Raw genomic sequence first — 71,634 nt, forward strand, 5'->3', positions numbered from 1 at the left:
AATACCAAAAGCTATTTTCGACCGTTTTTATTTTTTAATATTCTGTTTTTTAAAGGAGAAAATTTATATTGTAATAAAAAAATTATTCGATTTATTCGGTCTTTAACATGATTAATGTAACATTACTTTTAAAAATTGAAACGGTAGAAAATTATTTGGTATTTCTAGTGTAAAGGTTACTTTAGAGTCTTTAGACAATCTATAATTCACGACAGAAGAATTATATAATTCTATTTGTTATGTTTTGTATTTTGTAATCTATAAGAAAACATTTGAAGATATATAATTAATGCATGTATGATGTATACATATGTTTGTATATGTATATATTTTTTTACATGTACCTCTAATTTTTTGAATGTTTTTTTATATATGCAATTTTGTCACAAACTGTCGTGAATTATATAAATCGTGTAAAGTGACCTTAAAACTAATACTCTTTTCTTTTTGCTTCCTCATAAAGGAAGCTTTGTGATAGTAAAAAAAAAATTTTTCGAGATTTAGATGAAAATAAATTTAGAATGTTCCAAAATGTCAAGAAATCATATTAATAGAAAATGTCCGGAAGTATGTATGTGTGTATGTGTGTGTACAGATTTTTTGTACACGTATCTACTTCTACAATTTTTTAGATACCGGGTTGAAATTTTGCACACAAATAGAGTATCATAGAAAGTATATTCTCCTCTAATTTTATTAAAATCTGTTGACCGGTATGGATTTTAAGGGGATTTTCATTTTTTAGAAAAGTGTGTTTTACGCTGTAGTTTTCTCAATATTTTAGATATCGATCTATTTCTAATTCTATTATATTCTTCAGTTCTTTTTACCCCTATTTCATATATAATATTTTAAGATTTGGTTAATCAGTTCTTGAGTTACAGACATTTGACATTTCGGAGAATCTGTACATACATAGAACCCTTATAAAGTTGAGTCTAATTAACCAAATTTTAAAGAATTATATATGAAATAGGGGTAGAAAAAACTGAAGAATATAACAGAATTAGAAAAAGTTGCCAATAATTTAAATTGTTCAAAATTGAAACTTGAGGTATAGTCTTTAAGGGTTACAGTTGACTTGAGTGCCAAAATGCAACGTAATACAGAATTAGAAAAAATATCCGCGAACGCGCCTTGCTCTACCTCTTGTGTAGTGTGGAAAAGAGTTCAACTACGAGCAATGTTGTCGCCAACTTGATGGCACGACGCTCATTATGGCAATGTTTTTGCCGTCGACATTGTGATAATAATAATAATAATAATAATAAACTTTATTAACGGGTAATAAACCCTTTAGCGTACAAAGAGAAAAGAAAAACAAGAACAATAAGATAAAATTAAAATTTTACAACATAATATGGAGAACATTCAGGTTACAAGAGTAGACGAGAAAGTTTTTGTTTAAAAGTTGATACAGAGCCACCAAAAAAGTCAACCCTATTGGAGAAATTACTTGCAGATATTATTAGCCTATTTACACAAGAATTTGCGCTATACAAAGTACGGTGATACTCGAGGTGGAAGATGGAGTACTGTCTTACTTCTCTAGTCGGGATGTTAAAATAGATACGTTCCAACAAATCCGGACAATCAATAGAGTGATTAAGAAGCTTAAAAATAAATGTAAGATCAAAGGTTAGTCTCCTACTTTCTAACGATAGCAGATGTCGATTGTAAAACTCCATTTGTACTACTAATTTATTATTTCATAATTTTAGTAATAAAAGCAATTTTTATATATTTAAAAAATTATTTTAAAGTAGAAATAAAAAACTAATGTATAAATAAACAAATGGAACAAAATGGAAAAATTAAGAAATATCCAAAATTAATAGGGATCATTTTAGTAAAATCATTAATTACTTAATTTATTTTTGTAATAGTATAACAAATATTAGTCGCAATAAAGATTATCACAATAAGAAAAGTGTGCAAGTAGAAACTTGCACATTGCTTCTTTATAATTTTTAAGTGTACAAATTATAAATTTGAACATTACTTTCTCACAATTTTCAAGTATGCAAATTATAAATTTACACGTTGCTTAATCAACATTTTATTTCGCTCATAAAGCTTCTTCTTTGAGGAAGCCAAATTAATAAATATTTACTAATAATTATACATATAAAAAGGCTTCCTCATAAGAGGAAGCTTTATGAGCAAAATAAAATGTTGATTAAGCAACGTGCAAATTTATAATTCGCATACTTGAAAATTGTGAGAAAGTAATGTTCAAATTTATAATTTGTACACTTAAAAATTATAAGAAAGCAATGTGCATGTTTCTACTTGCACACTTAAAAACTATGAAGAAGCAATGTGCAAGTTTCTACTTGCACACTTTTTTTCTATGTTCTGTCCTGTATATTTTTGTCTATCCTTTTATATCTATTTTATATTTATCCTTTATACCTATTCTGTTTTTCTCTCTCTCTCTCTCTCTCTCTCTCTCTCTCTCTCTCTCTCTCACTCACTCTCTCTTTCTCTGTTCTATCTGCATTCGTAGGAAATGTAAAGAATTGTTAATATTAAAGAAAACAATTTTTACATTTTCTCTTGACAGAAGAGACCACCACCTTCTCGCGGTTTCCAACAATATGTACGTTGTCCATGCACAATTTGAGAACAAATATTACAATAAATTTATCATATTGTTGCACAAATAATTTATTTCTTTTTTTAATTTTATATTACATGTATTTGCTAATAGCGATCGAAGTAATTATACTATCAAAACAATATTTCTAAAACAAACAATATATAATTTAATGTTTTATTTCACTTTTCTTGTGTTAAAAATAATTTATTTTCTAAATTAATAACATGATTTTTTTTAGAAGAAAGCGTACATATTGGCCAAGAGTGGATTTCTATTATTTACGCTTTTTTTGTTTTTTATTTCTTTTATATAGTTTATTTTTAAAATAAAGATAAATTTTATTAGATATTATTTATGTAATTGCGATCAATTTTACTAACATTTTTTTGTTATTAGTTTCATTACTTTTAAATAATTAAGAAACACACGATAGTGTTTCACGACTAGTGTGGGAAGGATATTTTATTGTCATCTGCAATGTCATAATATATATTTTATTTATAAATCCTCATCAGAGAAGGGATACATAATAGACGTGAGACATAATAGACGAGCCAAGTCAGCCTACGCGCTAACGCATACGACTTTCGAACCGGCTATGGCTGTCTGCGCTCTTCTACCCGCCCGAAGCTGGCCGAGTCGCGCCGAGTCGCCGCCGAGCGCCCAGCGCACACGTACACGGCTCCGTCAGCTGTGTGCGTGTCCCCACCAGGCGCGCAGGCAGCGGGCAAACAGCACCATTGGCACCTCTGAACACAGCCCTTGTCAGTATGTTACCACGGAAATTCCCCATAAGCTGCTCTTACTAGTGAGAATCGTTTGTCCCAAAGTTTAGCCTAATTACGTAATGAATCTCATTAAAATTAGGCTCATTTTAATCAGTAAGATCAGCCGCATGCTGGTACAGAGCCGGATTTTGCATTTTGGCTCTTAAAAATTTATTATAAATAAAATACGGACTCGCAGCTGACCCAACCTGACCCGTGTCTAGCTGCGCGTTTCCCCACATTTATTATAAATTTTATTTCGATCCTTTTTCCAAAATCCGGCTCTGTACCAGCTTGCGGCTGATCTTACTGATTAAAACGAGCATAAGTAAAATGAGATTCGTTAATTAATTAGGCTAAACTTTGGGAAAAGCGAATCCGTAATTTTCGACCGGCCGACAGAGGTCTCCACTCTGTCCTTATACTAGAGAAAATCGATTTTCTTAGGATTTTCTTGAAACTGTGAATATACGTTAATTTAGGTGTGCTTTATGCGTGGTATAAATTTCAGTACCTCTTCCGGGATAAAAAATGAAAATACTGAGCCTTAAAGTTTAAAAAAAAAATTTAAAATTTAATTTTTTTTAGTTTTGGCATTTTTTCCTTATAGAACTCGACGAGAGAAGCAACTTTGGTCCTCTTGGCCAATCTCGTATCTCTTATCGTTTGGCCTGGAAAACCTTTTCATTAGTAAAAGTTGAAACTTTGAGGCTCAGTATCTTGATTTTTTATCCCGGAAGAGGTACTGAAATTTATACCACGCATAAAGCACACCTAAATTAACGTATATTCACAGTTTCAAGAAAATCCTAAAAAAATCAATTTTCTCTATAAGGACGAGAGAACGTCCTTAATTATTACCATCGATCAGAAAGTCTTTTGTTTTTTATGGAGTAGTTGCAATATACATTTTGGGTATCTTGTACATTTTCTACATCTTGTACATTTTCTTTTTGTAAATTTTTTGAAGATGTAGATACGCTGGAGGATATCTGAAACAGAACAAAATCTCTTTTGTACATACTACTTTGCAAGAAATAAATCGTTATAAAAAGAAACATTATGTATCATCACTCACATTATTTGAAAAATCCTCCCTATCATTTATTACGTTCAAAAATAATTTAGAATATTTGCTATTTGAAACCAGTGAGCTAGGTGACATTCTTGAAGGACGAGTCATTTCATTCTCGGGGTAATGTTTCTGAAATTTATAGGATGACAAAATTAATAATTTTAAAATTCTATTGTAAAGCAATATACCTAAATACCTACCTCAAAATTAATCTCTCTTGGGGAAGTCGCACATGAAGAATCTTGTAAAGGCAAATCAATAGCTTCTCCTTCGGGAATGTTGGATATTCCACTAGCATCAGGCGTCAAAAATGCTAACAAATCCTCTTCTGAAGGAGTCAGATCCAAAGTTTTTGGTGGTCCCCCACCAGTACTTGCTGCGTAACTTTTGTACGTAGCCACTCTTTTCAACAAATTAGACTTCCAGTCACGCCTCGTCTGTAATAAAAAAAAATTATGACAATGCTATGGAATTGTATAAAATAAGATAATATTATGCAAAACTGCATAATTTACAACATTAAATAAAAATTCTTATTTAACACTAAATATAAAGTCATATTTTTTTTACTTTTGCTCATTCTTTCGATGACTTTCGCGGACCAGAACCTGTACAATTTAATTTTGTCGTTATTTCTTCCCATAACTAGTCCTGTAAAAATATATACATTGATACTTATTAACTTTGAATTTATTATTTCTATTATTTAGTGTTTATAAAGTCACTTACTAATTTCCTTTTATTTTCACGATTGTACCTTAACCTCCCTCTTCCGAAATCCGGATGGTTACACATAAAATTTATTAGAATTTGCTTCTGCTTTTCAGTCACATTCATATTTATTTATTTAAAAAACTAACAAATATCACAATATATTAATAACCATATAAATCGGTCAAAACACGTCCGGACACCTTTATAACTTCCCGAGATCTCCGCGTTCTTCAGCTCCGGTAACTTAGCCGGTCAACTTCGACTTTATTAATTTTCATATTTTTTTATCGTTTGTTGGTTGTTTGTTGGTGATTGTTGGCCTAATTACAACGTTTGTTGGTTCTTAATTTTTTTTTAAATTTAAAAAGAAAAATTAGCATTAAGTTAGCCGGAAAAATTTTATTTTTAATTTCAAAAAAGTCTAATCGATGCGTAATCGTTTGCTGATGATTGTTGGTCTAATTTTAGCGTTTGTTGGTTTATTATTAGTCTTAAAAACGAAAAAAAAAAACGAAAAATTATCTCACATATTAAAGTAATCGAAGATTGGTTTATTTGCCTACGACTTAAGCTTTATTTCTATCAATTTAAGGCTAACATCTATAAAACTGCCATATGAATACGGGCCTTAACATCGGCAGAAAATCGCGAAAAGATCAAGAAACATGGTGGTTCGTGGGAAGCACACACACACACACACACACACACACACACACACACAACGGGGGGGTGCGAGGGGGGGCCTTCGGCCCCCCTCCCCCGCACCCACCCCGCCGGTAGGCTGCGTGGACCTCGCTTTACAACATAAAGTACATGCTAAGTTGTAAAACGAAATTATAAAGCACATGCATGGAGGGGTGCAAGGGGACTTACATGCGTGAGCGCACGTGAACAGAAAGGCTTTTCTCCCCTGCACCCTCCCCCATGCATGTACTTTATAATTTCGTTTTACAACTTAGCATGTACTTTATGTTGTAAAGCGAGGTCCACGCAGCCTACCGGCGGGGTGGGTGCGGGGGAGGGGGGGGGCCGAAGGCCCCCCCCTCGCACACCCCCCCGTTGTGTGTGTGTGTGTGTGTGTGTGTGTGTGTGTGTGTGTGTGTGTGTGTGTGTGTGTGTGTGTGTGTGTGTGTGTGTGTGTGTGTGTGTGTGTGTGTGTGTGTGTGTGTGTGCTTCCCACGAACCACCATGTTTCTTGATCTTTTCGCGATTTTCTGCCGATGTTAAGGCCCGTATTCATATGGCAGTTTTATAGATGTTAGCCTTAAATTGATAGAAATAAAGCTTAAGTCGTAGGCAAATAAACCAATCTTCGATTACTTTAATATGTGAGATAATTTTTCGTTTTTTTTTTCGTTTTTAAGACTAATAATAAACCAACAAACGCTAAAATTAGACCAACAATCATCAGCAAACGATTACGCATCGATTAGGCTTTTTTGAAATTAAAAATAAAATTTTTCCGGCTAACTTAATGCTAATTTTTCTTTTTAAATTTAAAAAAAAATTAAGAACCAACAAACGTTGTAATTAGGCCAACAATCACCAACAAACAACCAACAAACGATAAAAAAATATGAAAATTAATAAAGTCGAAGTTGACCGGTTAAGTTACCAGAGCTGCGTTTCACAAGTTCACACAAAATACTTTTCACCATTGTGGTTCTAGTGATTTCGTATTTTCACCTCGTTACATACCAACGTTACAGAATCGTGCGAACAAACTCATGTGAGATGAAAGTGCGAAAAGTGAGTGAATAACTCATTTGAAATACAGAATCGACCCCTAGATGTAGAGAAATAATCTAATGGAGGTCGATTCTGTATTTTGAGACAAGGTAAAAATTACAAAAGTGAACAGATTTACTAGATTTCGACAAATGAAATTGGTAGAGTCTCTAGTGAATTTTCTCACTTTTGTAATTTTTCACCTCGATCGTCCCAAGATAAATCGACCCCCTGAGCTCAAAAAACTTCCAACAGTTGCAAAATAAACGTTCTGCTGAACGCAGCCAATGCAATATAAAAAACATTTTGTTAAATATATATATACTTTTTATAATGCCGTCGTGTTCATTAAAAAAGTGTAAAAATACATCATACATATATATAATTAAGACATCGAATAATTAATAAAAAAATTTCGGTAGAAAATAATAGAATATAATAAGACATAAAAGAAAAATGACATAATTCTCAAATAAAGAGTAATTTAATTCTTCCTATATATCTTCTATATGCGGTTTATTATGTGTTTATTGTTTCTTATACGTGTTTATGTATTTGTTATATTTGTTTATTTATGTTTGTGTTTGTATTCATTATTTTTAAAAAAATATATATTTACCGTATAAATTTAAATTATAGTTACACACAAAAGATCTTTTATTAAAACTCTTTCTTGCCCGAATTTTCGTTTTAATATCCATTTGAATTAAAATGGCGGAATCTTGTCACGCTCTCTTATTGGTCAGTAGAAATCCCTGCGCCGTAGCACACCTTGTTACATATACACCATGTTCAGTGGTATGTATGTATGTATGTATATATATACGTATCTATATGCTGCCGATATAACAGATTTCCTAACCCCACAACTGTTATTTTTAGTACTTTATAACTTTTGTCCTGCGTGAGAGTGACAACTTTAACTTTCGTATTCGTATTGTACGTACAAAAATACACAAGACTGGTAAGTTTCAGCCAAATCGATGAGGAAGCCACTTTCTTTTATAATTACCTATAGTCTAAAGTATTAACATTAATGTTAATTAATGTTAATTTATCAATATATCATTGTGTTTATTTTTATAGTTTACTCAATGCATTTGGTATAAATCATACGCAATATGTTTTCATGTAAACAGATTACTACATTTGTTTATGATACAAAGGATTTTAATTTTATCATTAATTCATGCGAGGAAAATGAGTCTTTATTTGATAATGTTTTGAAGCATATGTGGAAACAAGCTGAAGAAATTAAAGCATTTCGCTATATTTTAAATATACGAGAGAGTAAAACATTGAAGGGAAAATACAGATTTCTAATACAGGTATACTCATTAATATCTAAAAATAATATTTTTGTCTAATGCATAATGCAATGACAATTTCAGTTAAATCCAGATAGAGCTCAGTGTAGACGTGCTCCGGAATCAATCACATCTACGTTACAATCTTTTAGCCCTATAGGTTTTAATTTCACTAAGCTAACACAGCAAGAAATATTATTTGACATAGGAAATGGCGACACAAATGACATAGTTGCAATTAATGCCAGTCCTTTGGAACAAAGTCATTGTTTACTTCTTACAGAACGTTTAAAATGTTTGCCACAAATTATGACAGAGTATAGTCTTCGCAAAGTAATAGAATTATGTCTATTAAGCAATTTATGGTAATTATTGTTATATTAGAAATATTTAAATGTGACATGAAATTATATATATATAAAATTTCCGCCAAAGCCGCAACATATAGGTACACAAAAAACATCATACGTCGCTAGACGTATTTCTACACTTTTACATTTTATTATTTAACATACAAAAACATTGTATGTACGCACGATGTAACTAGTAGGAATCAACGTCTAGCGACGTATGATGTTTTTTTCGTATATATTGCGGCTTTGTAATAATATTTCACTTGGAAAGGACCCGATAAGGGTTAAAACGTTGTGATTTTTCAATAAAGGGGTAATTTTGGCCAGTTGTGTCGGTTAAATTTGGATTAATTTTTTATTTTTACTTTAGGTCTTTAAGGGCTGCTTTCAATGGCTTATGTGCGCATGCCTCTGTTAATCATTTACATTGGCATTTATACTATTTAAAATACGAGATGCTTCTTGAATATATTGTAGGTAATATTATTTTCGATAACAACTTGTTGTAAATATTTGCAAGATGTTATCGATATTAATTTTGTTTTAGGATGTTTGCAGTTATATTTCTGGTATACACTTGTTAGTAGATTATCCAGCAAAAGGATTCTGTCTTAAATTGTCTGATTTTAAAAATATTGAAGATTTTGTATCTCGCACATTTCTTGTAGTGAACTATTTACAATTACGTCGAATGGCACATAATGTATATATTACACGAGCAAAATCAAAATCTAATGATGAATTATATAACGATATACGTATTTATATTTGGGCTAGAAAGTCATTAATTGGTGTCAAAGATACAACTGCATTTATACCTGGAGTTTGCGAACTTTTTGGACATTTATCAATTAGAGGTAAGAATAAAATCTGTATTTGAATACAGGGTGTTTAAAAAAAGTGTTCCATATTTTGAGAGCAAGTAATACTCATCAAAATAAGAAGAAAATGTCCAGTAAACATGGGTCCTAAATCAAATACCTGTTAAGATATGGACCAATCTTTATCTTATACTATAAGAGGTGTTCTATGTGGTTCCCATTTATTGTCATACATTTTAAATAAAAAAAAATACTTAGGGCCCGGGCACATAAAAAACTTAAGCAGACAGACGTAAGTCGTAAGCAGTAAGAAAATCAACAGTATGGATTCGCTATCGCTTGCGTTGTCTTAAGTTCTTGACTGTGATTGGCTGATTTGCTTACTGCTTAAGTTATTCTATGTGCCCGAGCCCTTATTCCTACAATGTTTGTAGAAATCGAAAAATTTTTTTTAACACCCTGTATAAAGAGTTTTTTGTATTTTTATATTCAATAATATAAATAATTATAACGTAATACATGTATTTTAGATGAAAATATGTACAATAATCTAACAGAAGATGATGTAATTAATGTTCTTTGTAATATTACGGAAGAATATTTTTTATTAATCAAAGATGAGCTTAAAATTATTTTGAAAAAATAAAAATGTTTATTATAGAATGATAGTTTTTTTATTTTGTTGCAATATAATTAAATCTATAAATTAATATTTGTTGAAATTTATTACATTGTGATAATTAAAATTTTATTACTATACTTGAAATTTTCAAATATACAGGATGTCTCCCAAGTAGGAAGCATTGCAATGGTGGATTCAGGGAGTCGATTGTGTATCTTGAAACGAGGTGAAAATTACAAAAGTGAACAGATTTTACTAAGGGGCCTATTACGTATCTTTTCACGAGGTAAAAATGCGAAAAGTGAACAGATTTACTAGATTTCGACCAATGAAATCGTAGATACTCTAGTGAATTCTCTCACTTTTCGCATTTTCACCTCGTGAAAAGATACGTAATAGGCCCCTAGATTTCCACAAATGAAATCGTAGATACGCTAGTGAATTTCCTCACTTTTGTAATTTTCACCTCGTCCCAAGATACAGGGGGTCGATTACGGTTCTAGAAACGAGGTGAAAATTACAAAAGTGAACAGATTTACTAGATTTCGACCAATAAAATTATAGATACCCTAGTGAATTTCCTCACTTTTGTAACTTTCACCTCGTTTCAAGAATCGTAATAAGCCCCCAGAATCGACCCCAAGAACCGTAATCGACCCCCAGATTTACTAGATTTCGACAAATGAAATTGTAGATTTTCTAGTGAATTTCCTCACTTTTGTAATTTTCACACCTCGTCTCAAGGGGTCGATTGTGTATCTCTGTCGAACATTCTCACTTTTCACACTTTCATCTCACCGCCATCTCACGGGAAGGAATACGCGCGATTGGCTATGATCCAAGTGAAAATATGACATCCCTATGCTCACGTGAGCGAACTTCACGCGGCCATCCACGGCGGAATTGTCAAATCGCCATTTGTCTCTTTTTTTTCGTATATTATCGTATATTATTGTGCATGATTATCGTGTTTTATCGAATATACGACTATTACAATGAATGTCACTGAAAAACAAAAAGTATGCATAATTCGTTTTATGCAACGGTATCCTGATTTTGGTCGTGGTCGTTTAAGATATAACGGTGAAAATAAACGAAAAATTGTAAGTGTTATGAATGACAATTAGATCTATTACAAATATATTTTTTTATAAGTAGTATTATTATAAATGTTATTTGTGTATGTCATTTATATTGTTTAAACATTTGTAGGATGAACTTTGGGAAAAATTATCATTATCTTTAAACACAGCAGGATATGGACCACGGAAAACAGCAAAGGAATGGGCTAAGGTAATTTTTAATATATTACATAGTACATAGTACTTATGAATATGTAAGAGCTTATAACTTAATAATATATAAGAACTTTTATCAAACAAAGACATGAAATTACAAATAAGAATTTTTGCTTACGATATAACCTATAAATGCAACTTATTCTTTTCTATATTCATAGTAAGAAGAAGCCCATTATCTCTTTTTTCATATTTTTGTTATAACTGTGTAACAATTTTTTAAACAACCTATGTTTATACATTTATTTCTTAATTATGGCCATACATATTATAATTTAATTGTTAAACCTGGAACTTATTGTGTGTATGTGTGTGTGTGTGTATATAGAGTTGTATAAATAAGTAATAAGTTCCAGCGCTACAAAAAAATATCTGTCATTTTAATATTTATCAGTTTTGGGACACTGTATATATTTACTTTTTAACTATGTAACTATGTAAAATTATTATTTATTGCTTATCGTATTTCTTGTAGACGTGGAGAGACTGGAAATCTAATACCTTAAAAAAGGTGGCAAAGCACAAGCAATATATGATGGGGACAGGTGGCGGATCACCAAAAGATTTGCAATTATCTGCAACAGAGGATGCCTTAATAAAGTTTTTAACACCTGATGCTAGTGGTTTAAAAGATATTTCAGAAGGTGGATTTACAGATGTAATGCCAAGTTATGATAATAATAAAACTCTCAGTTTATCTACTTCATCATATAACATTAATGAAAAACAAGACGAAACAGAAGATATATTTTTAAATGATAATTCCAATGATGAACTTTTGGAATCATATGAAGCGCATTCTCCTATTCAACAAAATAAGCAGCATATGGAATCAGTATCTATGTTATCATCAAAAATACTAATATGCAGAATATACGCAATATACATGTAAAACAGAGAAAGCGTAGTATTGAGCCAAATACAAAAGTGAAAAAATATGATGAAACATTTACTTTATCATTACATAACGTGAAGAATGTACACCAAAATAAGGAAAATTTGGTATGCATAAGATCCTTTTTGGACACGCGTTATAGTATTATTTTTTTTTATAAGTATGGATTAATATAAATTTAATTTTATTGTATTTTATTTAAATATTTGTAGGAACAAGATAGTAAAACAACTTGTGAAACAACTGTTTCTTTAGATGATAAGAGAAATATATTACAAAACGTTCAGAAGGTATACCAAATCTTTTAATAAAATATATCTAAATATTATTTTTTAATTACTTTTTTTTATATTTAGGTGCAAAGAAACCACGGCTTATGGCAACAGCAATTAATTTATTAGAAAAGAAATCAACTTTATCTGAGAATATTAAACAAGAAATGTTGGATTTGAAAAAAAAAAAGTTAGCATTGAAAAGAGAAGAAGTAATACCTTTAAAGCAATTTGCAGCAACTACAAAATATGAATGACAACGTGACATCTTTGCGAGAAGACTTATGTCCACAATACCTGACAACAGATGTTCAAGAGGGTCAAGAGGTTGAAGATGAGGTTCAAAGAGAGTTGTCTCTCTCCTTAAACTAACCACAGATACATCGTCAATTTTGTGATGTATGCATACATTATATATTTTTACTTATATACTACAGTTTATTTAGTGAAGTATTAAGTATACATTATTTGTTTGCTCGTTTTTTTAGTTTATTTGTTCTGTTTAGTTTATTGGATTTATATTAATGAAATCAAATACAGAACACGAAAACTGGAGAGTACCTAGTCTAATGCATATTATATTTTTGTAAAACACAAAGTCAAATATGTGATATCTATTACTGTGATCACATCTTGAGTTTAAGTTAGATGAGACTGAGTGTTACAATTTCTTACTCCAGTTAATATATTTTTATACGCTTAACAAAGTTGATATTCTAGATACATTAGAAATAATATAAGTTGCATATTATTAATTAATTAAAAAAATAGTCGTATGCATAAATATTTTTATTAAACACAACGTCAGATATGTGATCTATTACTGTGATCACATCTTGAGCTTAAGTTAGGTGAGACTGAGATTGTTGAGATTTATGACTTCAGTTAATTGATACATTTTAATATGCTTAAGAAAGTTTATTGATATTCTAGATACATTAGAAATAAAAGTATACGTTGCATACATATTATTAATGAAAATAAATATTACTTTAATATTCTGTTTTTATTACAAATGTATATTAAGAATCTTATTACTAAACTATCTGTACAGCAGTATATGCATATGTATGTTTAAATAAAAAACTATTCAAAATACCATCTAACAATATTTCTTCGTATTTGTTCAGCATCATTTTCATTAACATCATTACATGGTATTGGTGCTTCTTGATCTATGTCCTCTAAGTATATTTCATTTGGTGGAATTCTCCATTTTACAGCAATATTGTGTGTAGAACACAACATGCATTTACAATATGAGCTAAAAAAAAGAAATACGATAATAAATACTAAAAACAAAGCTTCCTCTATGAGGAAGCAAAAAACATTGTTTTTTTATTTAGAGGAAATTATGCTTAATACCTGCAAATTCTGGCTGATAATGCAATGCCCTTTCTTTTCGTAAACATCGCCATCGGCCTTTTAAAATACCTATACATCTTTCCACAGCACATCGTGCTGTTGTTATATGTTGTGTATATCTAAATTCTGGAGATCCCATAGGTGCATTAAGATTGGTTTTAACAGAAAAAGGCATAAGCGGATATGCAGAATCTCCTATAACACATATTAAAACGCATAATTTATAATATTAAATCATAAAAATAAGTAAATCTATTAAATAATACTATGTAAATATATATAAGTTAATAATATATTATTAGCTATACCTATAAGCCATGAACCTCTTTCGCCTGCTTCCTGCCGTCTTTCTAAGTGATGGAACAAACGCGAAGAACGAAAGACTCTCGAGTCATGCGTCCTTCCTCCATGCATCGCATTTACCGCTAATATTTCATTGCTGTATGAAGACACCTAATATAGAAAGATATAAATATAAATTATTGTATTTCTATTTGCAATAACATCGCATTTATTATTATTACTAAGCACTTCTTATCGTTTCTATCGTGCATATTATCTTTACTTTATATGTTATATTATTTTATACGTACAAGCATCACATTTAAGGAATGATATAACTTCCTATTAATAAATAAGTGTTCTCGCTCAGTTTGTGGAGGAAAGATAGCTATATGACTCCCATCAATAGCTCCAATCACTCCTGGAAATCCAGTTTTTTCGAAAAATCTGACATTAAAGATAAAATATTAAATTTTAACAATTTTTATATAAAATATAATACACTTCATGTGTATTGTTCATATACTTACTCTTCTTTAATTTGTTGTTTTCTTCTATCTGATGTTGGAAACTTAATCCATTGTCCCATAATTCTGTTAAATGCATTTATTGTAGCATGAATAAAAACGGAGATTGATGTTTGACTCATGCATGACAAAAAATCCTGCCCGACTTTTCTTTGATAAGAACCGGATGCGAGAAAATGAAGTGTTGCAAATATCTAAAATTATAACAATTAAAAATATGAATAAAATAGAAAAAGAATAAATTAGAAAGCTATACTTACTTGCAAATTTTGAGGAATTGCTGTTGTTCTTTTTGGAACTGGCATGAAATTGATTAATTCTTCTATTAGTTGTTGAGTTGCTACCTTGGGCAATCTTAACATATATAAATATTGTATAATGTATATATGTGTAACATGATAACAATAAAATATATAATATAAAATTATTAAAAATACATATAAATAAATTACTCAATTTATGTGTAAATTGGGGTGTAAATTATATGATATTGCCAATTATGTAATATATAACATTGCAATATATATAAAATTGTAATATATAATAAAATATAATTTGCTTTTATCTTACCTATACAGTTTGAGAAATGAACTGTCTGGGATATCAAACGGATTTTGAGTATCCCTTAACCTTCTTCTTATTAAATTTAAATTATTTTGCCGCTCCTTATTCATATTTCTTTCTTCTTCTTCTTTCTTCTTCTTCTCCCATCAATAACATAGCAACGACATAATCCATCTTTTAGCTTTTAGCGTCTGTTTTCTATTGCTCAGACTGACTGCACCAATATTTTCGACACAATTTGGCGTTATTCGACACAAAATTTCTTGTCGAGTAATCTCACGTGAAATATCCCGCACTTTCACTATAGTGAAACTTACCCAATCAAGAAAATGCTCACTTGTTGTCATTTTTAGGTTTCGAGATACACAATCGACCCCAAGGTCAAGATAAGAATCGACCTCCGTCACGCTGGTACTATTTTAAGTGCAGAAAGTGTGATATGGTGTAGCTAGCTCAAAAAGAATTTAGTAGCAGCAGAGAGAAACCTCTCTCTGGTAGCAGTAGCACCGAAACACCGATTAATTACAACCTCCAAATTGTCCGAATGGTCCGCGGGTCCGAATTGGTCCGAATCTTCGGTTATAAACAGTCGTTTCTCCCGTGTTTATATACGAATCGATTACATTATAAGAACGAAGTGTGCGATGTAACAACGATGTTATTCGACGAGAGGAATTGCCGAGTGTTTTTAAAGAGAGGGAAATACATAAGTATGTATGTACGGTATGTACATACATATATATACAGTATCGGGATGATAAGAAAGATCTCGTAATAAGGTGACCCTCGAGTCAAATAACGCAGGTACGACAGCAGGCATTTGAGATATTACGTTAATTTGCCCGTTTTTTTTTTTTTAAAGCGTTACATTATAAATATATATGCGTTATACTAACAAGAGCGCAAATTTCAATGATTGTATATTTATCAGTAAATGTATATAATTGAGGCGATAGATGGATCAATAATCTGGCTCTCTGGAGTTCTTTAGTTTTCTTTGCGTTGAGAAATTTATTTTCCGAATAATTACGAAAGTTACATGAGCATATAAAAAATTTTTGAGAAAGCATAGAATTATTCGAGATTCAAGGTTTCACGCACGAAGTCGGTATGCACAAGCAAAGAGGATATCGAAGTAAAAGTATGATAAAGCATTTTGTTTTATATAAATAGAAACAAACAAATCGTATTATTAAAATGCATTATCAAAATAAAAACATACGATTGTATTATATAGTCATCTATTATCAAAAAGATTACTTTTAATGCAGGATCAGTTTTTTTATTTGTGCTCATTAAGAACTTTTGATTAACTTTGGCGAATAGTATATTTTTCTGAATGCTCTTCTCTATACATTTTTTTATTAAAGAAATGTCAAAAGCAAGAAAAATAATTTTTAGTTATTTATATTGCATAAAAATGTTTATACTTATATGTATTGAAAATGTTTGTTTCTTGTTGTAGATGTATCTTGAAGATGGAACTCAAATGTACAATTCAAATGTACGATTGGGGAAAACGTGGTATGAACAGTATTGTCGCGTCTTTGATAAAATCAGCCAATGCCGATTTCATAGTGGATGAGCAGAAGACTTATGCAGAATTATGGATGGGCACTCACAAGAATGGTCCATCGTATCTTAAGGACACAGATGTACCTCTGCAGAAATACATCCAAGAGAATATCGAGACGTTAGGTGGCAACGGAGTACAAATGTTTGGTTCCAACTTGTCTTTCCTCTTTAAAGTCTTGTCTATAAGTAAAGCTTTGTCCATTCAAGTACATCCGGATAAGGTAACATCTTTTTTCCATTAAGCATAAAAGTGTGGTGCGTTACAATCAATCTGTGGTCTTTCAGAAAAAGGCGAAGGAGCTGCACGAGTTATATCCGGATATTTACAAAGATCCGAATCATAAACCGGAACTAGCGATAGCTCTGTGTCCTTTTGAAGCACTATGCGGATTCCGTCCACTTGATGAAATAAAAGATTATCTGAATAACATATCGGAGTTATTTGCCGTCGTAGGGGAAACCAATGTTCATCGCTTATCTCAAGCAGCTGATTCTACAATCAGCGACGCTTTGCAACAGTGTTTTTACAGTCTTATGACTTGTGATTCCAATAAAGTAACACAGCAATTGAGAAGCTTGATAGACAGATTACACAATACAGGTAATAACTTTCTTAACGATTGTACCATAATTTATTGATTGTACCGTAATTTAATGATTATACCATACTTTATTGTATACTTGTGTATCTTTACGTTCTTCTTCGTCGGAAGAATCCTTTGTTAGAAAATATAATCATGTTTAGTCGCTCTCAGATGATTCTTATAGGCAGTGGATAAAAGCCGATCTGTTAGAACGTTTGCATGGGGATTATCCTGGAGATGTAGGCTGTTTTGCAATATATCTATTTAATTATGTAACGCTGCAGCCAGGTGAAGCCATATACATTGGACCAAACGTACCTCACGCGTATCTCTCTGGCGGTAAATTATTTTTGGATTTGGATTTTAATATGTTTACTCAAATATAATAAATTGAGTTTTCAATCCAATTTTCAGATTGTATAGAGTGTATGGCATGTTCAGATAATGTAATAAGAGCTGGACTTACACCAAAACTGAAAGATGTAGAAACTTTAATCCAAGTATTGTCATTTGAATGCAAATCGTCTTCTGTGAAAAAGATTCAACCATTCCGAGAAGATACATTCACCCAAGTTTTTCGTCCGCCAGTTTCAGAATTTGCAGTTGCTAAAATCACTGTGAGTTTTGATACGTTATTATTCAGTGAAATAATCGCGATTGTATTTTTATCTTAAATATCTTGCAGTTACCGCCTGGACGACCATCTTACAGTTTAAAACCGAGAAACTCGCCTAGCATTCTGTTAATAGTTGGTGGTAAAGCAAAAATATCTTCTAAGATTTTTTCCCGTGGGTCCGTTTTGTTTATTCCTGCCAATGATGAAGTGGAGATGAAAGTTTTATGTGGTTGCCATCCTATGCTGATGTTTCAAGCATTTTCAAATGTTTGAGAATGTGGATTAAATCAAACGTTGATAATATGTTTGTGAAGTGCCAAATATGGTTAATATTTTAAAGCAGTTTATACATGAAATTTTCTGTACGCATAATGATGTTAAATTTTCTAATTACTTGCTAATGTACATGATTTTCTCGAGAGTACATGAAAAACGTTATCTTGAGAAGCACAGTTATGAACTGTACATTATCTAGAAACTTATTTATACAATAACTATATTATATAAAACATGTGGTAGAGTATCGGCATAAATCATGCCGCAGAGTGACGTGCGCCAATGATCCGGGTTCTAATCCAACCAAAAATTCGTCAATTGCGACGATCGTCACCTCTCGGATGGTGATGGCAATCCACTGAAAGTATCTTGTCACGAGAACCTCTCTGTATTTAGAGAGAAAACCCTCAAGGTTGGGGATTGGACGGTAGGCTGACAACCTACTTTCAGAAAACAAATCTTGTCTCAAAACCTTAAAAGATTTGAGGAGGCCCGGGACCTACTTGGACTGTAGCATTGATTGATCGATTGATATTATATAAAACATTATTCGATGAAGTTTATTAATAAACATATAAATATATTTATATATATAAATCAGTCATCCTCTGATTCGTTGCCTTTCTTTAAGGTACTCTCCGCGGGCTTTTCTTCTACTTTGTAATGTCGATACTCCGGTTTCAATTCCCACATATTTCTATGGGGATTTTTTAAGTTATAATTACAAACTTCATTGAGGATTTCCTTTAGATAAACCTGAAATTTACGTCATATTTAATGTTAAAATTGTAATTTATAAAATAAACTATGCATTCTGAATTATTTGTGTGAACAGATGGAAAATATATTTACAATAGGTTGCTTCGTGATCTTTACAAGGTCCCTTATATTATAATATTGATGGTTCTCGAATGCTGCAAAAAGCATATCCAGCACAGCGTCCTTGTCATCTCTCATTTTTTTCCCTTCTGCTTTCTTCTTTTCAGCATACTCGATCTGTAAAATGTTCCTGTGTGTCAAAGATTGGTTTCACAATGTTAAAAGAAAGTTAATAAAAATAATGCTTACATTATGTTTGTGATCGGATACAGGCTTGAAGTTTTGTACAACTCTATCTAACTGCTGGACTTGCCTCTGTGGCACAGAAGCTCTCTTGATACTTTCTAATTTCAATTTCATGTAACAGTTATCAGCTGAAACAATTTTATTTTATAATGCAACTTGTTTCTAAGAAGATAAAAGTATATATCTACATTTATATGTGCAAGATAGTATACCATATGGTCTGCATTCTAATTTCTGTACAATCCTTCCTTCCATAAAGAGTTTCTCTGTTTCTGGAACAATTGCGTCTAAACTTGCGGAGGCTGCAAAATTAACGATAAGTATTGTAAAAAATATCTTAACTGGGAAATTCCATCAGACTTACGGGCAACATGAGAAAATACTCCTAGCATCTGTCTGGTGACTGTTGTAACATCTAACCTATGTTGTTTTGGTATTTCTCCTTCTCCGGATTCTTTCAAGGCTAAGACAGCTTCCGATAATTTGAGAGATACTTCAGCTTTCTGTCCAGGATTTCTAGAGAAGGTAGATAAAGATGAGAATTAAATTAATAGATAAACAGATTAAAGTATCCATTTCTATAAGTGGAAAATTATAGCAGATACATGTACTACAAAAAAATGTAAACAATAGAGAGGATATAAACCAGGTATTAAGATTCAACGTTTGCATGGCTGTTTTCATATTTAGCAGCACAATGCAACAAACAAGATGAATAAATTTTACAACAAAAGCGAAGATCATGCTCATATATTAAAGATAAGATGCTTTCATTTTGGGATAAACAATTCTAGTTTTAATCAGAGATAAACTCACTTGGTGATCTTCAATTTGCCGACTTCTATATTGCCAGGTGCCTTTTCCCACTTGTTAGCTATGTATTTAGGCACTTTGACCAGCCACACACCGCGGCCAGCGTTGCTCAAATCCAATTCTCTTTCCGTGTGTGTGACACTCGTAGACATTATTATTTCTTCAATATCTCGGTAAGAAAAACAAAACTATCCACTTTCTCTTTTCTCAGTAATGGCAGAGAGAAACCTCTCTGGTAGAGCTCTACCAGAGAGAAACCTGAGAGAGGCCATCCCGGCGTTTTTCGTCAATTTTTGTGTGTCGCATTTTCCGACGCGCCGCCTGAGAAAGTGCAACTCAACTACGTCGTTTCGCTCGGCAACCGCACATGGTTATTGGTTTTTGCGTCCGTGCTAATGGTTCGTGTCCGAACTAGCCAGTTATGGCTATGGCTCCTGCACACAGGACGCGGCAGCGCGGCATTGCGGCAACGCGGCACCGCGGTAACCAATTACCGTCTTGCCTTTCCGTTCTACTTTTGAAAGTAGTACGGAAAGGCAGATGGTGATTGGTTACCGCGGTGCCGCGTTGCCGCAATGCCGCGCTGCCGCGTCCTGTGTGCAGGAGCCATTAGAGGGGATATGCTGCGGCCGCGGCGCACAGTAGAGCCGTTTGCGCGAATCGCGGAAAAAATTATGTTACTTGTAAAATATGCAATGAATGATCATAGAACCTTTCAATGTTGACTTATAAAAATTGCAAAAGTGTATATTTATTAAAAATTAATGATATAGGAACAAGTATTTGATTGAAATTAAATAAAAATTCAATTTACATTTAATTTACGTATAAGAGCAAAGTAATTCGTGCGTCGATCATCGCTTAAGTCTAAATTTTTTTGATGTGGTTTACTTCTTAAACTAGTTATTAACGGATCGGATGACACGAGCATCATATGCATAACATCTTCATTTGTAAACAGACGGCTACATTTTCTACTATGATTAAGTCGATATCGTTTATAGTCCTTATTTCTTGCCTCTTGAGCTTCTTCCGATAATGTCCCAACAGGTAACGCTGCATTTTCCGAGGCATTTTCTATAATTTTTTTACCGTGAAGAAGAATTTTATGAACGACAATTGGCATTAAGTACCAAGAATATTTTTCAATAAATATTTCCGCTGCCTTGTACGCATAGAGCCGAATTTTTCTGAATTTATTTCTTCACCACAATTAATCGTTTGTAATATTGTGGAAAATCTTCTGATCAATTCCTCGTCAACTCCAGTTATTTCTGCTGTGATTTTTGGATCAGCAAAAAATCGTCGAGAAGTATTTTCGTCATTAGATGATCCGGAACCTTGTTTAACGATGTCTACCCTCAGTTCAAGTTTATTATAAAAAGCGTCTTGTATTCTTTTTTTTGTTTCTTCTTTTTGAACGCGTGTTTCTGGCGTTGTTGACCACTTCTTGAAAGACAAATTGTAGGCAATATGTAATATACATTCCATGAATTTGATTCGTGCGTGCAAGGCGGGTGACATTCCTAATTTGAGTGCTTTTTTTCTTTGTTAGACCTTTTATTAATTTCTGTTAAGTTGTTCATTTGAGATGGTTTGGAACCGCAAATGAAGCACGAAGATGATGAAGGCGTGTGGATTACAGCTTGAGCTACCTTACCGTCTATCATCGTAAATATCATTTGATGATTTATTTTGAATGTGGTTCCGAACTTTTCTATTTCTGTTTCTCGTAATTGAGCAATTTCGTCATCCATACGTTGCTTTTCACTTTTTATTTTTTCAGCAGTTTCTTTTGTGTATTCAAATTGTATTGCTCTGCAATATCTCGTTGAAGAAGGTCGATCACACCTGTCGATCATTATTCCAAATAATAATATTTTTATCGTAAAATGAAGTAAGACGTAAGGGCATCATCTGTGACTAGTTAGTGCCAATTGTTATAAAAGACTTTTGCAGCAACAATGCACAGCTCTAGGCGTCTCTCGAAGCGGGATGGCCGTTCTCAGGTTTCTCTGGTACTGCACATCGCCATTTTTTGGGGCGCGACTAATGGCGTTTTCGATTTGCTACTCGACCCGACTCGGGTCGCATCAATGGACGTGGAATACATACATAGATATGTATGTATTCCACGTCAATGATGCTAGAGTCCTGTATACATGATGCGACCCGAGTCGGTTTGAGTCGCAAATCGAAAACGCTATAAGGCTGAGTTTCCACTGAGCGCGTCACGCGTCGCGTCGTCACAAGTTAACCAATCCAAACATCCCATTTCATTACATTCTTGTGACGGAATCGAAATGGGATGTTTTGATTGGATGACGCGACGCGTGACGCGCTCAGTGGAAACTCAGCCTAATCAGAGGATTTTTGTATGCGTGCTACTCGTGGTAGTGCAAAAAGTGTAACACAGTGCAGTGCAGCTGCGGAGAGCAGATTGTTTTTTTCTGTCACAGCGTGCGTTTTCTAACCTAAAAATCATGCGTTTTGTGCTATTTACATATGCTTCTCATGTAATGTATTTATGGCGTACTATTGTTATTAATGTATTAATAAATCAAAATAATAAAGAGTAATGCTGAATCTCTTAAACAGGTAAAATTAGTCTATTAAAGTGTTTTTGGAAATATATGAAATGCGTTGGGATATGTGCAATGTAAAACTGAATTTTTATGTCGAAATATTACAAATGGATATATTTAATAATAAATAGTAATTCACTGACAATGTAAAGAATGATGAAGTTGCAGTCTCACATAATCTGTCATAATTTACATATTTCAATACCTTTCCTATGAATTAACTTTGCTCGAGACAAAACTGGTAAAACTATCTATTTTGGTTTTCCAATTCAAAGTTTATTCAAAGTTTAAATGTACGTTAATTAATTCGATATATTAATATCAAATTAAACAATAAATAATATAAACAGTATAACAATATAAATAATGGAAATATTATGTCAATAAAGAATGATTTGAAACTTAAATATTAATTCGTTAAACATAGGGCTTGAAAATTATGTATGTTAAGTACTAATGTTTGAAAATGTTGATATATATTTGTGATATGCAGATATATCTTTAGACAAATTTAACAATGAAATTTATATTATGTATATGTTTATTTGCTGTAGTTTATAAATCGTCTACTACTCATATAAAGTGATAAATTATGAAGGAGCCTACAACAAAACAATTACAGCGATTGGAAAAGAAGAAGGCAAAGATGGCAGCATTTTTGGAAATTGCAAGACTCAATGATAAAGATAAGGAAACAAAAATGGAAGCTTTGAAACAGGTTTATATTTAGAAAATAACTTGAATGTGAATATTTGAAGAATAACTTGAAACAATGCTCTCGTAATTACCTTTACAAAATTATTTTTAGATAGTTGCCACTGATGGATCTAGCAATCTAAACGATAGTAACATGGCAGGAGACAATTCTACTCGTAAGCGATCTTGTGAGAAAAATTCAGATGTTACATGTTCGGAAATTTGTAAAGAGGAAAATGTCCCTGATAAGTCAGAATTACAGGATAATAATAAAAAACCCAGGTAACTGTCAATTTATCTTCTACTTTTCTCTTAAGATGGCCCGGCCCCCATACGAGTGCGATATGGCCACATTTGTCGATTTATAAATAGGGTTAGTATATGAAATACACCAGACATAATATTGTTATACATATACGGGGTGTATCAGATCACCTGTTCCACCCGATTTTTTAGTAAGCGCGAGGTGAGAAAAAATTGGGAAGAAATGTTGAGAGAGCTCTATATCTTATCCGAAGAATCGAATGATATTTTCATAGAAGAAAGAAGGGACCAATACAAGCATTTTAAGTATAGGAATCATATGGGTCGACGATGCTTCGTTACGGTGCTATATGCGTTTAAAGTTTCACTGCAGTGCGAAAAAACATTGGTATGTAACTTCAGGATAGAGGACACAAATACAAGCATTTTGAACATATAAACCATGGGTCCTCGGTCCTTAGATTGGGCGCTACACGCGTTTAAAGTTTCACTGCTGCGGCCTCACCTGTGAGCAACCCATGATCGCTATGTTCAAAATGCTTGTATTTGTGTCTTCTATCGCCCCCCTGAAGTTACGTACCAAAGTTTTTCCGCACCGTAGTGAAACTTTAAACGCGTGTATCACCGTAACGAAGCGTCGTCAACCCATGGTTCCTATACTTAAAATTTTTGTATTGGTTCCTTCTTTTATCACACAAATTTATGGCATTTAGTTTTTCGTCACCCTGCATATATATATATATATATCGTACTATATATACATATAACCCATATATGTATAGATTAAGTGATAGCAAGCAATATGCGAATTTGAAGGAAGAACTTAGAAAACGTAAAAAGAGGCTTCAAGCAATTCCAAGACTCACTCTCAAAGCAGTCGGCGAGAATGCTACTCTGAATATTCGAAATATGGAAAAGAGGATACCGATATTTCTTAGCGACATACAGCATCTTCTGTTATATTCACTGCTCGGGCATCATTCGCCCTACTTACCAGCGAGATGGTGTCAACTTGAGAAGTATAACAAAGTAATATTTGACTAATGTAGCATTAAACAGTACTTTATTCTAAAAATAGATTTAAATTATGATATTCAAAGAAAACTAAATTTTTTCAAAGATAAGCCACACCGTCGTCTTCGTGCTTGAAGGTTTGTCTTCATATCATTACGTGGCTTATGAGAGCATGTTCCCACATATAGTAAGTAACTTAAAGCACCGTTTAGAGGTGATAACGCCTACTGTTTATGGAGCGTCCATAACCGAAGAGCTCGCAGCTGTTCCTTTAACAGGAACTCAAAGCGATAAACTAATTAAACGTATGTTATATAAAAGTAAAATATATTTGATATATTTTCCATTAAAATAAATACTTTTAAGTACAAAATAAAATATTCTAGTTGAACATTAGAATATATATTCAAAAAATACAGCAAAGAAGATTCTATAATATATTAATTTCTAATATCAATAAAAATTTTTATATATTGTGATGGCAATGGAAGACAATTGTTCGTTTTTAGAATATGGCTCCTTAGAAACTGCTTTACAAACAAATGGAAATGTCATAAAATTGCTAAGAAGTGTATTTCCAATGCATTCGATAAATAGCGATGAAAAATTTCCTACAAAAAACAGCTCCAACAGAACTTTACCACCGACAGATAAATTTTGTAGAACAAAACTGCTTTTGTCATTATGGCAGATGGTAGAGGAAAACTATCCCGTGCCTCTAAAAGGAACATTAGCAGAAAGGCAAGATTTGGCCGTTACATAGACATTAATTATGTTATTGTAATAAAATCATAATTAATCGAGTTAATATAATTCTAGATACGGCTCGTATATATTAACAAAAGATGTTTATAAAGAAGCCACATCGACATCGCCAATGTTCGGTTTGGATTGCGAAATGTGCCTAACAACAAGTGGTAATCTGGAACTTACTAGAATAAGTATTGTGGATGAGAGCATGAATGTGAGTACAGTTACATACTTGTGCGTTAGGTGACAGTATGCAAATAAAACGTTTCAATTACAGGTTATTTATGACAGTCTGGTGAAACCAGAGAATACGATAACGAATTATCTGACTCGGTACAGCGGTATTACTGAGGATATGCTAAATGATGTCACGGTTACATTGCACGACGTTCAGCAGACACTGAGGTCGTTACTTCCTCCAGACGCAATTCTTGTAGGACAAAGCTTGAATTCCGATTTGCATACGTTAAAAATGATGCATCCTTACATCATCGATACCTCCGTAATATTCAATCTTACTGGGGACAGGTACTGTAAAATATCATAAATATCAATGTTAGTGAATATAAATGCATTTCAATTAATGTTCTGTTATCTGATACAGATATAGGAAAACAAAATTGCAGATTTTGGCACGTGAATTCCTCGAGGAAAGCATTCAAGACAGTAAAGCTGGGCATTGCTCGACAGAGGACTCAAAGGCTTCCATGAAATTGGTGAAGTTAAAATTATCGAACAGCGTGGATTACGGGGACGCCGTGTTGCTCGGTGATCGCAGCATGAAAGTCTTGAAAATGGAAACGGACAACGAGAAAACGAAGCGAGCATTGCAAAAGACAGAAATAAAGAAATATGCCACATCGATATTTAGTCATATAACGAAAAATAAAGGCACAACTGCCGCCATTGTGGGTAACGATGAAGTGATGTCCGAATATTCCAAGTATTTAACGAACTCGTCTCTCAATGTCATGGACGACGAAAGTTTTGCGAAGGATGATCAAGTTAGTACGCAATTATAGACAATATTAAACGTTTCGATGATTTAAATGAAAATTTATCTATTGACCTTTAAACTGCCGGCATTTTTTCATTAAAATAGTGTCCTTTTTTCCAAAAAATTTATCTATATAAATAACATACACATTTTGCGCAGAATTTCCAGATTTGTTCAGAGCCATAAAAGTGGCTTTCTCAGCAGAGAACGGACGGTCAAATATAAAAAATTTTTTATTTTTTCAAAAATAGTGTATTTGGGAGCTTTCTGCTGATTCCAATATTTTGAGCATAAATTTATAAAATTTAGAGCCTAAGAGCAGTATTGACTACATGAATGAGCTACATACACACATGCACAGTCACCGGCAATGAATCGTTCCGTGAGAGTGGGAGCGTTGTTCCCTCACCCTCACTGGCCTCACTAGACAATGTCTCGCTTCCCTTCTAGCGGAACGATTCATATTGCCGGTCATATTGTATATATTAGTGTATATATTAATCAGTGAGAAAATTTTCTTCACCAGTGGATAAATAACAGTAATGAGGCTTTATTGACTATAACTGGCAATCTTTATTAATAAGTCACGACGCCGACGTTTCGACTCTAATTCGAGTCCTTTTCAAGTGTAAAATGTTCTAACAAAGACTTTCGCTAGTCACGTGGTCACGATAGCGTGCCCGCACGTCAGATCTAAAGACTATAAAGAAACAGAACGGAATTTGTTTAAACTACATACAATTAACTACATGAGTTCATGGATTAAAAAGCAAAGAAAAATTAACTTACAAGCTTTGTGCGTTATGTGGTGATAAAACATGGTCAATTATTAAAATGTAAAATGTAAAATTGATTGTGTCAAGAAAGCACGTCTGCACGCCTTAGTTACAAGCAACACAATGAGCAATATTTAATAAACAACAATAGTTTATGACAAATAGAGTTAGGTAGCCCCTATTATTTTGTCATATATTGCTGTCAGATTCTCTGTGTCTTTTTGAAGGTTGATCGTATGATTGTGTTTTTTAATTAAAAACATCTTGGCGATTTCTCTTTTTAACGTGTTTTTCTTTGTGTAAAATTTTTGTACCAGACCAATTAAAATCATGATTTAATTCAAGCCGATTGCTGACATAATCATGGATGACTTATTGTTAGAAACATTCTGCCTCAACACTTTAAAATTTAAAATCTCCACATTATTCAGATATGTTGACGATATATTTGCGATTATTCCAAGAACGAACATTGACGAAGTACTTAATTTGTTTAATAGCTATCACCCACGACTTAAATTTACCTATGAAATTGAAAATAATAATGAGCTGAATTTCTTAGACTCAACTGTCCTCAGAAATGGTAACACATTAATTACAAATTGGTATCGAAAACCAACTTTTCTGGACGGTACATTAATTATTTCTCGAATCATTCTGAAAACTACGAAAGGAATGTAATTACTGGTCTGGTACAAAATATGATACAAAAATTTTACACAAAGAAAAAACACGTTAAAAAGAGAAATCGCCGAGATGTTTTTAATTAAAAAACACAATCATACGATCAACCTTCAAAAAGACACAGAGAATCTGACAGCAATATATGACAAAATAATAGGGGCTACCTAACTCTATTTGTCATAAACTATTATTTAATTGACCATGTTTTATCACCACATAACGCACAAAGCTTGTAAGTTAATTTTTCTTTGCTTTTTAATCCATGAACATGAACTCATGTAGTTATTTGTATGTACTATGTAGTTTAAACAAATTCCGTTCTGTTTCTTTATAGTCTTTAGATCTGACGTGCGGGCACACTATTGTGACAACGTGACTAGCAAAAGTCTTTGTTAGAACATTTATACGATTATACACTTGAAAAGGACTCGAATTAGAGTCGAAACGTCGGCGTCGTGACTTATTAATAAAGATTAATAAAGAAATTGCCAGTTATAGTCAATAAAGCCTCATTACTGGTATATATTAATGCATTTAGTATTTATTAAATACACTAACTTATTAGCACACTCAAAAGCCACAAAAGTGGCTTTTCCAGCAGTTAAAAGGTTAAGAAATTAAAACAAATTGAAAAGGATAAAAATTTTAATTATATCTAATATCGATTTTTTATAATTGCAGGTACGTCTCGTGATAGCGGATAACAATAAACATGCCGTAGATCGAACCTCAGAAATCGTGTTGGAGCACGCTTTTGTACTGTGTCACGTGAAACTTAAGGAAGAACAATTAAAAGACGAACAGATAGAGGAAACATTTCGCACTGTAAATAAATGGATTCATAGAGTTTGGCAATGTAGCGCGATAAATAGTCTCGCATGCGTGATATTCAGCGGGCAAAATAATACTGCAAACGGTTCTTGTTTCTTGAACATAAAGACAGAGGTATCGCCGAATATCATCATACGAGCTTAAAGAAACGCTGATATCACCGAACCATCTGGAGAACTGTATGAAGGAAATAAAATAATTTTGTTATCGGATACAGTAGCATCAAAGGAACCTACTTATATCTATGTATCGGTTTAAATAAATAACACACTCGTACAAATAACTTTTATTAATAGAAATATATTTTATAATCTTCACTTAGTTTGCATTTACACTTGTAGGACATGCTCATTTATGATGCATCTCAAAATACACCTTTTACTTATTAAATTTCAGCAAATGGAACATCTTATCACGTATACATATAAATACATTAAACGCGCGTTGTGCAGTGATACATACAACTTAGAGATAAGCCCCTTGCACAATGCCAGGCAACAGGCAATAGGAACAGGGAATAGAAATCAGAAATCATGTATAAATGCAGAATAAACAGTGACACAGGCAATAGACACAGAGTTTCCGTCACGTTGGAAATTCTGTGCCTATTGCCTATTGCCAACCAATCATAGCATTTGAATTTTTTAGGTTGTAATTAACGATTTTTTGGTTATTTCCTGTTCCTATTGCCTGTTGCCTGGCATTGTGCAAGGGGCTATACAATTGCTCTCTTGGTAACCCTGGTATAGAATCGTTTTTTTTTCCCCAAGAAATGTGTCGAACAGCGATAAAATTCATAAAATAAACATAACTTAATTTCATTAGTTTCATCATTTAAATTCAGAAAAATCTTAAAGTACATTACTTGTTTAGACACAGCAAAATTAAACTAACATATTTAGCACATATTACTGAAAAATCTGTTACTTGATAAAGTTCATTTTATCGCGATACATCATGTAGGCTGAAATTGGTTCTCGGTTATTTCTAGCAAGCATACGTCGCCTGAACGAAACTGCCGCGGTAGCCCCTGTCGGCGGTTGCTTTTTAGTCTTCTGCAAGTTTACTACACAGAATTCCGTGCTACAATCAGAGTTACTCAACGTAAAGCTATCATTGGCAGTCGTCATTTTCGATTTACCTGTCTTAACTGACGACACAACTTGTTCCTCGTTTTGCGAGATTTTTCGTCTTTTCTTCGCTCTCAATGGCACATCCGTAAGATTCTCAATCACATCGTCTGACAGTCGCTTTAGGCCGCTTGACGATGGTAAAAACTTAGTCATTTCTTTCATTTCTTTTTTCGATTTTTTGGTAGGGACATTCACACGGACCACATTTTCGATATCCTCAGTTCGATCGCGTTTTTTCTTCGGCTTTAATTCTGTAGGAATGCACATCTTTGCAGTAGCTTTATCCAATTTTTTAGTAGTATGGACTACACTTTTTGATTTACTTGCATCCAATGTATCTTGTAGTAGTTTACGAGACAATAGGTTTTTATCGGACTTTAATTTCGAAACTGGAATCTGTACCGGCAAAGTATTCTTTTCCGTCCATAAAGTTTCGGTACTTTCCACTGCCTTTTGCTGTTTAGTTTTCTTCTTTAGCATATGCTTATCTGTAGGTAAACCTAACTTCAAACTACTTACAATTTTATTTTTCTTCTGCTGTGCCAATCCCGTTTTATTCTCGCGAATATTTTTTCGAAGTATATTACCTTCGTTCACATTTTCATCCTTTTCAACCACGTTAATTTTCTTCTTCTTTTTCTTCTTTTCTTTTTCATTGATCTGATAGGCATCTTGGTGAGTATCGGCATCATCATATACAGTAGCTAATTGATTAAGGTTAATACAAGGTTTTTTCTTTGTGGAAATCTTTAATTCTACTATGTCTTCAGATAAGGCTTTTTCAGTGATATTTTTCTTCAATGCTTCTCCTTTCTTCTTCTTCTCCGTCTCATTACTCTGATACGTATTTTTGCAGGTATCATCTTCGTTTACATTTTTATCCTCTTCAACTATGTTAATTTGTTTCTTTTTCTTCTTTTTTTCTTTTTCATTGATCTGATAGACATCTTGGCGAGTATCATCCTCTATAATAACTAATTGACTAAACTTAGCACGTTTCTTTTTTTTAGGAATCTTTAATTCTACTGTATCTTCGGTTAAGACTTTTTCGGTGATGTATCCCTTTAGTGTTTCTTGTTTCTTCTTCTTTTTCTTTTCTCTCTCATTAATCAGACATATATCTTCACGAGTATTATTCTCTACAATAGGTAACTGAATAAGTTTAGCACGTTTCTTCTTTTTAGGAATCTTTAATTCTATTGCATCTTCAAATAAGGCTTCATCGACGATATTTTCCTTTGATGTATCTTGTATTTTCTTCTTTTTCTTTTTCTCACTAACTAATGCATCTTCGTGAATATCATTGTCTATAATAGTTAATTGAGTAAGCTTGACAGGTTTCTTCTTTTTAGGAATCTTTAATTCTGTTACGCCTTCAGATACAGCTTCGACGGCGATATTTTCCCTTGATGTGTCTTGTTTCTTCTTTTTCTTCCTTTTCTCACTAATATGACGTGCATCTTCGCGGATATTATCGTCTACAATAGTTAATTGAGTAGACTTAACAGGTTTCTTCTTTTTAAAAATCTTTAATTCTACGTCTTCAGATAAAGCTTTATCGGTGATGTTTTCCTTTGATGTGTCTCGTTTCTTCTTCTTTTTCTCACTACTAATCTGACATGTATCTTCGTGGATATTATCGCCTACAATAGTTAATTGAGTAAGCTTGACAGTTTTCTTCTTTTTAGGAACATATTCTATTACGCCTTCAGATAAAGCTTCATCTGTAATATTTTCTCTTGATGTATCTCGTTTCTTATGCTTCTTTTGTTTCTTCTGACTGCGTTTTCGTATGGCATCGTCACTAGATAGTATTATCAAATCAGATTCGTCCTCATTATTTTTCTCTTTTAATTTTATTTGTGCAATATCCTTCTTTTTCGTAGATAATAAGCTGGTTTCTATATTGGATTTTAATGTTGGCGCACTTTCATTCAATTTCTCTTTTCTAAGGTGCTTTATTGTTGGTGTTTCGGTATCGATAATATTCATTGTTTTGTGTAATTCTATCTTGGAAGATGTTGATTTCGAAAAACTTGTTCTCTCTAACAATTTCAATAAGTCAGGTGAAAAATCGCTATTTAACATCTTTTCTTTATTTGCATAACTGAACATCTTGACATTGATGTCTTCATTTAATGCAGGATTTTTATTTGATTTCTTCTTCATAACCGAAGTATTCTGCGTTGCTGTAATTGTATTATCTGACTTAATATCTTTATTTTCTGAAATTCCTTCGATTATTTCATCAAGTTCTAATTTCTTACAGCTGTTACCGTTTGGAGTACTAAATTTCATTAACTCACGTGACCTTGGTAATTTTTTTGCAGACACAAATTCATACTCATTTAATGGTTTACTCGAATTTCGTTTAGCTCCATCTCTCAAGGAATATTGTGAATCCAATTCCTTATCCTTTTTCATTGATGAAGAGCTTAAATTAGAGGCATTTGACAAATTAGTATCATTTTCCTTCACAAGCGATTTCTTTTTCTTCTTCTTAATCGACAAATCTGAATTTGACGAATCTAGTAAAATACTTTTTTCATTTTTCTCCATAATTGATTTCTTCATTTTGATGTCTTGTTTCATTTTTGTGTCACTTTTACGAGATGATGTATATTGGATGGAGTTGTTCTTACTTTTACCAGAAGTACTGGCGTATGAAGAAATAACCTCCATTCCGGCAAATTCGTTTTCTTCTGTATCTTCGTCCGCTACATAATCCTTTCCCTGTGTATCTTCACCTTCTTCATTTTCATCTTCCATATTTATTGATTCCGTATCAATATGTGCTTGTTTGTCTTCATCTTTCACTTCCTCTTCGTATGCAGCTTCATCATCCTCTTCTACATTTTCATCATCATCTTTTATGTCGTGCATATCTTCATCATCATCTTTTTCTTTATCCTCATCTTCTACATAATCTACATCATCATCATCATTAACTATAAAATCTGCAAGATCTGAATCATTGTCATCGGAATCTGAAAATTCTACTTCTGAAGCTCTGCATTCATCAGCAGGTACGTCCTCATCAGAAAACTTTTGTTTTGCTCCATCCAGATTGTATTCTCTATTAATATCAGAATCGCTGCTACTGTCATCAGTATCGTTATCGCTGTCTGCTTTTGTCATGCTAAATAGGCAACTATAAAGATTTGCAAGTCTACGTTCCTCACTGTTATCCGATCCCGTATTTGCTATCATAGAATAAGTTTTAGATCCACTATCTATAGCTACTATGTTTATGTCACTATTATCGCTTTCATCATCATTCAAATGTATCGTTGTCTTGGTTTCTATTGGCTTTGATTCCTGATCGATAGAACGATTTAATGTATTTTCATCCTTTTTACTGTTATCATCAGTTGATACGTTCTTTTTTTCAGTTTCCGTTGCATCATCATCTGCATCTTCATTACGTGATTTATTCGAAGAACGTTTTTCCTTGTTTAATTTTTTCCCAGCGTGTGTGTCTGTTTTATCAATTTCTTCTTCTGAATCATCTGTTCGAGATTTGTTCGTAGATATATTTTGCATAAACGTATCTTTCAAAGATTTATTTAATGTTCTTCCTTCTACCGATTTTCGTAAAGATGTATTTTTATTACTTATTAGCAAACTTCTATTTAATTTACTTACATCGTTTTCAACTTCCTTATCTGATTCATCGCTTGCTTTGGAAGATCGTCTTCTTGTTCTTGGCGACTGTTTTGATTTATTTAATCTAGAAATGGATTGATCATGAGTTCGATTTAAAGCTGTTTTGGACTCGTTATTCGATTTATCAGCGGTGACTAAATTATCTTCATCTTCTGTACATCTAGAAGAATCCTGATCTATTTCGGATGTAAGTCTTCTCTTGGTTCTTGATTTTCTTGGTTTTTTAACTTGTTTCTCGTTTTCATCGCTATCAATATCCATCAGTTCTTCATCTACAACGTCTAATTTTTTGGTATTGTAACTCGCTTGCGCAGCGTCCAATCGGCTCTTCAATAACACAGTGTCATCAGAATCATATTCAAAAGATTCCGCCTCTTTTGCCGCTTTTATAGTTTCAGCCGCTAACCATGCTCGTCTGTCCACCAAAATGAGATCACATTCAGTTTCATTGTCATTTTCCACCTTTCTCACTGATTGGGAGGAGGTAGACTGGTCTGAAACAGTTTTAACATTATTTTTCTTCCATTTGTCAGCGGGGATATCTTTGAATAAATCAATGCCTTCGATATCAGAAACATTATCAGAAATTTCTGTATTTTCTTGATTTTTTGGACTTGTTTCCATTTGCAAACTCTCCTTTTCTCTCTCTAGATCATCTAATACATCTGTACTCTTCCGCTTTAAGTTCCGTTTCACGATCTTTTCCGGCAAAATATCTTTTGTATCTGTTTTCTCAGGTGATATATCAATTGCAGATTTTTTAGATGTCTCTATTATAACAGAAGACTGACCATCTTGAATTACTACGTCGTTCGAGTCACGTGTGGAATTATTTATTTTCAGAGTAGTATTGGAAGATTCGGGTGTTAATTCCGTTACACATTTAAATAAATTTTCCTGTTTCTGTTTCTCTTCTGTAGAATCAAAATTGTCGGTTACTTTATCTTGAGTTACAGTAGTTCGGTCGTTAAAACTTTCAATTGGTGACGAAATTTGTAAATCTTCTGTTTGATCAAACTGTGCTACATTTGATGAAACCTCGATTTCATCCCGACGCGGACTTTCTAATGTTAATTTTATTTCATTATCATCATCTGCAGCTTCATTGGACACCGCCGTTGCATCCTCATTAGTAGATGTACTTATATTTTCAACAGATGTTTTATCTTGATTAATAACTTCGTCAACTAGTTTTGTACCGTCATGTTGTGACAAAATTGTTTGATTTGTAGCAGTTGAATTTAAAGATTCTGTAGAAATATCCATCTTTTCCTGAGAGTTATCGACAGTTTCTTTTGCTAAATTGTCGTGTTTAATCGCAATTTCCGTTGATTCTCTCGAACGACGCTTCTTACTTAGTTCCTTTTTCGTAGATTTAATTTCCTTTTCATCTAATGATTTATTCATAAAAGACGAAGCATGAGATTTGATACAAGGTGATATCACGTTAAGCTGCATGCTCTTTTCTACTGACACATCGCTATTAATGTTCAGCATTTCATTTTCTTTGTCGCTTTTTTGCTCTTCAGTAGAAGTATTCAATAAGACTTTACTCGATTTACATAAGTCGATTAGCGATTTTTCAGTATCCGACAGACTATCTTCGATAATTATTGTTTTGTCTTCTTTCACGGAATTTCGACGGCCTGAAGAACTGGAGGAATAGGTAGAGACTTCATTGTTTGTACCATTACCTGATGTTTTTTCAAGCTTGTATTGTCCTTCAGCTATCACAGACAAACAGACAAATGTAATAAATATATTTTTTAAGAAACAAATTATATATATATATATATATATATATATATATATATATATATATATATACAGGGTGAATTTTAATGGATGTCCCATCCTTTTACCATCAATACTTCATCGAGCATCCTTTTTTTGATAAAGAGCACTTCACTTATATAGAATATGTTAAACTTTACGTCTTTGTTACAAAATGGAAAATTTTTTTATATATATAGAAAGAAAATTGAGACAAATTGGCAGATGACAATTGTGAATGGGACATCCATTAAAATTCACCCTGTATATATATACATATATAGGTATATATATAAAACATGGGGAGATTTAGAGCATTTTTATTTTTACCGAGAGTATCCTGTGTATTCTTCAGTGTTGCTCTATCTATGTCTTCAGCTTCTGCTTCATTTTTTCTCTCTAACGATTGAAGTGTTTCGTCTTTTGACGAATCAGTTAAAGTTTCCATTTTTTCTAAAAAAAGAATCATAAAATTAATATAAAAATCGGGATAAAAATACAAACAGAATAAAATAGTTTATTTTCTTTTAGAAAATTGACTTTAGTTTTTCATTTTGTTAATCTTACTATTGCTTCTTTCACTCACCATGGCTTTCATCTTCATCAATTTCTTCCTTACTTATACTTTGACGTTTTTTAATCTTTTGACTTTGCGGTAAACGTAATAATGCTTTGTCTGGCGAAGAATCAGAGTTCCCTGTATATATTTAATAAAATAGATGTTGTCAATTTTAATCATCCAAGAAAATCATGTGTTAATTGTAATAGCATTAAGTATTAATAACATGAGTCATGATAATAGATAATAGCTTTAAGAAATTACCTGAACTCGTAATTTCATCAGCTTCAACTATCGTAGAATCCAATCGTACATAAGGTATACGATCCTCCAATTCAATTTGTTCTTTGGCCAAAGAACTTGACGGCAACATGGACGCTCGCTTACGTGTTTTAATTGGTGAATCAGATCGACTCTTATTTTGATCAAACAAAGATTCCGGCTCAGCAGAGCTAGCTCTTGTTTTACGCATGGTTCTAGCTGCTGGCAACGGTGACTGTGTCTCAGAGACAGCGCGCATGAGACGACTGATAATTAAAACAATGGTTACAAATGTATCACAAATTAAATTAAATATAATATCGTATTGACGCATTAGCCATACCTAGCTGCTCGAGTGTTAACTCTGGTAGGTGTGCCAGGAGCACCTGAACTCTGCCTTGTTCGTTTTCCAGGTGTTCGCGGGATATCAACATCTATCTCACTAATGTCCGAGGAAATAGAAAGTTTTCTAGTACGTGGCTTCTTCATTGTATCCGAGACGGTGGAATCCATAGTCGCTGTTCGCGCTCTAGTACTCCGGATTGTTTGGCTATTGCTGATACTACTGCCTTCACTTTCAGAATCTGGCGAATATTTATTCTGCTTTATCCTGCTGCTGCGGCGTAACGGAGAACTCACAGACTGTACAGTAAACATTCGAGTCTGCATACGACCAGCAGCTACAACACACAAAATCACAAAAAAACTAAACTAACCAAACTAAAACACTACAAAGTGAAAGCGTTATAAGATTCCAAGATTATAAAATTGAAACAAAGAAAATAATACGTAATCTTGAATTTTGGCAGCATTTTATATATTTATACATTTACACAAATAACTAAGAGAATAATGTTCTGGATTTTTTTTTTATTGTATAATATAAATATACGTATTAACTTATACCTATATATTTAACTAGATATATAATTAAGATAAACATAGATGACATACAAACGATTACGTAAAGTCGTTGTGATCAAACGTGATACAAAAACCGAAAAGAATCCCCCCCCCCAGTTAGATTACTGCGTCGAAAAAGGTAATTTTAAAGATTGGAAAGAAAACTTATACTCTCGAGGTTTATTCAAATTAATAAACATACGCATAAGTTACAGATTGAAACCGTTAACGGAAGAAAACCTGGAGAATCACGTTATCGGAAATGGTTCTCGAATCAGCGAGAACATTCTAGTGAGAACATAGCAGCAATCCCGGGAAAAAGACACGGAAACCAAAAGAAGAAAAAAAGAACGAAAGAAAGATCGCGATACATTTGCACAATATTTGTGCAATCAACGAAAAATTGCAAACGCACAAATTCTGGAGAAAACGCCGAGGCGACCGATTGTAACCGGCCGGCGCCTTTTTGCGCCTCGTGCGCATGCAGATCAAAAGGAAAAAAAACCCAGGCGATACGAACCTGCCTTCGACTCGAAATCATCGTCCGAATCTTTCACGGAACGTGGCATCCTCGCGGTCCTTCAAATCATATACGCTGTAAGGGAAACGGAATAATGTCTTGAAAGAAAAAGAACGGTGCGGAAGAAAGGTTACCGAAAGACCACGTGTTGTCACTCCAATATGAATTTGAACTTTACGGCTTTAACAATAACTCTCCAAACAGCAACGGAAAGCGCCGACCATAGACGTGATATAATTAAGATGAGCATGAAGCGCGAGATATGGACAAAAAAGAGTTCCGAAATGTGCTGATAGTGCAGAAACAATAGGGTTGCGTTCCAAAATTCACTCTGGGTAACTAAAATCTATAGTTTACGTCACGTACATACACTATAGCATTTTAGTTAACTAGAGTGAATTTTGGAACGCAACCCAGGACGTGATGCAGTAAAGCCCCGGACACACAAATCGACGGAAGACGTAAGACGTAAATCGTAAGGAAATCCACTAATCAGAGTCGACTATTCCCCTCTTCTTCCCTTTTAAAGAGGGGAATAGTCGACTCTGATTGGTGGATTTCCTTACGATTTACGTCTTACGTCTTCCGTCGATTTGTGTGTGAAGGCCTTAAAGGCCTTCACACATAAAATGCCGTAAGGACGTAAAACGTAAGCGTAAGAAAATCCACCAATCAGAGTCGACTATTCCTCTCTTTAAGAGGGAAGAAGAGGGGAATAGTCGACTCTGATTAGTGGATTTCCTTACGATTTACGTCTTACGTCTTCCGTCGGTTTGTGTGTCCGGGGCTTAACGCGGCACCGCGGTAAAGGCTTTCACACATAAAATCGCGTAAGAACGTAAAACGTAAGCGTAAGAAAATCGACCAATCCCAATCAAGTATTGTGCTGTCCGTAACCACAGTAGAGGGAAATACTTGATTGGGATTGATCGATTTTCTTACGCCTACGTTTTACGTCCTTACGACATTTTATGTGTGAAGGCCTTAACCAATCACTATCTGCCTTTCCGTACTACTTTCGGAAGTAGTGATTGGTTACCACGGTGCCGCGTTACCGCATTGCTGCGTCGCCGCGTCCTGTGGGCCAGAGCCAATAGTCGATAATATTGATATTATTCAATTCTCCAAATGACCTATTAGGTTTGTTTTTGTGTTTTTCAAAATTCCTAAAAGTTTTTGCACTTAGGCCGGTATTCATAGTCGGTTCTTATATTTAAGACCATCTTAAGTATAATCTTAAGATGTCATTAACCAATCACAGAGCCGTATTAGCATCTTAAGGCCTTAAGCAGAATGGCTGTCTTGGCAGTGTTTTATACCTTAAGTCTTTAGCGGGGAGCACACACTTCTGCACAACGCATAATGCGTAAGCATAAGAAAATTGATTGGTCCATACACATGTGCATAAGGAAATAGACCAATCAATTTTCTTATGCTTACGCATTATGCGTTGTGCAGAAGTGTGTGTTCGGGCCCTTTGTCTTATGTAACGCACAATACTGTACAGGTATTGTGCGTTAAGCCCCGGACACACGAATCGACGGAAGACGTAAGACGTAAATCGTAAGGAAATCCACCAATCAGAGGGGGTCGATTACGGTTCTTGAAACGAGGTGAAAATTACAAAAGTGAACAGATTTACTAGATTTCGACCAATAAAATCATATATACCCTAGTGAATTTCCTCACTTTTGTAACTTTCACCTCGTTTCAAGAACCGTAATAAGCCCCTAGAGTCGACTATTCCCGTCTTCTTTCCTCTTGAAGAGGGGAATAGTCGACTCTGATTGGTGGATTTCCTTACGATTTACGTCTTACGTCTTCCGTCGATTCGTGTGTGTTAAGGCCTTCACACATAAAATGTCGTAAGAGCGTAAAACGTAAGCGTAAGAAAATCGATCAATCCCAATCGAGTATTTTCCCCTACTGGGGTTACGAACAGCACAATACTCGATTGGGATTGGTCGATTTTCTTACGCTTACGTTTTACGTTCTTACGGGATTTTATGTGTGAAGGCCTTTACATAAAGCGTCGTCTACAATGGCAGCAAGAGTATACAGTAAGGCTACGTTCGGGGAGCACGCTATTAGCGCTATTGCATCATTCTATCTTTATCGCTCATCAAGTGTAGAACAAGGATAGAATAAGCAAATAGCGCTAATAGCGCGCTCCCCGAACGCAGCCTAAGACGTAAGCAGTAAGTTATTGACTAAGGCCCCGGACACACATTTTTTCGTAACAGTAACAGTAGGATTTCGACCAATCGCGTTGCTCGATTCGAAAACGTACGGCCGTACGTTCCCGAATCGAGTAACACGATTGGTCGAAATCCTACTGTTACTGTTACGAAAAAGTGTGTGTGGCCAGCTTAATGGAATTTTTACAATTCAAGAATAATCGACTGTGGTTAGTCAATAGCTTACTGCTTACGTCTTACTGCATACTCCTGCTGCTATTGTAGACGACGCTTAAGACAAAGACTTAAGGCATAAAGGCCATTGCACGTAACAAAGTTTTAGTCATAATCGTAAGGCCATAAGAAAATAGACCAATCACACTCGATTATTCTTCGAGCTCAAGGAGAATAATCGACTGTGATTGGTCTATTTTCTTACGGTCTTACGATTATGACTAAAACTTTGTTACGTGCAATGGCCTTAAAACACTGCCAAGGCAGCCATTCTGCTTAGGCCCTAAGATATTACTTAAGGGTCGACAGGAGTAACACTATACCGACCTCTGTCGGGTTGCTTAGCTGCGAGTCCGTATTTTATTTATTATAAATTTTTTAAGAGCCAAAATGGAAAATCCGGCTATGTATGTATTAGCTTGGAAAGCCTGGAATAAAAATGAGAGCTTCGAAGAAATTATAACCTATAACCATGTCTATCCTTGTCTATCATCATTGTCTATACAAGGACAGATATAGAATTCGGTCGGTAATACAAACGTCTTTAGGATCCCCTTAAGGGGGATATCTGTCCTTGTATAGACAATGATGATAGACAAGGATAGACATGGTTATAGGTTATACTTTTTTCGAAGCTCTCATTTTTATTCCAGGCTTTCAATCTCAATTTCAAAGGCACGTTATTGTTTGTGCACGTCTTCTGAAAGGTGGGAATATTTTATTTCGTACATATTACTTATACAACTGTTTATATTAGAAAATGAGGTAACAGCATTTTTAATTTTTTTCAATTATTACTAATTATTTTACATTCCCATTCTTCATTAATACCTATACTTTACTCCTGTAAAAGGATTTTGCGATCTATAAAGCCGTTTCAAAATTAGACCTTTGACTGTAATTGTCGGTAATTGAATCACTTTAGCATCCCCTTAATGGCTTCTGCCTACAGGATGCGGAAACGCTTGTCGCGCGGCAAGAAGCGACGCGGTAGCCATTCAACGTGTCGTTTTTCCATAAGAACTAAAAGTTTATTGGCTACCGCGTTGCTTCTTGCCGCGCGGCATGAAGCGTTTCCGCGTCCTGTGGACAGAAGTCGTAAGGGTGCGGTTACATGGACTGATATTTTCCGCGTAAGAGCCACCGCACAAGACTCTCGTATGGTCACGTAGCGTAACATAACGTGAGCCAACGCACAAGAAACGTATTGGTTACGGCCGTTACGGCGTTATACGTTTCTTGTGCATTGATCTACGTTACGTTACCATACGAGAGCTTGTGCGGAGGCTCTAACCGATACGTTTCTTGTGCGTTGATTCACGTTACGTTACGCTACGTGACCATACGAGAGTCTTGTGCGGTGGCTCTAAAGCCCCTTGCACAATAGGCGATAGCGATAGCGACAGCGACAAAGTTGCCGACAAAGGTATAGCTTTGTCGGCAACCTTGTCGTTGTCGTTATCGCTATCGCTATCGCCTATTGTGCAAGGGGCTTAACACCCCTAAGAGCAAAAAGTCGACTTTAAGTCGACTTTTACCGAAACTGACTTGGCTATAAGTCGACTTTTTTAAGGACGAAAGTCGACTTGAAGTCGGCGAATGTCCCAAGAAACGCCGACTAAAAGTCGACTTTTTGTCATGACGGGAAGTCGACTTCTTGTCATGACGGAAAGTCGACTTTTAGTCGGCATTTCTTGGGACATTCGCCGACTTCAAGTCGACTTTCGTCCTTAAAAAAGTCGACTTCTCTGCCAAGTCAGTTTCGGTAGAAGTCGATAAAATAAACCGCCGCGTACGTCTGGAGGTCGGTTGTGTATCTTGAAATGAGGTGAAAATGACAAAAGTTAACAGATTTTATTAGATTTTGATAAATAAAATCGTAGATACGCTAATGAATTTTCTCACTTTTGTAATTTTTACCTCATTATTTCAAGATACACAATCGACCCTTTGCTGGAAGGCTAAAACTGATGCATTTAGATTTTTTTCATATATAAAATAATTTAATTATCTAAAAAACTGTATAATTACAATTCTAATGTTTTATTCTTAATTACAAAGGCGGCCACTGTGTGCCGTCATATATCTGTGCCACTTCTGCATGCGCGGATTCCGGCAGCCACTTCTTGTAAGCTAACAACAGAACTAAAATTATAAATATATAATATCCACAGACTTTTATACTAGACCATTAACATCTATGGACGCACTGCCGAAAAGCTGATGCGAGTGCGAGGTGCAAGTGTTAGTGAAGGGTGCGGCCATATTGAATTAACAATAAGTCACTATCGCGTGTTCAGTTTCTCATGATGTGCGTTTATCTGCATTCGTTATTACAGTACATAACAAAGCAGGCGAATGTTTTTGTGTTAAATATTGGTACATGTTATCAATAAGTTTGTAAGTCATGCCTTCAACGTGTAGCGTACTTGAATGCCGAAATCGAACCACTACTCCTGTAGTATTAAACCCTTTCTTTTGGACATTCTGTATATGCCAGACTATTGTATAGAAATCTTGTATAAAACCATTTGTATAGAATCTGTAGTATAGCATATCTTGACTAAAATCAACATGGCGGCAAGCATCACGGCCGAGATGCCTGTCAGCGGTCTAGTATTGTATAGAAGTCTACTCTATGATAATATCTAAATATTATTTTATAAATTAAAATCTCACATTTTTCATCCAAACCCCAGATTTCTAGCAGTTTGTATTTGGACACGACTCCCTGCGACTGCAGCGTTTGTACTATTGCTTGAGTGCGTGCAGGCACGCTTGTTACTCCGGCGAGTACGAAGAGAGCGACACGTTTCTCTTCCGATATGTAATTGCCTGTAAAGGCATCGGCAAGGTCCGGCGTCGCCGAGTAGGATCATCGTCCTTCTTTTTGAAACGCTCCTCGAACAGCCGCGGCGTCTTGCCTTCCGTCGGTTTACTGTCGGGCGTACGAGGTTCCAGGATGCAAAAGTCTGTATCGCGTGACGGTCAGGAGCGTTGTGTCTTGGACGCGGTACCGCGAAGTGGTATGCGCGAAATGTAGTGACTACGCGCGGTTATTGGCTGGCGTCTCGCGCCTCGTGTCAGGCGGCCGCGGGCCGCGATTGGCCGGGCGACTTGCGCCTTGTAGGCGACTAGCGCCGTTGTAGGTGGCCGCGCACCGAGGAGACGACTGGCGCTGTCAGCGACTCGCGCCATGGTAGGCGACCGAGCGCCGTGGTTGGCCGGGCGACTCGCGCCTCGTAGGCGACTCGCGCCGAGGAAGCGGCTAGCGCTGTAGGCGACCGGCGCCGAGGAAGCGACTCGTGCTGTACCGGCGACCGGCGCCGAGGGAGCGACTAGCGCTGTGTGGCGACCAGCGCCGAGGAAGCGACTCGCGCTGTGAAAGCGACTGGCGCCGTGAGCAGGCGTCTTGCGCCGCCGTGAGAGCGGCTAGCGCTTGGGTAGGCTTCAGCGTCCGAGCGCTTCTATGCCGTAGGCGACTTGCGCCGGGAAGAATTGCTCGAGCCTCGAGCCCGTAGGGGGTCTCCCTTTATACTCGTCGGTGCAAAACTTTGAACTCGCGAAGCTGCCCCGGCAATGCGACGCCTGGCGGCGTTGCTGCGAACTGCCGGTATTGCAGGCATCGCGCAGGGATGTATCGTTGGTGGCGTGGACCGCCACAGACGTCTTATCGTGTCCTGTCTCGAGGCATGTATTCCTTGCACTCGCGTAAACTTTAATTTTCTCCTCCAGCCTCCTCGAGATTCGCCGCCATATTGATGATGCATGACGCGCCGCTTGACTGTTTTCCGTCTTTTTATAATCGACTTTTAGTCGACTTTCCGTCATTTTTAGAAGTCGACTAGAAGTCGACTTTTCGCCATTTTTAAAAGTCGCCTATTTAGAAGTCGACTTTTAGTCGACTTTCCGCCATTTTTAGAAGCCGACTAGAAGTCGACTTATAAAAGTCGACTTACCGTCGACTTTCCGTCAACTGTGCTCTTAGGGACGTATCGCGTAACCAATCAGAGACATTCCGCGTTTTCTATTACGTGAATTGAATGTCCTTAGGACTTCCCCGAAATAACAAAGGAGAGGTTTCTTTTTTACTACGCCGAGGTAGGTATTGCTAAAAGAGGAAAAGAATAGTGTTATATCGCGGTTAATATCGATCTGAGCATTGTCCAAAAATTGTGACGTAACATTGGTCAAATTTCAATCCAATCTTAATCCCAAAATCGTAGTCTGATACGGGCATAAAGCCATGATCAAACTACAGATTGGGATTGAGATTGGATTGAAATTTGACCAATTAAAGCAAAGTTCGCTAAACTTGAAGTTAGTTTTATTTATTCTGATTGATTAAATTTCAATCCAATCTCAATCCCAATCCGTAGTCTGATCACGGCTTAATGAGAGTCGCGACATCTTGAGTTTTGGCAAAATAAAAGAGAAAGAGAAAGCAATATACAAGCGATATACATTTAAATCGCTTTCATATCTCTTTCTCTAGCTGTTTCTTGTGCTTTTGCCGAAAATGCGAACCAATCAAAAGTTGCAGCTCCGTGTCGCGACTCTTATATTAGAGGGACTCTAGCTTTTATATGACTGGATTCCCCATGGACGATATTTTACGGAAAAACGGAAAGAATTTTAAAATTTAAAATAATTTTGAATTATTTTTGTTTTTCCGTAATAGTATATTACACTACAAGGGCCGAAAGTTGAATTTTCGGCCCTGCGCGTCATGATGCCCCGAGGCGAAGCCGAGGGCATCATGACGAGCAGGACCGAGATTTCAACTTTTGGCCCGCGTAGTGTATACGATTTTTCTTCATAGCCGGTCGAAAGTACGTTATTAATTTTACTTTTTTTAACTTTAAATGTTAATAAGCATGTTTTTGATGCCTGCCCCTGACATTTGCGGCACGAGCGAAGCGAGTGCTGCTGGTCGGGGGGGGCAGGCATCAAATACATTCCAAGAGTCAAGTCTTGTCATATTTTGTAAAAATAAATTCACGTGCGTGCCAACGGGGTGACCGTTGGTATGTGTGTGCACGTGTGTCGCGCGGATTCGCACGCCAGGACGATCGATAAGCCGTCCGTCGTCGGGATCGCGTCTTCCGGCCGGTGCATTGAATTTAATGTGCTTTTCAAAATTGACCAAACACTCCATAAAGTTGACGGCTTTAATTTTTTAGATAGGTCCTTAAAATACACAACCAAATTATTTTCTTCACAGTTTGACAGTGAAGTTTTGTGTTCTATCTGCCACTTTTTATACGTGTCGTAAACAAGATTGTATTGATCAACAGACTTCTTTGGCAACGTATTTGTATTTATTATCAATCGCGCTTCTGCATTGAAATTTCGTATAACTTCTTCCTCGTCTACGGATTCATCAGATGACATATTGACAGAACAATATTGATGACTATTTTTAAGGTTAAAGGGCGTTAAGGTTTAAAGTTATAGAGAGCGCGCGTGTACTTCTCACAGGGAGTAAATGTTAAACTTTCGTCCCTGCTATTAGGGACGAAAGTACGTACTTTCGACCGAGGTATGAAGAAAAATATATTCCATGAGATTGTTCCATTTATCATATACTATACGTTTACGCGAGCGTTTACTTCTGCAGTAACTTACGATAATTGACTCGTTTACGCAGTGTAAATTATCGTAAGTTACTACAAAATCCCGTTTACACGATGGAAAATCCCGTTTACGCGAAGGAATTATCGTAGTTACTACAGAAGTAACGCTCGCGTAAATGTAGTAATAATAGACAGATATTATTTTATAATATTAATTATTTCTATAAAGTATAATTAATAAAAAATGATTTTTAATATTTACGTATTTCTGTTTTTCCTAGTATACATTTAAGCGTTATCCGACCTGTGAGCAATATTGGATAACTTTGCGCGTCAATAAAAAAATCAACGTTTATCGTACGAAAAAAATACAAGCATCTTTTTTTATTGCAAATTTTGTCTGCAACAAGATGCATATGATAAAATTCGTCTTAAATGAATTTAAAGGCCTGAAAACAGCGACTAAGATTATTCCAAAAAGTCAAAATTTTTTGCTTACATAGCTACAAACTAAAGAAAAATGATCTAAAAAATCGGTTGCACCATGAAAAGTATTCTTTGTAGTTCTCAAATGATGTGTGATTTTTTGCGGATTTTTAATTCTATTTTAAATGACGGAAAAAATCACCGGCGTATAATATAAAAAAAAACGATGAAATCAAGGATTTTCGGGATCCGAGTCTCGGAGTTTGACGGCGCGTACAAGCTAAACAATAACTGACTTGACGATAAATGTTGTTCAAATCATTATTGTAGATAATTTTATGCTCTACAAAAAAGGTATGTATAGTTAGTTATCCTATCTTACTTAGTTTTCGAGATATTTGAGAAAAAATAAAAAGAATCGTATTTTTTGTTGATAATATTGTTTATAACTTTTTATTCCCCGTTAATTTTGCGAAAATAAATCCCACTTATAGCACCTCAAATCAAAGCGATTCATGGTGATTGCAACCTGAAAAGATTAATTGGAAGGTTTGATGTCTAATATGACTGCCCTATTAAGCACAATAAATACAAGTTATAAGCACGAATATAAGTCAATTTCGGAATTACATTATGCAAGCTTTGCGCGACAAAATTCTATTATGTAAATTATGCATAATTTCCTAATTATGTGTAATTTATACATAATAACATAAAAAATATTTGTAAAATTAATAAGATTTTGCGACGTGTTCTATTTTTCAGGAACCGTGCGTCAGATGTCGAGTGTAAAATGAACTGAAGAAATTAAGAAAGATTTTTTTTCCTTAAACGTTGAATGCGTTTTTTGAATATTATTAGAAATATATTTCAATTATTTTGATGTTAATAATGCATATGGTGAAAAATTTTAGATGAAATTGACGCTTACAAAATTCTAAATATCATTAATATGTTTACCTACAGATTTTTTTAATGCTATTATTTTTAATAATATATTAATATTTTATGACAATTATTAAAATATATTACTATATATGTATGTCTCTCTTGTACTAATATTTATAATTAAAATGTCTTAATAGATTCTTCCCATATTGCCTCAAAAGCCATTTAAAAAAGATTTGTCATCAAGCCCGGCTAGCTCAGTCGGTAGAGCATGAGACTCTTAATCTCAGGGTCGTGGGTTCGAGCCCCACGTTGGGCGTTTCTTTTTTTATCAACTATTTTTTATATTTTATATAAAAAAATAATGTGCCTAAAGAATTTTTTAAAATTTAAATATAATTAAATATAAATATAAACTTATTTAAATTAAATACTTATAATATCAAAATAGATATTTATGATATAGCAAGAAATCTTCAATTTGTTTATTAATTAAAAATTAATAAATTTTTATTTATTAACAAATCTTTAATTATTAAAAAATAGGAAAAGCAGTTAAAATAATATAAACAGAGGAAAAAAAGAGAAAGTTGACGAATATATAAGATTTGTCAATTTTTCTCGATATTTGTAATAACACTAAATTTTTTCCAATTATCTGTTATTATTGATCATCAGTTTAAATATTACAGTATTTATAAATATAATATTTATTTATATTTAGAATATCTATTTATAAATAAATTCAACTTTTTTATATAAATTTTTCAAAAATATGCCAATTTTGTCTCTTCTGGCTCCTAGAAAGTTATATTTTCTATCAAATGTCTTTACTGACAACGAGCCGGGCCGGCTGGTTGTTATCAGTATGAGAAAATTGATAATCCGTCATTGTACCCGCTTCATCGTCTTATCTCTCTTTCTTCTATCTTTCTCATCAGGATATACATTTCCGATGGCTGTAGTCACACTAGTCACCTATCATTTACGCCGGTCGTCCATCTGCGAATTAAACGCGCGGCGTAAGATGTATGTATAAGACGAAAGGTCGTCTCTGATCGGGCAAAGAATTTATTTCTTTCCCAGCTGATTTATATCAGGGTTTTTGTCGAAGCTAAAGAACACATTACGAAGAGGATTTATACGCTGATGAGAAAAAGAAAGGTGTTTCTAGGTTGACTATTTGGCCGGTTTTGCGTGGTGCGACTGCGTGCGATCTTTAATCAGTGTCGCGTTGACTTCCAACGGTCGAGGATACATATCATGTTTTCGTTGGATAATTTATTAGAAAAGGTTTATTTGATGGCTGAAAATCTTAATATATTTTAACATGTACATGCGACGTTTGATAACAGTGATCGATATTTGCCGCGAAAGAACTTCGTCTATCAGTAAACATATTGGGGTGAGTTTGATATCAAATATCTCTTCGACGTTATCGTTAATTGACACCCGTTACTTTTTCATGGTTTTGTAATATTTTTAAGAGAATTTTTTCACACATTCACAACAATTCAATATATTAAAATATAAACGAGAAAATATTTTGATGTCATTAATCATAATTAAGGAATCATTATTGACAAAACCAGTTATTACATACTCCATTTCTATTTAGACATTATCGCAATGTATCAGATTTATACGATTTCCGACATTGTATTTAATCCGCGACCTAATAAAGTAATCGAATTTCGTCAATTCGAGATTCGGTTTTGCGAAGATTCGTAAGGACAAAATTATCTCGTGGATTTGATACACTCAATTAATACTCAGACTAATTGAACGTCTGCTGTATTCAATCAAGACGTCTCCAGCCGAGATTCGTCTCAATTACGCGTGAAAGTTTCTTGCGTGTCATTAAGTCCGATCTCGGATCATTTCGCGTGCCCTGCGAGCGGACAGTAACCCTATATAATGACACATAGGGTATACGTATTATATAGAGTATTACGTACTTGCATCTGATATTTGTGTATTATTCATTTATAAAGTGAATTCATGATTAATATTAATGACACTGAATAAGATAATTTTTAAATATAAAATAAACACACATGACACATACATATATTTAATTATTATCGAGTTAATCAAGTAATTCCGAAAGTCGCAGTGGCAACATTTTAATTTTAATTCTCTTTAAGTCGAATCCTAAAACCGACTTTTTTGAGAAAAAAAAATATCGAGGGAGATTTATTCCGTTTTCTATCAAATGTCTTTGCTGACAACGAGCCGGGCCGGCTGGTTGTTATCAGTATGAGAAAATTGATAATCTGTCTAATTTTTTTTTATTATATACATAAATTTGTATATAAATTTTAAGTTAAAAGTATGAGATTAGGTGAAAAGTACATTTTGCTTACTTGATAAATATATAATTAATAATAACAAAATGCATAAAAGAATATAAGTTAAATTAATTATTATATTACGAGGACAGACGCAGTGAGTAAATGTCATTGTCGCAAGTAAATGTCAATGACGCATGTCCTATCGACTTCTTCGAACAATGCATTGCGCTACATCTCGTAAGAAAAAAAATCGTTTTATTTCTTTCTTTTATTTATTGCAATGTAAATTTTGTCAGTGTACCTTAATCTCTCTCTCTCTCTCTCTTTCTCTCTCTCTCTCTCTCTCTCTCTCTCTCTCTCTTTCTCTCTTTCTCTCTTTCTCTCTCTAAATCGAACGTTTACACTTTGATAACTCGCCGGTCGAAGCGGTGTGCGTCTCGTTCTCGCCGCTCCGGTTGTACTGTAACGATTCACTAACGGAATTCGGTATGGAACACGATCCACAGGCCAGGTCGCGCAAGTGAAATATCGGGTCACGTACAAGCAACTTTGTTGTTGTAACGCGAAACGATGTATGCGCGTACGAGAATTGAGCGGTATGGAGCGGACAGACGTCCGGCGAGACGAGATCTCGCCGTGTCTGACTAAGCCGAGCGTTTACTACTTGCCGATCGCTTTCACGAACATTATTAAGCTTGCTACTTCCACGGACACCGGATACGCATTCGTTCAGCGAGTAGTTAATTGATACATCGGTAATATTTTAGCGGGCGTATCGACAATACGCGCGTTTTATTAATTTTAAAAGTTTCACGTTTATATTTTCTCTTTAAAACACCCGAGGTCGAATGGACTCCCTAAATTGCGGATTTCTGTTGTTCCACTGATTGAAAATTTGAAAAGTCAAGGAATCCTCTCACGATGACCTACTTTCGGACTCCATATCTACAGCTATCGACCATAGACAACGTCTAAAACCGGGACAGCGCGACTCGACCCAATTTCGTAGGGTTGTATACGCTTGCGTGTGTTGCCAAATCGATATTATCCCTGACGACGGGCAACTATACGACCGTACGTTTTTGACACGTGAAACGAAAATGAGGGGTGAGAAGGAAAGAGCTTTACCTTTACCTTTCCCTTTCCCTTTCCAGCAGATATTGCTTATTTTCCACAATTTGTGAGAAATATGAAAAATATATACATGCGTTTATACAAACACAATCTGAAAAAAAGTAATAAAAATTTAAAAGAAGCAGTAAAATTAAAATTTGTTATTTTGAAATATATATATAAATAAGAATGCGTTGAATTTCAAAACTTGAACAATATTTTTTACACAACAGAATGTTAAAAATTATATGAATCTTGCAATAACGTTGATTGTTTTTTCTCAATTTATATTTTTTATTGACTTATTTTGCTTAGATTTTTATTAGACAATGTTATTACGTTTGTAGATTATATCTATTTTGAAGAGTAATAAATTCTGGTATCGTTTGTGATATTAAATTCAGTTATCAATATCTTCTAATGTCGTTCATTAAAATGCGTACACGTATACCATTCCATGAGTGGCATGAATCACGACAACTTGTTAGGAAGATAATGCCTCTCTCTATCAACTTCTTCCCGGGAAGCGTTGTGTCCCCTGACCTCCTCTTACTGCTTCTCGGATTGGATCTCATTCTTTCTTATCGTATCACCAGCGGAGCGGATATAACCGAGCGCCATACAAGTTCATTTCGAGAAGAAGGAACGATTACGTAATGACGCAGCCAGCTAGGGATATCGAAGCGAGCCGCTGTAGCGAATAAATCACGTTAATTATTATTTTCCGAAATGCTTAAGGAGGCTGGCTTTAGTCTCGCTTCGACTTCTAACGCGGAGTATCTTGTTTAGCATGTTAGCACACTGTTACTTTTACCGAGCAATCTGTTCGGTATATTACGCTGCTACCTACACCTACACGCGATCCACAAGGTGAGCGATAGCGAATTATCAGATTCCCTCGCGGTATTGCAAATCAATTGTTCACCCAAAAATGGTGCGCGAATTTGCGTTGAATTGATTTACGGCGGCTGGCCTTCAACCCTCGCGTCGTAATTATGGTTCGTGTCAACGCACTTTGAAGAGTTAGGAAACGAGGCGCGATAAGACTAAAGAGATATATAAAACAATTGCATATATAATAATTATTATTACATTCAAGTATCATATATATTTTCATATATAATTTCATGTATAACAATTAATTGTACATGGTATATAAATATATACTTTTTTCGCGTATTAACGATTTTCATGTTCGTAGCATTCTTGTAGCCCCCGCAAAGTACGAAACTTTTATCCCAAATTGTATCGAGAAGCATATCGCGTGCTAAATGTCGAAGGAAGAGGTATAACCGGGCGCGACAACATTTATCAATTCGAAAAACTGCCGCATGCCGGCGTAACCGCATGCTTTACGAGGGGCATTAGGTAGGTCAGTCAGAGAGTAGTAGTTCACTCCCGAAAGTCGATCTTTAGCTATTTTCGTGAGTCCCCCGTGTTTATCTAGGTCACGGGCACTCTTGGCAGAGAGAAAGAACCCGTTCTTCCCTCCGAGAGCTAATGCGCGGGGGACAAGACGGACACATTTCGGCTCGAGACTCGGATTACACGCTGGACAGAACGAGAAATCGATTTATCAATGGACGATCACGGCAGGACTTTTTTCTCGATCCGCGGAGATGGGAGCGCGGAGAAGAGGAGGAATGTCTAATATTCTTTTTTTTTTATTCCCACCGTGATGGCAAAAGCGCCGGGACATACGCCAGGCGTCTGCGCGTCGCGCGTGCCGCGCTATGTATAGACGGTGATACGCCTGGGGCATCGGTTCCTTCGTGCGAATTATATGTATGCTCATTGCAGGGCCGGTCATCGGCCAAAGCGCACGTTGCTTCTATCACGGCGCGTGCTAAAAACGATTCTTCGTCGATGGGGGCGAGTCACGCAAGTGCGCGAGTTCTGAAGAAATTAAATATTATTCCGGAAGGGAATTCACACTTCTCTCTCTGTCTCCTCGGTGGTGTTTATACACTTTGCGGTGCATACTCGTGGGGATTACGGCGACTCGAGGCCGATTGAAATTGATAACGCTTTACGGTTGCGATAAGTTGCGTAAAGAATCCTATTTGAAACTTATTAACTTTGAAATAAATATACGATTCGAGAATCATCTTTTTTTTTTAAATCGAGGGTGCGTGAAAATCGAATACGTTAAACGTCTAATGGAGAAGTGCAGTTTATCAGCTGTTGATTTGTTGTCAAACGTTAAATTTAAACGTGTCTTTTGATGAATCGACGCGAGTACAGGGAAGCATTACAACTGGCAACGGTTTAACGAGGTAATCAAATTTATTTGCGCATTATAGGAAATGATTGAGAAATCTCCTCGACGTTGCTTAGTTTTATCTTACAAAAGTCTAGCGTGTCTAGAGTGTTTGCCAAAATATAGTATAAAGTAAAATTCAAATATCAAATACTAAAAAGTTGCAGTAAGGAATGATTAGTTTTAAAATCTCTTCTTTGAGCAAATAACGATTCCGGATTCTGTCCGTCGTTAAAATTAAACACGGCAGAAGCTCGCGATGGTTTTGCACAGCTGCCGGAAACTACGATATTTGTATTAATACGACTGTTTCACGTTGTTTGCGAGCTAAAGTTAGAATTTTTATCTATTCGAGTAATATATATTTTTGAGCTAAACAGTAAATACTATACTTGGAGGTCGAGAAATGCATAAGTATTCTGAATATATTACATACATAGAGCGCTATCGCGTTTCTAAGGCGATTTCCATGAGTTTCCTCGGTCGAAACTATTCCTGCGGTCACGATTTCGACTCGTTATAATTTTCTTAATGGCTATCAGAGCAGCTTAGGCACTATCAGAGCAACCGTTTGTCGGGCCCGAAATGGCACACGCGCTCGTGTTTGCGCTCGCGGAAATATTGTAAATTTCGGCGTAACATGAAACGGCAGCGCTAAAAGCCCAGCGACGAATAAACGTTTGCTTTCGCGCGATTATCTTCACGGACTGACGACCGAGAAAACACAGATCGTTTAATTGCAGATAATTATCTTTAAAGTTTACGTTAATTGAATGCCGTATTTTCATTGTGTCGCGACATGTCGTGGCCGTAAACCGAATTAGAAGAAAAACCATCAAGGAAACTAAATGATTAAAAGAGCGAAAGATCGGAGAGAAGGAAGAAATAACGATTTGATAAAATAAAATTTGAATCTCTTGTACGAAAATGTCAGAGTAATTGTATTCTCTGCGATCATTTGTTTATATTATTTTTATACATGTAACGTGTGTACAATAATTACAAATTCATATTTAAGAATAGAGTCGGATTGAGATATATCTTTTAAAATAAATCATTGATTATTATTAATCGTGCGTACAGATGTATACAAACATCGTCTTAAATCCTTTCTTTTTTCGACTCGCGACATTCCTTTCTTTCCTCGAGTTTACGATCCCTATCGATCCGATACGCTCATAATTCCGGAAAATCGTATCGCATGGAAGTTACGTATATTCTCGACGCCGGATAAACGTGACGCATCGATTATTTCGCATTCTCGGCAAGTGAAATGTGAACGATACTTTCCGAATTCTGGATAATTGCCTGAAGTTTGGTAGACTTGAATTTTAATTAAAAAAAAAACCTTCACGAAATATAATTTTTCTTTATGGACGGTTTTATCTAATACGTTCTAGATATTCTCAAATATTTGCGTTTTTTTAATCATTAAGAGCGGGATTCATGTAGAATTAAAATTTTAAGTTAAATGCGAGAATCCAATAAGTTCATAATTTCCATAAATGGACTGTTAGCTATATTTTGAGTCGCAAAACTCTCGAATTATCAACTTGCGTCGAATATTTTAATTTGTTTAACTTGACATTACTTCGGAATTTGATCGCGAAGCGATGGCACGAAATCTCACCGTTATGACGCAATGCAAATGGTGGTTCCGGTCGCGAAGGCACACGACGGAACTCGGTGAAGCCTGCGCGGTGCTTGCGAAAGCAATAAAATCGTTACGTGTAGCTTGCCGATATCATGGGGTAGATCTGCCTGACGACGGGTCATAAACCCTCTTTCCCTCCTCCGAGTGAGGGCGAGCTACTGGCAGAGAATGTAGATACCTGGCCCCAAACTGTACACGAGACAGGGAGTATTGATCAAGCCGACGCAACGCGGCCGCGGCCATCTTTAGCGGAGAGAGGAAATTATTCGCGAAATTGACGCGCACTTATTTTCACCCCCGACACGACAAACTGCACGTAACAATCCCACACGCACGATTCTACGTTGTAATGAGAATAATTTGAAACAAAAAACAATGTGTGACTTACCTACCAAAATCATTAAAAATAATATTAATAATAATGATTTAAAAATAATATTAATAATTATTAATAAAATAATGATTATTATTTAAAATAACTTAAAAAAGAGTGTTTTTCTTCTATTTAAACTAATTTTATAAATTTTACCATTTTTTTTGTAAACATACAACGTTGTTTGTTGGTCGTTATATATTAAGAATAATATATTAATAATATATAGTTTTAATAATCACATTAATAATGTGTTAACTTTTCTCTCTTCTTTTTCTTGTTTATTATGCGAGCAAACAAAATGTAATTTTTCAAATCGTCGCTTAACATTTTGGATTTATATCTCATTCGCGAATCTAGATCACAGTTCAATTATCTCAATTCATCTAACTTCATCGAACGTAAGAATATAAGAAATTTTTTTATTTTTTATTTTTATTTTTCTTAACAATTTTGCATTTTTATTAATAAATTAATTTATTTAATTTTGATTTCTTTATCCAACTCTATTTAAGCTCGAATTTAAAGAAGTATTTTGGTTTGAAAGGTCGAACAAAAGTATTTTTATAGAAATTTTTTGAAGGAAAACAAAAAAAGTGAATAACGTTAAACTTTGCATGTTTTTATAGCTTTATTTTAAGAATTTATTTTTATTTTCTAATAATAAGTAAAAAATGCTTTTTTTATGGTATATCCTGATCACCAGGAGCTCGCAAAAGAATGCATATATAGACAGTGTAAATGATTCTAACTGTTATAGGTATCTGAAACGCAAAAACCAAAAATTTTATTATTCGGGAGAAGTGTGGCTATTGTCTGAACTAGAATTAAACTAATATTTCCATTCTAGGCAAAATGACGGCCTTTTTATTAAAAACATTGCAGTTTCTCTTCAAAATTTTGTTAATATTTTATTTTAAAAAAGAACTAATAAACATATATTTATTCTAGCTTAGACGATAACCACATTTCTCCTGAATAAGAAAATTTTTGGTTTTTGCATTTCAGATACCTAGAACAGCTAAAATTATTTCCACCATCTATATATATGGTTTTTTTGCGAGCTCTTAGTAACCGGGATATAACATAAAAAAGAAGAACGTTTTTGTTACTTAGAAAATAAAAATATATTCGTAAAATAAGGCTATATAAAAGAACGTGTTAAGTTTAATGCTTAATTTTTTTTCGTTACCTTACAAAAAGTTCTTGAATACCTTTTTTACGACCTTTCAAACCAAAGTAATACCCTCTTAAGGGCTCGAGAAATTAGCTTTAAGGGAACTGGAGGGTCAGATTACCGGAAAATTATGCTTGTGTTTGACAATATTTTGTAATAAACTGAATAATAAACGTGCGCGAAAGTGAAATTTTGAGGTATATTTATACAACATGTAAAGAGTAGAAAAAAAATATTTTTTATTAACAAATACTTATATAAATATACGATATATATGGCTGACGATATACATACTCCGCTTTTTTTCGAGGTCGTGATTTTGCAATATCTCGGCTCTTGGTGGTTTGATCAGGACGAATTTTTTTTAGCTAGAAATCTTGAGGAGGTTTATCATTATCCGATAAACCATTACAAGAAAAATTGAATAAAAATTAACATAATAGCAGCTATTATATTTTTAAAAATTCAAATTTTTCAGTCTCTTTACAATAAAAAAATATCTTGAAATAAAATATTTTTACGGAGTTGTCCTTGGTTCACCTGAGAGCCAGATGAACAAACATTATTGCTTTAAAATTTCAAATTGATACAAAACTTAGTTTCAGAAAAATTACTGTGAAAAGTTGAAAAATAAAATTTGGAGAAAGATGCGTTTAAAGTTTAAGTGCGGTTTATACATCAATAATGATACCTACATTAATTATGATACTTACTTTAATTAATGATATATACTTACTAAAACTTTAATGATACTTACTTTATACAAAGGAGTGTTAGTAGTACTTTCAAAAAATAAGATTTAAAAAAATTGAAAATCTGATTCTCCCCAGTCGCCTTAATGCGAGTGACTATTTTTCCTAAGTATCTTTTTCCGACACTCGAGACTGGCCACTCGTTCTACGAGCGTAAAATTCAAGTCAAGCGCGGAAATCGGTGTAAGACCGGCATAGTTCTAGAAAACTGACTCGAGTAACTCGACACGCGCTCGTTACCCACGCGCGGTGTTTTCTCAGAGCGTCACGCACGATCTCTCCCGCGGAAGGTGTGAGTCAGATTAAGAAAATTTATCGAGCGCGTCGTTTATAAACGCTAGATGAACGTTTAAACGCTAACGACACGTTTGAGGCAAATCGACTCGGACGGGAGCGAGCCCGCGGCTGACTTGCGGCATCGCGTTTATTTACCGTATATGCATAACGATGCGCGGAGCACATACAGCTCTCTGTCCTCGTCGCGTTTGTCCACCGCCGCGGCGCCGTAACTCCCGCACAGATGAATGAATCTCCGACGATCGTGAACGTAAATCTTTCCGAGAAGCGATCCATAATGCATCTCATGAATTCTTGTCTCGCGCATCGATCGCGCATACATGCCATGCGATTGTTGTCGATATAATATACGTTCTTTAAAGCATACGCCGACATATTGTCCCGGGGGACAAATGTACCACTTGTCTCAATTTCTAATTTGCAATCTAATCGAGATATTTTTCGCTGACAAAACAGCCCGCGATACATGGACTGCTCGTTTATAACGGACATGGGGAGATGTGGTTTCTACAGATAACGATAAATTGAATTAACGCGCGAATTTAATCGACGAATCGATCGGTAAAATATAATTCCTTTCTTTCTTTCTTTCTTTTAATATTTGTTCTTCGACATTGTCGTGAGAATGACGACGATCGCAATCGTGGTCTTACTCAATATTGAGTGGGAACAACGTGGCTATATCACTCCAGTCGTGTCTGACATGCTGATTTAATTCGCGGGTACGTTGCCACGTAATTTTAATAATAGCAATGTTCGGTAACGTATTCCGCGGACACGTGCGCGCGTGAGTAATAAGTTTATGCACCGGGTATTGCGTGCTCAAGCGGGACATACGAGCCGCTTCGGCAACCTGATTCATTCACGCACGATAAATAATAAAAAAATCTCAGTTAATACCTAACCGATTCGGCATAAGAATACTTTCGTCCGATCCGTCATTCGACTGTGCAAACATCGCGTGTGCGCCGCAAGACTTATACGGATGACACCTCTCCGGTATAAGATACTATTGTTACAAACTTGCTGGCTGGATCCCGCAGCTTCGCAGCTGCGGATTGCGATATCACAATATTGTGTCGTCGACGATTGTTATTTGAATGAGACGTTTGCGATTCCAAACTCCTTCAAACACATGATTTTTTTAACGACTTTATCTATTTATTATCCAATTTGACGTTGATTGTTTTAAATGGAAAAGTTTTGCTAAAGTATATAAAAATTAGGCCAAATTTGAAGATAATTATGTTAAACTATCAAAATATTTAGAACGCTTAAGCAGGATGATAATTATACTGCAAAAAGAACTTGACGTTCTACCAATCAACTTATGAGCATCCAATACAATTATTTAGATTCAACATAATTTATTTTCATATCTATATATCTGATCTAATTTTTAAATAATTTAACAGAACCATGATCTTTCCGTTGAACGAAATTGATGGATTAATAAAATGATATTTGTAACTCTGATAGAATCTGATAAAAGTTTGCAGACGTATATCGATTGTGTAGCGCATTTTAAATAAACTGGTTGTCAACAAAGAACAGGCGCTACAAAAATAAATGTTACGAAATGAAACGAATGATAATGTTAACGCACAGTTTGTAATTTATTTTATGCTGTTGCGCCGCACGGCGGAACACCGCGTGTCTTTTCGCATGTTTGTTTTACAATTATGGCGACGGCGACGGGTGCCGTCGTCTTTCGATGCGCGACGGTAATTATTCGCGACCTCGCAAAATTATCGTCGCAGATAAAGAGTGCTCGCGGTAATTTTCATCGGTTATCGAACGCGTACATTGGCGAGAAACGTCGGGGAAACGTTGCTCTTTCCTATGTAAATTAACCATTCGTGTTGCCGCGCGCGCGGCCTTACTCCACTTTTTATCGTGCGATCGTACTCGACTCTTAAACATTCGAGCGCTTCCCAGCGGCACGTGAGTCACAGACTCGAATGGCATTAAAGTGACACGTGACGCGGTCTCTGCAAGCGATAATACCGCAAAAACTTGCGATACGCTTGGATCAGCATTGGTATTTAAACAAAATTAACGATTCGAAGCTTCTCTAAAAACACGTGCACAGTTTCGCATTGATTTCAGTCAAAGCTTCAACCATCTGCGGACCAACGTTTACGATTCTGTCGCTGCGGATATTAAATGATTAAAACTGTAATACTAAATATAATAACTTCACTTGATGAGACTACATTTTCTTCATAATTTTATAAAAAAATTATCCCCTACAATGTTAAATATTAAAGAATAAAGTTTAAATCAATACCTTGTGTTAGATAACATTTTATTATGTAACTACCATGTAGAAATTGTGCGAACTATTTGAATTCAAATTTCTATGATTCGAATCCGAACTGTTCGAAAATTTTGAATCTAGATAGTTCGAATACGAATCATATATCTAATATTGCCAAATTTATGAAATCATATATTCCGTTAATAAGCAAAAGTACAGTCATGTTAATGTGCGTGCATTCAATATTATAAAACCGCTCATTAAGAGGCGAAGTAGCGGTAAAAAAATTCATTTCTTATTTTTGACATGCTCTATGAAACTCTATCAAATTATAAGTATAAGCTTGAATATGCGTAAAAATTAGTGAGCTAAGAGTATTGATAATAAAATAAACTATATTAATTTATTTTAATTTCTATGTATGCAATTGGATAATGTTAATGGATACTACATTAGAGTATTTTAATAATTAATCTATATGAATTTTTGCCTAATTGTTTCGCAGTTACTGCGACATTAAATAAAATATATTTTATTAGTTTTATATTAAATATTTAAATATATTTTTTGGTTTAAAAGAATTTATGTTATATAATCAATATAATTTTTTTAACAGAAAAGTATATGTTTGTTCCGCCAATAAGTGATTAACGAGAAAAACTCTATTTTTAATCGACAACGTTTGGCTATATCAGTGTCGTGACAATTCGACCATTGGTTTTGGTCAAATTAATCGTCAAGACTTTTCGACCATGAGTTTTGGTCTTTTCTAAATTGATATAATCTTTGATACTTATATATGAGCATCTCATTTTTATTAAATAAATTAATTTAGAAAAGACCAAAACCAATGGTCGAATTGTCACGACACTGATAGCCAAACGTTGTCGATTAAAAATAGAGTTTTTCTCATTATTTTTTACATTAAAATATTCTCCTATCATTTACGTGTTAAAATTCAATAATAATTATATATTGTTATAATTGAAATTTATATTCCAACAATTCGATTCAAAATCATTCGATTCGCTTCAATTCGACATGAAAAAATCCTTGATTCCGCGCACATCTCTACTCTACCATGTGTGTCGAAATTTATTATTTTTATACAAAATAGTATTATTTTAATCCTTTACTGGTTTAGTTAAATTAACGATATATTGAATAGGAGCAGTAGCCTATAGGAACGGTTAAAAATGACAATACTGTGAATTTAACAGTGTAATTGCACTTTGGGACACAGAGTTTGCCACATAAAAATTGAGAAGTCCATGCTGTGCTGTACCAAAGATTATTACTGTATTACACCGCTATATAAATCACCGTAGCGGCAATTAAATTGACCAGTGATGCGTGATGCGCACGATTACATCGAATTAGTCACCACGGAAAAATTTGCGTGACAATTTTCCGGTATCGCGGAAGCGTATCCTGCCCGCTTCGGTTTTCTTTCATCTTCAACATCTTTCTGTTTCACTTCTACTTGCCTCTCCTCTCTCACTTTCTCTTTCTGTATCCGTCTTTCTCACCTTTCACTGCTCACCGCATCCGTCGTCACGCTTCCTGTCCGCCTTCGAACGATATGGGGAAAAAATGGATAGAGTCGTTACTCGAGAATCGCCTCGGTGCACGGTGTCGTATTTTTCTAGGTCAAATGCGAGTTTTCTTCCCGCGGGGGAAGGCTGGGGGGGACGGGAGGTTGGAGTAGGAGCAAGTAGGAGCGCGGCGGCAGGATGATGAGTCACGTGGTTTCATTTATTTCGCAGATATACCGGATATATCGGCGGTCGCGTCATTTTAAAGCGACAAAAGCGCGGCGTCTTATCCGCGACCGGTTCACTTGTCGATCGTCGTTCGCCAGCTCGTTGTCTCTCCGGCTCGATCTATACATATATCTCTTTATCTCGAGATAGAGAAAGGGAGAGCTCGGCTTCGCCGAGACGCGGTTTCTCACGCGCGGACTGGATCGTCGTGTTGTTAAGATCGATCAAGACGGATCGCCCTCGAGAGATCGCACGTTCATTTAAACGTTCATCAGATCTCCGGAGTTTCCAGTTTACAGTGCAAGCCGATGGAGAAGTTACGTGCGTTCGTCCTCCGCGAGAAGTGCGCGAAGACGCGGAACGACGGCGGCGATCACGACACGGCCACGCGTTTGTTGATCGATAATGAGGATTACGTGAAAACGAGGAGGAGTCGCGTGTCAGGTAAAAGCAATAAGTTCTCAGATAATCAAATCGAAAACAAAAATTTTTTGATGTATCTGCGATGGTAGAATACTAATGGAAGAATATTACGAAATGTAATAGAATGCGGCAAAAACCCAGAGATCTGCATAATCGTTTAAATGAAATGTTTCCACTGAGCTTGGTTTCTGCTGTCAATCTGTTGTCAGATTATGTCAGCAGATTCTGCCAATAGGATACAAACTTAATACGCGGACACAGATAATCCGCTAATCTGAAATATCTAATTGAATCTGCTACCACTCTAGTTAGCTTATTGATACTGCTAACATATTTTGCTTACTAAGAATTAATAACTGGAGCAATTAAATTTGACGAAATCTCACATATTATAACAAACTGATTTCATTTTTTATAGTGACTTTTATCAGCAAGAAAATAAAGAAAAGCCGAGCTGCATTTAAATTAAAATCACATCATAAATAAAAAAATACAGTTAATTCAAGATAAAAAAATAATTAAAAGGATTTTGATCTTGCAATCATAAATCATAAATATAATAACCCTTTGTCATGGTTCACATTTTTATTTGATTGAAAAGAATTCTTAATAATTCTATGTTAAAATAAAAATTCTAAATTATAAGAAAAATCAATATCTATATCAGTCTCTTAAATGTATATTATAAATTAAGTTTAATCATAAAAGATTAGAAAAATTGTGTTGATCTTTTGTGCATTTTTCTCTTTTTCAAGTTGATAAATTTATATAGTGACTGCATTCTTTTTCTTTCTTTTTTTTTCAAATATTGTTCTCAAAATGGCAGTATAATTCCGATTCGTGAGCGTCTCCTGATTTTTTCGTCATCGCAGATGTTACGTTCCACAGCTTATATCTCACGTATTTATGATTTCACGTATTCCTAAAATTTTTAACAAAACAATTTTTCCAGACAAATATTAAAAACTAAACCCTAATAAATCTAAGTCCTACTATCTGTTTAACAATAAACTTATCTTTTTCGAGTCATAAAAGCCAGTTTTATCCTAATAGATCATATGCCTTCTGTTTTACTTGTTTTATTTTTTTTTTAAGAAGCCACGCCAATCATTACTTCCGTTGCATTATTGGTAATATATCAACGGAAATTCAATCAATTCTTACAGCGAAATCAAGCTTTCAATCAAGCGAAAATTTCTCTTAAACTAAGAGTTAGTTCTCAGTCCGTTACTCGAAGCGTTACTCCTTCGACTCATACCACTTGCTCTAGGTATGCTGTATGCTAAATAAAGTCTTGTATGAAGACAATTGTCTATACCTTTTATTTATTTATTTTTTATTTTATTGCAGAAGATTTTATTTTATTAAGAGGACAATTATCTTTTATTTATTTATTCTTTATTCTATTAAAAGATTATGTCGCATCTTGCATGTAACACAGTTTCTTCATCATCCGCTTAGCGAAATCCTGTCGTGATCGCGAGGACCCAGAGAGCGGTCGCTAAAAGCCTCGAGATGCGCTATTCGTCAATATCAGACGCCGGTATCTTTGACGGCATCCGTTCCCTGAATTCAACAGCGTTTACATCGCCGACGCGATGACCGCGTCAAGGTTTCCGCGATACGGCGCCGACTCCACCATTGACGCGGTATTTTTTCGCACATTCGCCATTGTGAGGGCACGCAGCTGCGTGTTGCGCGGTGCCACGTGTGGCGATTCAATTCGCACGTTTCTGCATTGTCGTTCCCTCAGTATTACCAGACCGTCCTCATCGCTGTCCCCGCTATATCGCCCTCGGCTCGGGATGCGACCGATCGATCATGCCTACGCGCAACGTCGGCGAGATCGAATTATTAATAGACGTTTGCATACGCGCGGCGGAATACTCGTGCGGAATACTCGGATTACTGCATGCTCGTAAATGTCGGCTTTACGGCGCTCCTCTAATTGCGCGTGTGGAGAACCTTCGCAGCTCGGCTGCTTTGTCATAACGCAGAGCCTGCAGTTGCAATGAAAAAGAGAGAGAGAGAGGAAGACGCAGTATGGAAAACTTATGTTGGCCATGTTAAACGATATTCCATCATCTCATTAAATATTCGTCGAATATTTGTTGTCACAGTTTCGGAATAAAATGTACCTGCACTATTATCTAGCTTCGCACGATGCTACATGCTTAACTCTTCTTGCTTCGAGAGTAATACGAACTAGAACTGTGAAATATGCAACGAGAATAAAAACACTTATTGTTAGTATCTTCTTCTAATTCTGAAATAAAGATTCTTTTGCGAGAATACTACGGAAGTTCCGTTTTCCATTTCATACTTATTTCTTTTTAACGAATACTTTCTTGGATGTTTGTTTATAACGAGCTATATCTCGGTACAGAAAATAAAAATGTTTTGACAAATATAATTTTGATAACATTTTACTTTTTTAAAAATCAAATAAAATTATAATCGGCCAGAGATTAGTGTCAGAGAGAGAAATACATTAGATATATATATTATTAAACAATTAACAACTACAGGATGGAATTTTGTGGAGGAAAGTTCAACTTCAGATTTTTTTGAATCCGAAGTTGCGTTATTCTCAAATATAAATTACGGCGTACAAATTATTGCGAAAAGAAGCGCGAGCCGCGTGTGAGTAAAGTCGATTATGACTTTTTACGAAATCGATCCGCGGAAGAGATTATCATTATCGGCTCAAGACTTGTCACGGATATATGTTCGTTCTATTCGTTTTAATTTACGGTGCGTCAGTTCTTTTTTTCATTTCTCAATCCATTTCAATATGTTTGCGTTTCAATTATATTTTCAATTGAAATTATTAGAGCTTGACGAAAGAAAGCGAAAGGAGACAAAAAGTCCAATCAAAGATTTAAGATGTATGCGACACACACACACACATATATTTTTTGGTCTATTTATATAATTATTATGTAATATGTATATTTATATTTATACATTTACATAATTATTATGTATAGGTATATTTGTATATCAAGAAACATGATAGTGTCTCGCGCCAAGTGTAATGTACGCGTAGCGAGACACAAACCATGATCTATACGCGAGCCGACGAGTTGAGAGATTCTTGCAATTAGATTATCGAATTTTAATAACGGCTAAACCGATCAAGTCCTGAGTAGACTTCAATCGAGTAGAAGTCAATCGATAGCTTGGGTTCGGGTTATGTAATACTAATAAGTGTCTTTATTTTTTCGCTACATGGCCTATGAGTGGAGATATTACAATGCAAGGTCCAAATCGGCAAAATGTTTAAGAAACGTCATTATCGTCGTCGTACGGTTCGTTTTTTATCACTAAATATATATGTAACTATACGCTCATTCATCTCTAATATTACTTTCGCTTCTTGCCTCAATGCCATCAGCTATTTTTCTAGTATCAGTTCTTTAATACTTTTACTGTCGGGATTACTGAAGCTTGACGAAAAAAGCAAAAAGTCGGATCGACGAATCAAAACATGTGTAATATACACAGACAGGGTCGAGAGAAGAAGTTTGAAACTTAGAGGACGTGCATAACGCTCGCTAAACCGAGCTGAAAAATATGTTTAATTAACATAGATTGTAACGTCGACTTGTGCAGTAATTCGCGAGCACTTTTAAAAATGACAATTTGGCTTTAGGTTCGAGTAAAAACGGTCAAGTATGCGGGCGATCTCGAGCAAAGGGGAGATTCTTTTCCGCATCTCCTCCTCAATTAAATCAATTGGCGAACCCTGATGATCGCGTCAGACAATCGCGGTAAGCGGTATTATCGTTGAACCGTAATTAATTTTTTTTTATTTGGCTATTCACGATTCATTTTCTATTCAAACACTTCGAATTCGCCGTAATAATCTGTAAGTACGTAAAGATTCTAATAGCGAACACCCACGTTATCCTCGATGCATATAATTCGGAATAAAGTTACACAAAATCACAAACACGAGAGGAAATTAAAAAAAAAAATTCATCGTTTTTCAAATAAACAATCGAGATATTTCAACCTCTCAAACAATACTAATTTAATATACTCTATTTTCTTTCTAGTTTTTATAACACTTAATATTTTATTGTTAGAAATTCCGACAGATACAGATCAAATTGATATGGCACGGTAATGAATCCAAAGGAGAGTGTCTAATAATTTTCCCCCTTCATCCATCGCGCCAATACATCTCGCTGAAATGCGGGCGAGCGTCTGCAGGAATGAAGGCATTAATTTTAATTGGATTAAAAGGCCGAGCGGGTACCCATTCTAGTTAATTGATCGTTACTCGCGTAGTCGTCAGTTCGCATTAACCCTGTGCCGCTGCAGTTGCCCTAAATTCCATTAAATTCTACCCGCTACCCTCCTCCCCCCTCGCAGCCACACGAATCTCCGTACCAAAACACACTCTTGCCGAATGTATTTTTATGTAGAGCGGCGATACGAGAGGACCCCATGCACACATCTCACGGTTACATAATTATGATTGTTCGATACGCAACATATCGAATTCATAAGGAGCACGACGTACACGCGCTGGCGCATTATGATGCGCGAAATCCGTGAAGTGCAGCCAATCTTCACCCCTCACGCGCGCAATCTCAGACAATGAGAAAAAGAAAACGCATTATCTGGTGGGATGATGTGGCACTCATACCCGGGAAAAAGAGGAATATAAAAAGAGAACAACGAATCGCGTGGGACCAAAGCACCACTGAGTCTCGATAAAGTACCTGTATCTGAGTGAAGTTGAAATGCACTTGTTACCAGTTACACTTGAGTATCTAAATTGAGATTCTATACTATACTACTCTTCCGTTGGATATTGGAATTGTCCGCACCTTGCAACAACGTTTCATTCATTTTCTTGGAATTCCGTGCTATTCTCTGCTCTCCTCTTCCGGCAAAAACGAGTTTCTTTTAAATTATTCTGCTGCACGTGTCTCTTTTGCAACATAAACTTCGCCGAATTTTATAGAAAAGAATACGAGAGGTCGATGCGTCTTCGTCGTTGCAAGGCCACGGTTGTATAATCTCGTTTCATTCATTTTTTCTTGAATTTCATGCTATGCTTGAATTACATGTTCTGTTCTATTCCTTTCGATAGAAATGATTCTCTTTCAAATTATTTCGCCTCGTTCGTCACGACATTCAGCACTCGTGTATGGCTCTTCGTAGCTCTAATTTTAGCAAAACCGTGATTCACTAAACATTCACGGTATTTGCAAGGGTGCTTATTTAAACCTGAGACTCCGGCCATATTAAAATCATATTATAAAATATTTTGCATATATGTACAATATATCTCGCTAGAATATTACTTATATTATGTTATATTATATTATATTATATTATATTATATTATATTATATTATATTAGCAAATATACTATACTTTAAAGTAAACGATATATTCGTTCATAGTTATATTTAATTTTTTTTCTCTTATTATAATGCGCAATATTAGATAAATATTTAATAGCAAAAACATGTAATGTTTAGCGAATTTTTCATAACTAAAAACATTTTATTTTTTTTATCACAGCAATGTAACTTTCTTATTCTGATGAGATTGCAAAGTCCAAGTACTTTATTCAGTCACTCCATGTTGCGTTACATCTGCGTTTACAGCAATAATTAAAGAAATGATGTATCGTGACAGCCTTCATTTGTTAATAAGTCGCTACTGTTGCAATAATTCTTTTGTCCTTAGTAAATTCAAGTCTGAATACATTCGTATACGATTTTCCCTCGTACGCGGCGTAACATTTAGCGCAGTTAATACACGCAATCAATAATGTTTACGAGTACCCGTGACGACCGTTTCAATGAGCCACTCCTCAGCTATAAACACACGCCGTACACGTAATTGAAATTCTCATAGCGAGGCAATGCTTAATAATAGGGTACACACATGTGATGCTCCGCTTTGCCATAAATTACTGCCACGTTAATACCGTGACATGTGTGGCGTGTAATACGCGACATGCGCGATCCGCGAAATATGAATCTTTATTGATGCAGTTTGGGATACGCGCACTAATTCTGCGGTGGTACATATAACATACTGCTGGAATACACAATGACTCACATTGCACGTTCGCAAATTTCTAAAATGATGCTTGGCATTCTATCTCTTCTCCGTCTAAAAATTCGGGATATAAATAACCCTTAGGCCTGTTCTTTTTAGCTGAACTTCTTTTCACGTTGGAGAAAAAAAAAGAAAAGATAAACCGTGCAAGAAGTTCAGCTAAAAAGAACAAGCCTTTATTTCCGTCGTTCTGTTCTCGTTCGCATCCTGACACACGAGCGATGTTCGTTCAATGATTCGCTCGACACGCGGAAAGTCTTCTTTCGTGAGAAGAGAATTCGCACCTTGAAGGATTAAGGATCGCCATTATTCGCATTTCTGATTGTGTATTAACAGCATTTAGTGCACCTTATAGGTATTTTCGCACCGCGTGCCTGCAACGCAACCTTGCGATCTCGATTCTTCAAACGGACTCATTCACTGCCGTCCTGAATATCATTAGAGTCTTCCTGTATCTCGCGTCGTCCGAGAGACCAGCCGACCAGCGAACGTTTAACACACGCGGCAATTATTCATTCGAACCACGACGTCTCGGCCGTTCGACGATTAACACCTTTCGATTCCCCGGATGATCGGGAATGCGCACATCCGCGTTCCTCGCGACGACGGAATCATTCTAACCGGAAGTCTATCAGTGCGAAACGAGGTATAAAAGAGCGTGCTTGTTCTCGCAATGTGCGGCATTGACACTGACCTCATCGTCGATATTAATTCTGGAAAAAAAGAAAAGATTGTTCCGCGGTTTCGACCGGCTTGAAAACTCGCGCGCTACCCTGGCGGAAATATTTCTACAAAATTTAAAAAACTATAAAATATAATTGCCAGCATATATTAAATTCTACATGAATTTAAGAAGTACTACAAAATCCTACATAAAAATGCTAGAATTGGAACACTTTTGTAAATTTTTGTAGTATTCTACAAGTAAGCAAATGTTTTAATTTTTTAAGATTTTGTTTCTACTTAAATTTTTAAAATTTGTAGATTTTTGTACTATTTTTTATAAATTGTAGTTTTTCATAAAATACTACTTGCAATAATTTCTTGATTTGAGAACATTGTAATTTGTGGTACTATTTCGTAGATATTTCTACAAAAAAAAAATAACCATTTCTACAAAAAATTAAATATTTCAACAAAAATGTACAAATTTCTATTTCTAGTTAAATTTTGTAGTTATTCATAGAAATTTTTTCCGCCAGGGTATTGTCCGAAAAAATAAATTTAATAACAATTAAGGAAGTTTGATCATTACTTATTGTGAGTCAAAAATGCGATTGAAATAAATGTCATTACAGCGATCCCGAATTATATGCAATATTAGTATAATGAATTGTGGATGCTACTTACGTGCTATATTCTTCGTCAATTATTAGTGTATAGAATATTAACAAACATATACTGGGGTATGAGAGCGTCAACGACTCGGGAATTGCTTATTTGGCCAACATTATAGGTTAGAACCTGTCACTTTGTGACAATAAGCTTTCTATATTAATATTGCATATAATTCGGGATCGCTGTAATGACATTTATTTCAGTCGCATTTTTGACTCACAAGTAATAATCGAACCTCCTTAAGACTTGACAGGAGAGTAGTTAACCTAGCCCGATTCAGCCCCGGGAGCTCCGAGGGGAGGGGGTGAGGGAGGGGGTATTGGATTTCGCGGGGGGTGAGGAAAGGGGGGAGGGGCGGGGTATCGGGTCACACAAGGGTATCAGATTACAAGGAGATAACGCGGGGGGAGGGGGAGGGGGTATCGGATTTCGCGGGGGGTGAGAAGAAGGGGGGAAGGCGGGGAATCGGGTTACACAAGGGTATCGGATTACAAGAAGATAACGCGGGGGGAAGGGGAGGAGGTATCGGGTTACACAAGGGTATCGGATTACACAAGAGTATCGAATTTCAAGGATATCGGATTTCGCGGGAGATGAGGGGGAGGGGAGGGGTTGACCTTGGCATACCACCGGTATGACTCACCGTGATGAGTCACCGGGATGACTCACCTGCGCTACGGGTTCGCGGGAGGGGAAGTCCGCGTTCGCGGTCGCGGTCGCGCCGCAGGGTCCGCGTGGGGGGTCCGCGGTTGCGCCGCGGGGTACGTTCGCAACGACGCCGCTAGGCGGCGCACAATAGGTAAGACTAACTCGCGATAGTGCACTGCGTAGGAGCGTGTTTTGTCGATAACACATCGAACCTGTCGGGACATGTTCGTCATAAACATTTTTCTAGAAAAAGGGGGTATTATCGCGTAGACTAAACAATCTATCTACGCAGTACGTAAAAGACAAAGAAGAAAATGACGTCATCGGGACGATGATCGACTCGATAACGCATCGAACCTGTCGGAACATGTTCGTCGTAAACAATATTTGATAAAATATAGGTAGGGATGGACATGCATGCAAATAAATTACATCGCTCATTTAGTTGTAAAAAAAAGCCTGTTTATTTAACTCTTCTTTTACATAATATATCTTACGTGCTAAAAAACTGAAGCTGCGAGCTCACAATCGTATATATACTAGCGTATATTACATTCGACGCTTCCTTGGGATCCGTCACAGTGGACGCGACATCGGAGAACTGCTCTATTTACGCAGTACATAAAAAACAAAGGAAGAAATGACGTCATCGGGACGATGATCGACCCGATAACGCATCGAACCTGTCGGGACACGTTCGTCGTAAACAAATGTTTTCTAGGAAAAGGGGGTGTTATTGCGTAGACTAAACAATCTATCTACGCAGTACGCGAGACAAAGGAAAAGATCTTTCAAAAAATCAGTTGGAGCGAGAGAGAGGGCAAAGGGTATATAATGAGAAATTAAGCGCATCGAGCTGCAGTAGTAAGATTTGAGAGCGATACATCGGTTGAAAAGTATCGAGATTTAGATATTCTTGTGTAACCCGATACCCCGCCCCCTCCCCCTCCCCTTCACCCCCCGCGAAAGCCGATACCTCCTTCCCTCCCTCACCCCCCCTCGGAGCCCCCGGGGCTGAATCGGCCTAGGTTAAGGGGATCCTATAGCGAAGGCCGAACTTCCTCGACGTCGGCGTCGGTAATGTCAACATTTCTAATCTTGTTTTCTATGTTATATATCTATATCTGTCCTTGTCTAACGAGGGGCATCTGTCTTTGTTCAATTGCTGCGCCATCTCTCGCTACACGCAATACTGCTTATCCTATCAACCTGAATGTGCTCTTGGTTAATAAAACTTCATTTTAGAATATCTTTTTTTTTAGGCGTTGAATCTTAGTTTTATTTACACAATATTGTTCCTACATGTTGTCCCTACCTCGCCTGGGTGTCATTTTATATATATAAACTGCAGTATTTTTGTTATTGTCGTCAGATGACAGCTGTATGTGCCCAAATTAGTAAAATTTTTAATATTTTTCGTCTCCGATATGAAATCGTGTGTCGCGATGTAGATTTTTGTGCGTACTTTAATTCTGTAAAAGGATTTTGCCATTCTGTAAAGCCAATTCAAAGATTTCTTAAAATAAAAAAATGTCGGTAACTATTGCCACTATATAGGGTCCCCTTAACTACTCAGGAGGTATTTTGAAGTAAACAATTTTCAAGAAGCAAACTATTGTACGAAAAGTAGAAATGGGATCAAATTCAATATGCATGTATATAAAAATCCGAGTCAATCTAATAATCAAGTTTTATTTTCTTGGATTCGAGTAATATTCATAAGAAATAATATTTACATTGTATGTAGGTACTTACGAAGTAACCGAATCCTGATTAGTTATAGTTTCGAGTTTTAGAATGAGTGCCTGCAGGATTCGAAATGTACCTAATACTTATAAGTGGTTTGCATCGTAAAGAATCGAATCATTTACAAGTAGTATTTGAATATGTTGTGTTATTATAATATATGTATAATTTATTATGTAAAATTGATATACACACATACTATGTTTCACACATTAAATTTCTGATAAAGTAGGTATTCATAAAAAGTTCGAACATATTATATTTGATCCAGATTCGAGTCTATTTAGAAATAACACAGCAAAAGTTTTGTTTATTCCGAATTTTTTGTGTATATTTTGATGTAATTAAATTAATATCAATTTAATTGTGTGTGATTGTACCGTTCTGGCTTTGGTTGAGACTGCGTTATGTCTGAAAGTAACGGCGCGTGGTCTGCAAGAGCAAAGAATTGTACGTAAAAAGTCACTTGAGAATTAATATTATATTATTCGGACAATCAAGATTCAGTCCTGACCGATTACGGCGTTTTCCCTTTGTCTGATTGTATATTTTACACGGTCGTATAATCTCATACAAAAAGTTTTGTGTTAAATTTAACACATTTTACATGTC

At 35.3% G+C, this 71,634-nt stretch overlaps 6 protein-coding genes, 1 long non-coding RNA gene, 1 other non-coding gene and 1 pseudogene across 14 annotated transcripts in view; 5 read left to right on the forward strand and 4 right to left on the reverse strand.

The window, feature by feature from the left end:
- Positions 1-3,080: 3,080 nt before the first annotated feature.
- LOC139811653 (uncharacterized) lies at positions 3,081-5,667 on the reverse strand. The gene is made up of 5 exons (XR_011731691.1): positions 5,174-5,667; positions 5,015-5,095; positions 4,645-4,881; positions 4,448-4,573; positions 3,081-4,361 (listed from the first exon to the last, which is right to left on the reverse strand). It is a non-coding gene; the product is annotated as an uncharacterized lncRNA (long non-coding RNA).
- A 2,022-nt stretch (positions 5,668-7,689) lies between these two features.
- On the forward strand, positions 7,690-10,383 carry LOC139812415 (GDP-D-glucose phosphorylase 1). Of its 5 annotated transcripts, none has more exons than XM_071777210.1 (6): positions 7,690-7,850; positions 7,973-8,214; positions 8,278-8,558; positions 8,917-9,019; positions 9,094-9,403; positions 10,149-10,383. In XM_071777210.1, the coding sequence occupies exons 2-6, from the start codon at positions 8,008-8,010 to the stop codon at positions 10,217-10,219; spliced, it is 972 nt and encodes a 323-aa protein (XP_071633311.1). In that variant the 5' UTR covers positions 7,690-7,850; positions 7,973-8,007; the 3' UTR covers positions 10,220-10,383. The 5 variants fall into 5 exon arrangements, with proteins under 5 accessions (XP_071633311.1, XP_071633310.1, XP_071633314.1 ...); XM_071777209.1 differs by lacking the exon at positions 10,149-10,383 and adding an exon at positions 9,898-10,030; XM_071777213.1 differs by lacking the exon at positions 10,149-10,383 and having other exon boundaries at positions 8,917-9,023; positions 9,094-9,125; positions 9,215-9,311.
- A 3,157-nt stretch (positions 10,384-13,540) lies between these two features.
- LOC139811434 (putative nuclease HARBI1) lies at positions 13,541-15,525 on the reverse strand (annotated as a pseudogene).
- A 161-nt stretch (positions 15,526-15,686) lies between these two features.
- Positions 15,687-19,065, forward strand: Mpi (mannose phosphate isomerase). Its single transcript, XM_071777208.1, has 6 exons — positions 15,687-15,996; positions 16,658-16,988; positions 17,053-17,368; positions 17,523-17,690; positions 17,766-17,968; positions 18,037-19,065. The coding sequence occupies exons 2-6, from the start codon at positions 16,671-16,673 to the stop codon at positions 18,238-18,240; spliced, it is 1,209 nt and encodes a 402-aa protein (XP_071633309.1). The 5' UTR covers positions 15,687-15,996; positions 16,658-16,670; the 3' UTR covers positions 18,241-19,065.
- On the reverse strand, positions 18,778-20,439 carry Tfiifbeta (transcription factor TFIIFbeta). The gene is made up of 6 exons (XM_071777214.1): positions 20,125-20,439; positions 19,673-19,824; positions 19,521-19,610; positions 19,312-19,436; positions 19,096-19,239; positions 18,778-18,999 (listed from the first exon to the last, which is right to left on the reverse strand). Exons 1-6 carry the CDS (start codon positions 20,271-20,273, stop codon positions 18,841-18,843), a joined length of 819 nt encoding a protein of 272 aa, XP_071633315.1. The 5' UTR covers positions 20,274-20,439; the 3' UTR covers positions 18,778-18,840.
- Positions 20,440-22,535: 2,096 nt separating this feature from the next.
- Rexo5 (RNA exonuclease 5) lies at positions 22,536-28,930 on the forward strand. Of its 2 annotated transcripts, XM_071777206.1 has the most exons (10): positions 22,536-22,719; positions 23,261-23,424; positions 23,515-23,684; positions 24,449-24,695; positions 24,787-24,985; positions 25,190-25,421; positions 25,500-25,644; positions 25,708-25,958; positions 26,035-26,434; positions 28,569-28,930. In XM_071777206.1, exons 2-10 carry the CDS (start codon positions 23,299-23,301, stop codon positions 28,860-28,862), a joined length of 2,064 nt encoding a protein of 687 aa, XP_071633307.1. In that variant the 5' UTR covers positions 22,536-22,719; positions 23,261-23,298; the 3' UTR covers positions 28,863-28,930. The 2 variants fall into 2 exon arrangements, with proteins under 2 accessions (XP_071633307.1, XP_071633308.1); XM_071777207.1 differs by lacking the exon at positions 22,536-22,719 and having other exon boundaries at positions 23,284-23,424; positions 23,519-23,684.
- Positions 28,931-28,992: 62 nt separating this feature from the next.
- LOC139812412 (uncharacterized) lies at positions 28,993-37,748 on the reverse strand. Its single transcript, XM_071777205.1, has 6 exons — positions 37,534-37,748; positions 36,454-36,790; positions 36,114-36,376; positions 35,877-35,987; positions 35,621-35,743; positions 28,993-35,244 (listed from the first exon to the last, which is right to left on the reverse strand). Exons 1-6 carry the CDS (start codon positions 37,580-37,582, stop codon positions 29,642-29,644), a joined length of 6,486 nt encoding a protein of 2,161 aa, XP_071633306.1. The 5' UTR covers positions 37,583-37,748; the 3' UTR covers positions 28,993-29,641.
- Positions 37,749-47,080: 9,332 nt separating this feature from the next.
- Positions 47,081-47,153, forward strand: Trnak-cuu (transfer RNA lysine (anticodon CUU)). The gene has a single exon. It is a non-coding gene; the product is annotated as a tRNA-Lys (tRNA).
- Positions 47,154-51,692: 4,539 nt separating this feature from the next.
- Axed (BTB/POZ domain-containing protein axundead) overlaps positions 51,693-71,634 on the forward strand; it is a 28,276-nt gene continuing 8,334 nt past the window's right edge. Inside the window, exons 1-2 of one of the 2 annotated variants that reach the window (XM_071775417.1) lie at positions 51,693-52,517; positions 60,928-61,221. In XM_071775417.1, coding sequence (XP_071631518.1) covers positions 61,086-61,221 — 136 coding nt within the window. In that variant the 5' untranslated portion in view covers positions 51,693-52,517; positions 60,928-61,085. The remainder of the gene's footprint in view (positions 52,518-60,927; positions 61,222-71,634) is intronic. The other variant, XM_071775418.1, reaches the window with a different exon arrangement.

The sequence above is a fragment of the Temnothorax longispinosus genome, chromosome 4 (genome assembly GCF_030848805.1).
Source record: "Temnothorax longispinosus isolate EJ_2023e chromosome 4, Tlon_JGU_v1, whole genome shotgun sequence".
NCBI lineage: Eukaryota > Metazoa > Arthropoda > Insecta > Hymenoptera > Formicidae > Temnothorax > Temnothorax longispinosus.

Coding starts and splice junctions, on each gene's coding strand:
- LOC139812415 (XM_071777209.1), top strand. CDS start 8,008: ATGTTTTCATGTAAACAGATTACTACATTTGTTTATGATACAAAGGAT. Junction 8,215..8,277: donor AATACAGATTTCTAATACAG/GTATACTCATTA, acceptor TGACAATTTCAG/TTAAATCCAGATAGAGCTCA. Junction 8,559..8,916: donor TGTCTATTAAGCAATTTATG/GTAATTATTGTT, acceptor TTTTTACTTTAG/GTCTTTAAGGGCTGCTTTCA.
- Rexo5 (XM_071777206.1), top strand. CDS start 23,299: ATGAAGGAGCCTACAACAAAACAATTACAGCGATTGGAAAAGAAGAAG. Junction 23,425..23,514: donor AAATGGAAGCTTTGAAACAG/GTTTATATTTAG, acceptor AATTATTTTTAG/ATAGTTGCCACTGATGGATC. Junction 24,986..25,189: donor AAGCGATAAACTAATTAAAC/GTATGTTATATA, acceptor GTTCGTTTTTAG/AATATGGCTCCTTAGAAACT.
- Mpi (XM_071777208.1), top strand. CDS start 16,671: ATGGAACTCAAATGTACAATTCAAATGTACGATTGGGGAAAACGTGGT. Junction 16,989..17,052: donor TTCAAGTACATCCGGATAAG/GTAACATCTTTT, acceptor GTGGTCTTTCAG/AAAAAGGCGAAGGAGCTGCA. Junction 17,691..17,765: donor TCACGCGTATCTCTCTGGCG/GTAAATTATTTT, acceptor TCCAATTTTCAG/ATTGTATAGAGTGTATGGCA.
- LOC139812412 (XM_071777205.1), bottom strand. CDS start 37,582: ATGCCACGTTCCGTGAAAGATTCGGACGATGATTTCGAGTCGAAGGCA. Junction 36,791..37,533: donor TGATTTCGAGTCGAAGGCAG/GTTCGTATCGCC, acceptor TGTGTGTTGTAG/CTGCTGGTCGTATGCAGACT. Junction 35,245..35,620: donor GAATACACAGGATACTCTCG/GTAAAAATAAAA, acceptor TGTCTGTGATAG/CTGAAGGACAATACAAGCTT.
- Tfiifbeta (XM_071777214.1), bottom strand. CDS start 20,273: ATGTCTACGAGTGTCACACACACGGAAAGAGAATTGGATTTGAGCAAC. Junction 19,611..19,672: donor AGTATTTTCTCATGTTGCCC/GTAAGTCTGATG, acceptor TTAATTTTGCAG/CCTCCGCAAGTTTAGACGCA. Junction 19,240..19,311: donor TATCCGATCACAAACATAAT/GTAAGCATTATT, acceptor AACATTTTACAG/ATCGAGTATGCTGAAAAGAA.